At 44.4% G+C, this 56,172-nt stretch overlaps 7 protein-coding genes across 7 annotated transcripts; 3 read left to right on the plus strand and 4 right to left on the minus strand.

Annotated features, from left to right (window-relative positions):
• The first annotated feature begins 9,819 nt into the window (after positions 1–9,819).
• LOC124646640 (cation/H(+) antiporter 1-like) lies at positions 9,820–12,436 on the plus strand. The gene is made up of 3 exons (XM_047186733.1): positions 9,820–9,990; positions 10,070–12,001; positions 12,062–12,436. The coding sequence occupies exons 1-3, from the start codon at positions 9,820–9,822 to the stop codon at positions 12,434–12,436; spliced, it is 2,478 nt and encodes an 825-aa protein (XP_047042689.1).
• Positions 12,437–16,687: 4,251 nt separating this feature from the next.
• On the minus strand, positions 16,688–17,331 carry LOC124649663 (embryogenesis-like protein). The gene has a single exon (XM_047189258.1). It carries the CDS (start codon positions 17,299–17,301, stop codon positions 16,888–16,890), a length of 414 nt encoding a protein of 137 aa, XP_047045214.1. The 5' UTR covers positions 17,302–17,331; the 3' UTR covers positions 16,688–16,887.
• A 1,451-nt stretch (positions 17,332–18,782) lies between these two features.
• On the minus strand, positions 18,783–25,610 carry LOC124646641. Its single transcript, XM_047186734.1, has 2 exons — positions 25,036–25,610; positions 18,783–19,404 (listed from the first exon to the last, which is right to left on the minus strand). The coding sequence occupies exons 1-2, from the start codon at positions 25,608–25,610 to the stop codon at positions 18,783–18,785; spliced, it is 1,197 nt and encodes a 398-aa protein (XP_047042690.1).
• Positions 25,611–26,222: 612 nt separating this feature from the next.
• LOC124646642 (protein SLOW GREEN 1, chloroplastic-like) lies at positions 26,223–29,615 on the minus strand. Its single transcript, XM_047186735.1, has 5 exons — positions 29,610–29,615; positions 28,494–29,324; positions 26,879–27,025; positions 26,717–26,797; positions 26,223–26,617 (listed from the first exon to the last, which is right to left on the minus strand). The coding sequence occupies exons 1-5, from the start codon at positions 29,613–29,615 to the stop codon at positions 26,432–26,434; spliced, it is 1,251 nt and encodes a 416-aa protein (XP_047042691.1). The 3' UTR covers positions 26,223–26,431.
• A 1,381-nt stretch (positions 29,616–30,996) lies between these two features.
• On the minus strand, positions 30,997–34,589 carry LOC124708233 (hypoxanthine-guanine phosphoribosyltransferase-like). Its single transcript, XM_047239922.1, has 3 exons — positions 34,219–34,589; positions 31,746–31,910; positions 30,997–31,466 (listed from the first exon to the last, which is right to left on the minus strand). The coding sequence occupies exons 1-3, from the start codon at positions 34,525–34,527 to the stop codon at positions 31,353–31,355; spliced, it is 588 nt and encodes a 195-aa protein (XP_047095878.1). The 5' UTR covers positions 34,528–34,589; the 3' UTR covers positions 30,997–31,352.
• A 3,063-nt stretch (positions 34,590–37,652) lies between these two features.
• Positions 37,653–43,663, plus strand: LOC124708112 (ubiquitin-conjugating enzyme E2 2). The gene is made up of 6 exons (XM_047239801.1): positions 37,653–37,845; positions 40,512–40,645; positions 40,737–40,762; positions 41,582–41,671; positions 42,405–42,493; positions 43,314–43,663. Exons 2-6 carry the CDS (start codon positions 40,521–40,523, stop codon positions 43,440–43,442), a joined length of 459 nt encoding a protein of 152 aa, XP_047095757.1. The 5' UTR covers positions 37,653–37,845; positions 40,512–40,520; the 3' UTR covers positions 43,443–43,663.
• Positions 43,664–48,558: 4,895 nt separating this feature from the next.
• LOC124706338 (FACT complex subunit SSRP1-B-like) lies at positions 48,559–54,543 on the plus strand. The gene is made up of 16 exons (XM_047237995.1): positions 48,559–48,676; positions 49,491–49,676; positions 49,856–49,961; positions 50,047–50,183; positions 50,611–50,694; positions 50,779–50,870; positions 50,983–51,091; positions 51,196–51,282; positions 51,370–51,462; positions 52,075–52,272; positions 52,349–52,500; positions 52,588–52,738; positions 52,842–52,940; positions 53,035–53,205; positions 53,560–53,638; positions 54,136–54,543. Exons 1-16 carry the CDS (start codon positions 48,623–48,625, stop codon positions 54,264–54,266), a joined length of 1,929 nt encoding a protein of 642 aa, XP_047093951.1. The 5' UTR covers positions 48,559–48,622; the 3' UTR covers positions 54,267–54,543.
• The last annotated feature ends 1,629 nt before the right edge of the window (positions 54,544–56,172 follow it).

Raw genomic sequence — 56,172 nt, forward strand, 5'->3', positions numbered from 1 at the left:
GATACTTAATCCCACCTTTATAGCCACCCATTTACGCAGTGGTGTTTGGTGTAATCAAAGTACCTTTCCGGTATAAGTGATTTACATGATCTCATGGTCATAAGGACTAGGTAACTATGTATCGAAAGCTTATAGCAAATAACTTAATGACGAGATCTTATGCTACGCTTAATTGGGTGTGTCCATTACATCATTCATATAATGATATAACCTTGTTATTAATAACATCCAATGTTCATGATTATGAAACTAATCATCCATTAATCAACAAGCTAGTTTAAGAGGCATACTAGGGACTTCTTGTTGTCTACATATCACACATGTACTAATGTTTCGGTTAATACAATTATAGCATGACATATAAACATTTATCATAAACATAGAGATATAAATAATAACCACTTTTATTATTGTCTCTAGGGCATATCTCCTTCAACAACCACAACTCATTGTAACAACGCGAAAGCTCCCATATAATTCCAGACAAGCAGCAGTTGGCCCTGTCTTCGAGCAGGTGTTCCGAAGCTGGGTAAATCGCGTACCACCGTCCCGAGGACTCTCCACCCTATGGCCCCTACTTCTTCTCCCCCTCGTGAGGAACCCTCCTCCAGGGTACCGTCGAATAGGCAACGACAATATTACTTCGAGAGCTTGTTCCTCTTGGGTCTTTGGACCCTAGACGGCTTAGTGGTCTTTGTGGTGTTCTTGGGGACTTCAATTAAGTTGTGGAGATTCTTCAAGGGCAAGGCCTTTGTGACGATTTATTGGGAGCCTCCATTTAAGTTGTGGAGATAGCCCCAAGCTTTGTGCGGGTTCGGTGACCATCCTAAGGTCCCATAGTGGACCGAAGACATTCCTTTTGGTGGTAATTCTTGAGGAGAATACGGTGAGGCCTTCGTGGCATTTGGAGTGACTTGTCCTCCACACCACTCCAACGGAGAGTAGCACTCGCAAGAGTATGAACTTCGGGATACATCGTTGTCTCCACGTCACCTCAGTTATTCGTATACCCGAGATCTTTACTTACACACTTTACTTTGTGATAGCCTTCGTGCTTGAAGTTATATATCTAGCTATCACATAGTTGCTTGTATTTCTTAGCATAAGTTGTTGGTGCACATATGTGAACCCTAGTTATATAGGTTTTGTGCTTGACAAATTAAATGCTAGTTTTATTCCGCATTTGTTAAGCCATATTCGTAAAAAATTATACCGCCTATTCACCCCCCTCTTCTTCTAGGCATCCGTGTCCTTTTAACTACGCAAAGAGGTATCTCTCCCTCTCTTCTTCTAGCAATCCTGCAAAGTAAAATGAAGCCTTAGATCCCCAACTCCACTGTGTGGTTGTCAAGCACAAGATTTCGCGTAAGTAAATAAAACAAAAGTAGTAATAAAATAAGTGAAACTAGATAAAGTAAAGTAACTAAGTAAAAAACAGTGAAAGGGTTGATTATTTTTGGGGTTTTGGATGCAAATAGGATAAGTAAATATTTTGTATTTTCGGATTAAAATAATGCATCAAATAGAAAGTAAGATAAAAGCAATATAAAGGTGTTTCTTATGATAAAAAGTGGACCGGATTTCTTGGGTTCACTTGACTATTCTCTCTTTTAAGTTGTAGTGGATGTAAGGGTATATTGCCCCTATGTGTGGTTTTGGTAATTAATGACTACCCCTATGTATTAATGTTTTCATTGAGTTTATATGAAGGAATATTCCATAGGTACTACTTGTATTCCATGTGTTGAATTCAAGTATGGATGCCATGAAGATAAAGATATACCTTGTGTATTGGCATCAAGATCATCGATTTGAAGATATATATGTGATATGATCAAGAAGAAGAATTGAAGATAGAGTTCTTATGTGGAACTCAATATTAGCCATGCTCTAGATTATGTGATAAGCAACGAATGATCAAGATCTTGAGTGCTTGATTCCAAGTGAAGAATTCTTTATACACCTCAAGATAGTAAGATAGAGCATGAGAAGATACAAGGTTGACCAATACAAAGAGTGAAGAATAGATTCAAGATTGGTCAACACATGAAGCATGAAGAATGTGCCACAAGAAGTCATGTGGTATGGTAATCCGTGTCAATCATGCTTTATGAACTAACCCATCATATATGTTCCCTTGTGTTGTCTACGTGGGTTAGGTATCTTTCCATGGGCATGCATCAAAAGTGAGATCTCATATAGCCCATGAAAGGATGACGTCAAGTGGTGATCGTCATCAAGGTTGATTTGGGCAAGTTCAAGTTGAGCATCTCAAGAGGATCATATGCTTAAAGCTTGCCGTCCATTTGGTGATAATGGACATGTGAAGATGTGCATCAATGGAGCTTTCCCATCATGGTGTATGAGGGAGCATTTGTGAGTCTTCACGAAGCAACAATGATCAAGTGAGGCATTCCGGCTTGAGTGGAGCTTGAAGAGTTATCATCGAGATCAAGCGGGATGCGCAAGGCAAAGGTATGGCCTTGATAGGTTTTCCTTTTACCGGTCTCAAGGTGGTTGATGGGAGACCAGATTATATGATAGATAGCCGCACTATCAAGAGGGGCTTTCGGTTGGGTAACTTGATCACATCGTCTTAGGGAGCTCAATCCTTTGCATACTTTGCATATCCCTATTTCTTCTTGGTGTTTCTCTGTGAGAGGTTCTTGAGCTTGTTGCTAGCTTTACAATAAGCCCAAGTTCATCGAAAATGGAATCCGCATGCATCTTTTATTGCGTTTTCGAGTTTGGACGTCTTCACCGTTTCTTGACGGTGGGAGACTCCCTCTCTAAAAACATCTAAAAATATCCTGTGAGTAGTCTCCATATTTCCAACAAAGTTGGTTTCATGTCAATCGGAGTCCGGACACAAAAGTTATCACAGTTTTTGTATAACATGTTTTCCTGCTGGCCCGGTTTCTCGCCCGGCGTGACCGGCCGTCCCACCTGATGGCCCGGTTCAAACCGGCCCCTGGACTGGTGCCAACCGGGGCATGTACTGTAAGACACAGAAGTGTCCCGGTCATGGCCCGGTCACAGGCCCGGTTTGGACCGGCCGGGTCCGGCTGGTGGCCCGGTCCCTGGACTCCTCGACGGTTGACTCAGCCCAACTTTTCCCCAACGGTTATATTTGCTCTTGGGCTATAAATAGCCCTTCTTCCACCTTGGGCTGGAAAAGTTCTTCCACTCTCTCTCCTCCATTGTTGACTTTGAAGAACTTGTCCTATCTCTTGATTCCCCCCATGATTCTTGCTCATTCTTGAGGGATCTAAGAGAGGAGATCTAGATCTACAATCCCCACCAATCCATCTCTCCTCTAAGTGAGGGGAACCCTTTGGATCTAGATCTTGGAGTCATTTGTTGATTTCCTCTTTGTTCTTCCTCTCTAATCTCATCCTAGCATTTGTTGCATTGGTGGGATTTGAGTGTGAAGGATTTGAACACCTCTAGTGTTCTTGCTTTGCATCATTGCATAGTGTTGAGCTCTCCACCACGATTAGTTCGAGTGAGAGACCGTGAGCTTGTTACTCTTGGAGGGAGACCTCCTAGTTGGCTTGGCGGTTGGTGCTTCGGTGATCTCTTCAAGGAAGATTGTGAAGAGGCCTAGGCTTCTCCTTCGTGGAGCTTGTGAAGTGGTTGTGGAGCTTGCCATCTCCGGAGTGGAGGAAAAGCTAACCATAGGGAAAGGGCCATTATCCTTCGTGGGTGTGGCTCGGGGAATAGGGTGAGTCTTCGTGGCATTGGGGAATCCTTCGTGGGACCTCCACTCCTCCAAACGTGACGTACCTTCTTGCAAAGGAAGGGAACACGGGAATACATGCATCCTCGTCTCCGCGTGCCTCGGTTATTTCTATACCCGAGCTTACTTTCCTTGTGATAGCCATCGTGCTTGAAGTACATATATCTTGCTATCACTTGTGCTACATATATCTTGTGCCTATCTTGCTTAGCTCTAGTTGTTGTTGTTGTACTTAGGTGAGCCTAGCATATTTAGGGTTTGTGCTTGTAAACTAAACGTTAGTTTAATTCCGCATTCTTACAAGCCAAATCCGTAAGAGTTTTTAAACGCCTATTCACCCCCCTCTAGGCGACATCTCGTCCTTTCAGTGGACAATAACAATTCATCAATGAGATATGAAGAGAAAAAATAATAATAACATGTGAAAGATACATATTCATATGGGCATCACGTCCTAACATAGAGATGATGCAACACATCTCTCTTATACTCCACAAGAAAAGGAGAACTCCATGCAATCTTGTATTAAGAATTAACAGAGCATAGCCATAAGTACTTTGACATGATGTTTGAATATCAAATGCTACCTTGAACAAACAAGATCATCACTTTTGTCACATGACGAACATACAGTGAGAGGTAGCAAAACCATAATAGATCATGAATTTGTTGTCACTATTCAATCACTAAAACCACGCTACTCCATCTAATACACACATCACCCCACACACGCTCTTGCATAAAAGTTGGATTAGAACAAATACTTAAGAACGGGGTACATAATATGCATCTATCAATACATCTTGCACATAATATGATCAGATATCATAGCACAATATAATAGAATAAGGATCCACCACATAGGTATTACAAATATGGCCATAATCATGTTTGGCAGCTCATATGACACTAAGAACTATGAAGAACATGAGAGAAATAGATCAAGCTGCTGCCACAAACCCGTAGTCCAGAGGTGGACTATTCCCCCTTGATCATGGTGATGACGATGAAGACGTTAGAGAAGGTGGAGATCCCTCCGGTGGTGATCCCGGTGAGTTTCCCCCTCCAATCTTTGATGCTGCAGCCTCCGTTTTCGTGTTTCTGTCTTATGCGGCGCTCATCTCCCGAGAACTATTCGGGGTCATATATATTGTTATTTTTAGGTCAAAAATACGTCGGTGAGCGAAAAGATCACGCGATTTGGATGATCGACGACCGAAAGAGGGAAGGTGGTGCGCCCTACACATTTGGGCGCGCCACCTGGGATCTTTTGGGCCTCAGGCCCTTCCAAGTGTGCTTCCAGGTCCCAGGGTTTTTAGCCCGATGAAAAAATGACGCTCCAAAAATCCCAACTCAATTTGAATCTGTATAGGTCTCTAAAAGTGAAAAGTACACAAAACAGGGAATTCCTCATCTGCAGAGTTATAAACCAAATAAAGGGATCATTGGTAAATCCCCATAAATCAATGTAAATATGGTATTATCATCATATATGTTGCAAATATGTGGTAATTCAATATGATAAAGGACAAAGTTCATGTATGCATTTTACATGCATCAACATCCCCAAGCTTAAGATATGCTCGCCCCGAGCATGAAGGTGATAAAATTATCACAAGGTTCAGTCAATAAAGAATGACAATAAGTAATATGAAAAGTATCACAAGGTTCAGTCACTAAAGAATGACAATAAGTATTATGAACTTCTAAAGTGATAAATCTTACATTCTACAAAGCATACATAATAGTAAATAGCATTGCAAGAAACATGAATGATAGGAAATATGAATCATAAAGCATGCTTAGGAGAATCCTATATAATTGTTGGAAGACTCTTTGTCCTCTCTTTTGCTTCTTTTGGATATTTTTGACTCTTGAACAAAAGAAAGTAAGCAGGAAATATATGTGCTAAACCTCCAACAAAATAAAAAAGTAAAGAGAATAAAACAAGATTTTGAGATATGCAATTTATGTTAACAATAATAATAAGGATGGGGTACCATGCATCTCTTGTGTGGAGATATATATGAGTCATGTGTTTGAACTCTTATGAGTAAATGTTGCCTCATTTTCTTGGTTGCTAAGGACTACACCTCTTGTTACTCAGCTCCGGGTAACCAAAACTTTTCCACACACATGTTTAAACCAAGTATCGCAATGGGGTGCCTTCATGCCGCCTGTACAAAGCACCAAAGGAGATAGATTTCTCTACTACAGGCAATCCATCCCGGGACAACATGAACAACAGACAGTGAGCATCCTCTTTAACTCCCTCTCACTTTTTTCTCTAACTGCTTTTCTTTCTTTTTCTTTTCTTCTCTTTCTCACTTTTTTCACTCTTCCTATTGATGATGATCTTTGCTGAAACTTCCACCATGATAAGCCATGCCTTCCATTAGAGGCCCATTGCTCTTCTCTAACATGTATGCATACTTACTCTGGATCACCTCCACTTATTTGGCAATAGATAACCTTCAACAACACAAAAGAAATGAAGCTCAACGCAGGGTGCAATACCACAATGCTGTAATGTTGAAAGACGTCCCCAGTAATCGTGGTTGTGGTCTAGCTCATTACTCATAATTAGTCAAACCCACAACATGCATAGCTGTATTTTCCTTCCAAACATTACTTTCTCACGAGCTTTAAAATACACAAAAATGATATTTTGAAAAGGTTGGAGGCATAACACACACATTATACTTGGAATATAAAGTGCTATATAGGTAGGTATGATAGACATTGGGTTTGAGTTGAGATTGGAAGCAAGTCTATACTTGTGTAAAAATTCAACTGTTTTGGCTAGCAAGAGGTCTAAAAGCATGCAAGAGTATCCATAGAGCTATTCATTCATCATCAAACAATGATACTCAAAATTAAACATCTATGTATACTAGTGAGAAGTAGCACTGAATAAGGCACATAGCAAATCATCACTCAATAGAGCATGTGAAACTAGAAATATCATACACAAAATAAATTTCAGCTTTTAATTGGCATTCCTCCTTTTCTTTTATAATCATGCAACTTTATTTTCTTGGATCATTCAAAGATGCATTATGAACATTCAATATGATGGTCCTTTAATTTTAAAAACAAAACTAGACACAAATAAAACAAGGACTCTTCAAGCTTTTGCGAAAATTCTATGTTGCTAAAAAAATATAGTTTAGAGGTGCTCAAACCAGGAGTTTTAGAATGATTCCAGTGGGGTGTCATGGGAATACCCAATATTATGATGTTCACCATACTTGAATTAATCTCAATGTGATATTCATCCATTCCCTGTGAAAAAACTTCAACACAAACTTTTCTTCACATTCTTTTCTATGGGGTGACATTAGTAGTACAAAGAAATCATGTTCGCTATTATTTTTATCATAAATAAAATTATATCTTCATGAGCCAGAGTACATAATGTTTTACTCATTCTAGCATATCAAAATTTCTAATAAAATATCATTTTGATACTCAAAATAATGGATCAGACATTGAAGGGAAGAATCTGTCCAGAATTTTTGTTGCAGCAAAACTGAATTTTTAGTAGTACTTATACATGTCAAGAATTTTAGAAAATTTACATGCATATAGAGGATGAAAGTTATAGGTACTATGAATTTAGCAAGATTTTAGGAGTTAACAAAAAAATAGAAAAATCGTGCACTAAAAAGTGCAGCGCGGGAATCAGCAACTCCATATTTTGTTTGAAACTTTTATCATTCAAATGGTTAAAAACTTGGTACTTTATTTAGAAACTAGAGAGTAAACCATAAGAAAACTAACATGCTATATAAAACATGTAGAAATAAAATAAAAAATAAAAGCATCTCTGGTTGCCTCCCGTAACGCGCTTTCTTTATAGCCGTATAGCTAGGCTTACTTACTTGATTCATTAGGGACAATGATGTTGTAGGAGTGATGCTTATTGATAACCCCCTTCTCATTATTTGAATTCATATATTACAACAATATGCCAGGGTCCCATTGTGTGATCTTACCAGTAAATATATTTAACACTTTAAAACATATTAGTACAAAACATAAAATATGTAATAAGTAATAACAAAGTCTAACTTTCTTCCTATGCATTAGTATTTTATATAGGAATGAATCACAACCAATAAGAGTATACCAAAGCATATCTAAATTAGGTAAATACATTTTATAATTATCATGTATATAGAGGGTGCTTATATCCTCCTCTTTCATAATAATTGCACTTACTTGGAAGAAAGTTAATAGTGTAACTATTTGAATCATGAATCTCAGAGAATTGTGGCATATAAAGAGGATCATTATATTTATTAAAGTATTCATTAACATGCTTTCCTATTTCAAAATAGTTATTAGTAGCACTTTTAATCATGACATCATGGCTACAAGAAGATTTTCCATAGGCATCATAAAGTCAACATAAGCATATTTCTCTTCTATTGTGTAAATAGGAGATTTTAATAATAACATGGGTTCTCATAGATGATAGCATTATCATAAACAACAAGTTTACCATTTTCATCCTCACATAACATACTATTTTCTAAGCATGGAGGATTATCAAGTAAAAATAGGCCATCATCTAGAGCATATTCAGTTTTAGAGTTATTATCACATATTGATGGTGAAGGTGTAAGATCCCACTCTTCCCCAAGCTTAGATGGAACTATGTCTTCTTCATTTTCTTCTTCATATAATATGTTAGTGTCTTCTTGAGTTATGTGGTTTCTCTTATTATAATCAAGAACATATATATTATCAGAAAAGTTGTCTATGCAATGATCAAGGATAATAGTGACCTCAAAATCACATTCATGAGTCTCACCAGTGGCTTTATAAATATCATCAAGGGAAGTCTTTAATTCAAAGGCTTCCATAAAGATCACAAATTGTTCTACTTCCTCTATCCTATAGCTATAAGTATGATAGGAGGCAATTTATGTTGTTCATGGGATCTACATTGGAATTCAAAGTGTTCACCGCAGTAGAACTCACAAGACCTTTCATAATGTGCAAGCAACTCAATAGCAGCATTATTTAGAAATCTTAAGAAACACTTTAGTCGTTGCCCTTCACAAGATTCTTCATATTTCATAGCTATCATGGCATTTTTATATTCATCTTTCAACATGACCCTTTTATCTAGACCAGTAGTCATACCCTAAATATTTTTTATATTTTCCATTTTTATGGGTTTTACAAAAATTGCGAAATAGTCGCACCACAAACATTTCTGGATCCGATTTAAAACTTGCAAGATGGAACAAACTTAACAAATCAGAAACCCAACAGATAAGAGTTTCCTCCCTAACGGTGTTCCGCGGATCTCAAAGCAAATAGACTGATCGAATGGCAATGAGTGTACATGTACCCACATGTACATGTACATCTCCTTTTCCAATAAAAGTATACCACTAAAAAATATAACATCTAAAGTTTTAATGATACATGTTTTGTAATACATACCTTTTATTACATTGGTTACCTTAAAACGTGCAAGGTGTAAACCAGAACGGAGAGAGTATTGTATTTGGTTTAATTAGACTAGTAATTAATTAGAAAAGACCATGTTACCCTTTTAAGTTTTGGGAGGCATGCCTCATGTCTAGTCTTCAGTGGTTCTGCAACAAGTAAACATATTTTTTTGGCGAATGAACAAGTAAACATCTATGTTAGGTCGCTAAAAATAAAACGGCATCTATATTTAACTTCCCCGCTTCTAAATTACTGGTGATCATCCATTGACTGTGCACGACGAAACCAACTACGGATTGGCTGCCAATAAATGGTCTGTATATATTTGGGGTGCACATATTCTTTTGTCGAGGCTAGGCATAAACTCCGGTAGAAAACAAAACAAACAGATACTTGTTGGAGAAGGTGTTGCTAGTTGCAACAGCTCAATTATCAAACTAGTTAGATCTGTTCATGCATTCTAGTTCATCGGTCACGTCTCCCGACAATTTAAGACAAGAGGAACCACACCCAAACCGTAGCTAGCTAGCTCATGAACACCATATATAGCAAGCTAGCTCAACGGCGGAGGCCTGTCTGGCCGGCCGGCGACCGAAGAGACCATCTCGGATATGGCGGAGGACGACGAGGCCAAGTGCTCCGCCGACGTGGCCGAGGGGTCCTACTTCATGGCCGGCGTGCTGGCCATCCTCGGCCTTATGGCCGCCGTCCTCGTCCTCTCTGGCCTCTTCCATTCCGTGCTTCGTCGCGTAGGCCAGCCAAGCATCATCTCGCACATCCTGGTACGAATCTTGGTATTTCTGAGAATCAATTCGCAATTGGGATTCGCCCTGATATGATACTGCGTGCGCATGCATGCAGGCCGGCGTGGTGGTCGGTCCGACGGTGCTCGGTCGCATGGTCGACCTCCGGCAGCTGGGCATGAAGGACGCCGGCCGGGCGCTGGGCGACGCCATCTACTACCTCCGCGTCGTCTTCATGTTCTTCATCGGGCTGGAGATGGACCTGCGCTACCTCCGACGACACTTGCGTGCCTCCATCATCGTTGCCTTCGGCGGCTCCGCGCTCTGCCTCGTCCTGGCCACCATCTCTGGCCCCTTCTTCTACGGCCTTCTCCACCCAGGGCAGCGCACCTTCCAGCCCGAAAGCCTTTACGCCTCCACCGCCCTCTTCATGCTCGTCCTCACCAGCACCGCCTCGCCCGTCCTCATCCGCATCGTCACGGAGCTCAAGATCACCGGCTCCGAGACCGGCCAGCTCGCCATCGGCACCGCCTTCGCCAACGACATCGCCAGCCTCGCCGCCATTAGCATGATGGTGGTCAGTCCAACCACCTACGACAAGGACGGCAAGCCCTTGCCACCGCCCAACCGGCTAGTCGCGCTGCCGGTGGTGAAGGTGATCATGTTCCTGTGGATGGCGTTCAACGTGTGGGTCTCCGTGCGCATTATGGTATGGATGACCAGGCTGGTCAACAAGACCAAGCAAGGGAAGCAGTACATCAGCAAGTACGAGCTGTTCGCCATGCTCGTGCTCATCGTCGGCCTCTCGCAGCACGTCCAGCTATTCGGCTACAGTGCCTCCATGACCGCCTTCATCATCGGCATCACCACGCCGCGGGAAGGCCCCACGGCGCGCACGCTTATCGACCGCCTCGCCTACCCCGTGCACAGCATCATCATGCCCCTCTGCTTCAGTACCATCGGCGCGAGGCTCGACTTTGCCAAGATCAACTGCTTCACCCCCACCCAGTTCCTCTTCGTCGTCACCTACACCACGCTGCTCAGCACGATCGGGAGGGTGGTCGGCACGGTTGTAGCCGGGCGGATGATCGGCATCCCGGCGAGGGAGACGCTCGTGCTCGGCTTCCTGCTCAATGTCAAGGGCTACGCCGACATCCTCGCCATCAACCTGGGTGACTCGACCGGGATCTGGAACGGCGCGGCGCAGGGCGTGCTTCTCCTGTCCTCCATCATCACCACCTTCATGGCCGGCCCAGCGTCGGCCGCCATCGTCCGCCAGCAGCGCAGCGCATTCCAGTACCGCTCCCACTGCCTCCAGCACCTCAAGCTTGACCAGGAGCTCCGCGTTCTCGTCTGCGTCCACGGTGCCGGGAGCGTGCACTCCATGCTCACCCTCGCCGAGCTTTCCAAGGGCGCCACGCCTGTTGCTATATACCTCCTCCACCTCATCGAGCTAATGAGCTCGCGCAAGTACGCCATCACGCACTTCTACCACACCGGCGACGGAGCTGACGAAGAGGACGATGACAGTGGCCGATGGGGCTACGCGCCGGTAATCGACCAGGTGGTGGCCGCCGTCAACGGCTTCACGAACGGCACCTTCATCCCGGTCCGGCAGATGACGGCCATCTCCAGCCTCGAGACCATGGACGCCGACGTATGCAACGGCGCGGAGGACGCACGCGCGTCGCTCGTCGTCGTGCCATTCCACAAGGAGCAGCGCTACGACGGGCGCATGGTGTGCCGCCACGACAACCGCCGAGAGCTCAACCAGCGGATCCTGCAGAGAGCGCCATGCACCGTCGGGGTCCTCGTCGAGCGCCGTCTCGGTACCATTGCGGAGAGGCAGTCTACGGCCGCCGAGGGCGGTCCCAGCAGGTCGGCAGATGACCCCGCAGGCGAAACGCACAACGTGGTGGCCGTGTTTCTCGGCGGGCCGGACGACAGGGAGGCGGTGGCGTACGCGACTCGGCTGGCGGCTCACCCATCGGTGACCGTGATGGTGACGAGGTTCCTTCCAGCGGGAGCGAGCGTGCACAGCAGCACGGAGGTGATGTCTCCCGGGCCAGGTGGCGATGATCACCTAGTGACCGTGGTGGTGGGCGAGAAGGAAGAGGAGGCCATGGCGGACGAGGAGTTCATGGCGGACTTCTACGCGAGGTTCGTGGCACCGGGGCATGTGTCTTACACGGAGAGGTACGTGAGCAACGGGCCGGAGTTGGTGGAGTCTCTGTGCTCCATGGCCGGGATGTACTCGCTGTTCGTCGTGGGCAAGGGTGCTGACGGTGGCAGCGCGGCCGTCACCCAGATGACGAGCGGCATGGGAGGCTTGTACGAGGAGTGCCCGGAGCTAGGACACGTGGGGGACCTCCTGTCCTCGGACGACTTGTCCGGCTGCTGCGCCTCGGTGCTAGTGCTTCGGCAGCACAACGTGCGCCAGAGGATGAAACAAGATCCCAATGGTGTCGACGATGGCCTCAGATGAGAATGCCAACAATACTGTAAAGTTAGTCTACAGTATATGTGTATAACATAGATAGTCTTACTTCCTCCATGGTATCTAGATAAAGTTGAGACACCTATTTTTAGAGGGAGGAAATACTAACAATTGAAACAGATAATCTCACCACCACACGCAGGCCTTTGCAACTAGACTCGATGAACTTACAGGGCTCATCAAATCATCACAGGTGTGCCCTGGCTTTTCTCCAATACTAAGATGCTTCTCCATGTCGCCCTCCTATTATCCTCACATCGACCAAGAGAGACGCCATCTCTCTCCGGATGAGTAAGATCTTAGAACTTGCCTAAAGAAGAGGGTCATTAGCCTCGCTATCATCGAGCGTACGAGAATAAAACAAAATGAAAGAATAGCCAATATTAAGGAGGGTGATGCCAACACTAAAATTTTCCATTTAAGGGTGAACGCTAGGAGAAGAAAAACCATATACATCGCCTAAAGCACAATGGTCGATGGGTGACCGAACATGAGCATAAAGAGAAAATCATCCATGATCACTTGAGAGCCTAAATTTGGGCAATGTTGCCATTTAGGGGATCAAATAACCTTTCACGGAGGAGGAAGTGCTTAAGGCATTAATCAAATGCCTTCTAACAAAGCCCCGACCCCGGCGGCTTCACTAGTGCCTTTTTCAAGAAATGATGGGGACTCATAAAGGCGATGCCATGAGAGCCATCCTTCAATTTAACAACCTCCTAGTTGCTCATCTCCGATAGCTTAACTCGACCAACATTGTGCTTTTACCTAAAAAGGAGGAGGATGAGGAGGTCTCCGAGACTCCGACTATAGTCCCATTAGCTTGATCCACAACATTGCTAAAATCATTGCCAATATGACAGCCCTCCGGCTTGCACCGCTCTTGAACGACCTTATTTCCAATGCTCAAAGCATGTTTATAAAGAAGAGAAGTATCCATGAAAATTTCATGTATATTCTTCACCTTGCAAGAAGACTCCACAAAAGCAACATACCAACGCTCCTCTTCAAGCTTGACATTCACAAGGCTTTCGACTCCGTTAGATGGGAGATCATCCTGGAGATCCTCAAGAGGCATGGATTCCCACCAAAGTTTTGAGATTGGATCACCGCTTTGTTTTGCACCTCCTCACCGAGGGTCCTTCTCAACGGGGTCGCCGGCTTGCCTATCAAAAGCATGGGAGGGGTCTTATGCAAGGAGACCCCCTTTGCCCGCTCCTCTTCATCCTCACCATTGACCCCCTCCAAGGCATCCTTTAGTTGGCCACTCAAGATGGGCTCTTGCAAAAGATAAGAGGGAGGGGCACCATTGTTAGTACTTTGTTTTATGGTGCCTAACAAAGAGGATATCTGCAACCTTGCTTCCATTCTTGCAACCTTCGGCGAGGTGACCGCTCTTCATACAAATTTCCAAAAAGTATGGTGGTGCCTATTAGGTGACCTTGACGAGGTGCTTAGTAGTTCTCCCGATCTGCCCCTCCTTCCCTATGATGTATCTTGGCAGCTTAAGAGGGTGGATTTTCAATCTCTTGAAGACAAGATGGCCGGGAAGCTTGATGGGAAGAACATTAACGCGACCGAGCATGGAGCCCTTGTCAAGTCCGTCCTCACCTCTCAAGAGATTTTCCACCCCACTCCTCTCAATGTTCCGTTGGGTTGGCTTGCTTGTATGAACAAGATCTAGTGTGCCTTTTTATGAGCCGGTACCAAGGAGGTTACTGAGGGAAAGTGCAAGCTAAATTAGGAAGTGGTTTGTAGGCCTACTTGTCTTGAAGGTTTGGGATCCTGGGAAATTTGCAAGGGCCCTTTGTTTGAGATGGCCTTAGTTTGAATGGTGGGATCCTAATAAGCTTTGGGTGGGTATGGGTAACCCTTGCAATGAGGTGGACATAGACCTTTTTTTTAATGCCGCAACTACAATCTCAATTGGCGATGGTGAATAGCACCTTTTGGGGACTTACCTTGGCTCAATGGGACGAGGCCCAAAGAATTGCCCATCTTTTCTATAAGTATCAACGAGGAAGCAATAAAATGTAAAACAAGCTTTGCTCAACAATGCTTGGATATCAAAAATCAAGATGCATGCTAACTTGACTATCCCTCACATTCATGAGTATCTTATGCTTTGGTGCCTACTCAATATCGTTCAACTCCATGAGGAGATCGATGGCACAATTGTTTGAAACCTCACGGCTAGCAGCGAGTATTCCTCCACCTCGGCTTACAATTCCCAATTTTTTGGAGCCACGGTCACAAACATGAACAAGTTGGTGAGGAAAGCATGGGTGCCCCAAAAAATAAATTCTTCGTGTGGCTAGTTTACCTGCAAAAGTTTACACCTCTTCTTCGTACTGGTTCGGGCTTCTGTTCATTAGGACGCGTGAGTGGACCTTGGACCTCTCCACCAAATCTTAATCGAGTCAGGCAACTCCAAGAGCAGAGTCGAACTTGGACACCTGCTCGGGAGAACTGAAGACTGAAGAGGTTGAGGTCTTGAGGATGCACCTGTTCGGGTGAGCTCAGAACAGCGCCACAACTATCCTTGAACCAGGCAAGTAGGAACGAGATGGTGTGATGTCCGCTGGCGCTGACGGTGCAGCGAACGAGAGCACCAGAATGAGGCCGTCAAACTGCTGGTGATTATCGTCGAAGCATCGAAAAAGGAGGCCATCAAACTGTCGACGGAAGAATGCCCTGTCATGAGACGCGGCAAGGCATAGGCAACCCATGGCTCGTCCAGCGTAGCCCAGATGAACAGGAGGCTGCGGCAAAGGGCCTAGATGATGGCAACGCTGAAATCACATGCTCTATTTCATAATTGGTGGTAATATTACCTTGCATTATCACTGTTTCTCTTTCCAAATTACGAATGTGGGATCAGATGCCTTTTGTTGGAATAGTGTCCAGTTGCTTTATGTGATGGCAACGCTGAAATTACATGCTGCTCTATTTCATAATTGGTGGTAATATTACCTTACCTTGTCACTGATCCTCTTTCCAAATTACGAATGTGGGATCAGGTGCTTCTGTTGGAATAGTATTGTCCAGTTGCTTTATGTTTGAGTAAATCTAGTCCTTGCATTCTAACTGGCAGGCAAAAGGGCCACTTTGACCGTCATGAAGCTGCTGCCGCCTCTCATTCATCACCACTTCACAGCTCCGCTCCTCTCCATGCTGCGACAGTGCGACACAGTGAAGGTGCAGCGCTTGCACATCATTCTCGGCATGCTTGACAGCTTAATGTTCAGCAATAATCCAGGGTTGGCTTCCAAAGTGCCCGACAGTAACATTTACAAGGGTAGGAACTAAGAAGGGAGATGAGGGGAGAAAGATCAGGATACTTCAAGTGGAAAACCTAAGCTGCCTCTATAGTCTATACTCAGAGTGGCAAATCCTCAGCTACCTTCTTCTGAACTTTTGAGGAACAAACAGCAGTCAAATTAAACATCATGTCCAAGCAATAATTAAGTCTGAGGTAGTGTAAAATTCAAGTGTTCCAATGCTGCAATACACGGGACCTGATTACTTGCAAGTTGCAACACTAAAAATTTGTCTCAATGCAAATATCAAAGTGCAGCAAACCAATCATTATCACAAAGCAAGCACAAAAGGGCAGCTCAGGTGAGATATTCTATAAAACAGAAACATGAGGGTGTCATATATGTATAGAATAGTTTGATTCATTCTTGGGCCACCATCAATGCCAATTTTAGAGACATGTCTATTATATCAGATATCAGAAGCCATGGGAAGCTGCCAATTTTCCTAAGCATTAGTGCAGATAGCAAATGGTAGTTGCAGCTTAAATCTATGTTATCTACCATAACAGCAGTCCATAATTCTCTTCAAGATTAATTCATCCGCCAGGACACACCTTAAGAACTGAAATGAACATGTGTAACTAATACTTGCTCAACTGTTTTCAATGTGACATTAGGTACTCATCGCACAAAGAAGTGCAATAGTAAGTATATAATATCAAGCAAAGCATGCAAATGTACCCAATCTACTTACTCAATTGTTTTCAATGGATGTTATATGAAGTATAATATCAAGCAAAGCATGCAAAATGACACCCTCCATTTTTATTTGTTGATCTCAATAAATCTCACTACTAGCACGAGAACATATTACAGGTTTAGCCCCTCCAATTTGATTCTGCAAGTACATCAATCGATTTTTCTTCCAAAACTGAAGATAAAAGCTCAATTTTGCCAATAAAAAACTCTATGCGGACAATTTGAAGGAACACGGTTCAAATTAGCTCCAAATCTCCCATTACAATAACATACTGCAACAGCTTGTTGGTTAAGTTTATTCCTCAATCAGAATACCCAACAATTATGAAAGAAGCATCTATGCTGCCAACCCAAACCTCCCCCAGATTTGATCCCAAAAAACAAACCTCTGACCTCGACGCCCTCATCAAGGAGCGGCCGCTACTCCTCAAGCTGCTTGAGCTCGGCCTTCAGCTGCTCCATCTTGAGCCCCATGGACCGGCGGAGCTTGTCGGCGTCGGCGGGCGGGACCCGGGCGAGCAGCGCGTCGAAGGCGCCGAGGACCTCGCCGGCGGCGTCACGCGCGCAGGCGGCCTCCTCGTTGAAGTAGACGGTCTCCTTGCTGTCCATGGCGGACTCGATCTCCTCCCGCGCCTCGGCGAACTTGCGGTTCACCTCGTCCACGTCCTTGCCGTAGTCCGTCGAGAAGGCGCGGCGGTATCCAGGGAGGAGAGCGCGCCCCAGCGAGAGCGGCAGTGGAGAGGGTGCCGCATTCGTTAGGGTTTGTGGAGCGGCGGCGGCGGGGCGGAGGAGAGAGGCGGCGGCCCGGAGGAGGACGCGAGGGTTTCGGTGCATCCTCGCTTGCGGGGGTTGTTTCGCTTCCTCCTTCTGAGACTTGCAGTGGGGGTGTTTTCATTCTTCAACTTCTTGTTACTCATATGTCCCTTGTATTTTGATAAATCATACTGTATTTAATTGACATATACTACCTCCGTTTTGAAATAAGCGTCGTAATTGTGTCTAGTCTAGAGATAGACGCACTTTAGCGTGTAGATACATGTATATCTAGAAAAAGTTGTAACACTTATTTTAAAACGGAGAGAATATATGTTAAAAACAGTTTGTGTGGGACCTTTCAAGTACGACAAAGAATTATTAGTATTAGTACAATTAATTTTTTTGAAAATTTATAGCATTGAAATTGGAACTAAAAAGATAATCCTAGAATTCCATGTGTTCTCTGAATTTGGAGGTGTGTTGATTTTCAAGAATGCAAGTCTTATGATATGTTGAAAATCTTTTATGTTAAATGATCATTCACGTCTTAAATCGTATCTAATGCCTAAAACTTGAATATCATGCATGACATCATTTAATTTAGTTTGTACACCCAAGGGCCTCGAAAACTAGGTTCTAGGTTCTTTGTAAAACCTTTCTATCCCATTGCTTATAAGTTTACACTAGATAACGGATATGTACTAGTTATTGGTGAAACATTATCACTTTGATGGTGAAAGGCTACTCCCTATGTTTCATTGTATCTCTCAACAACCTTTCACATGCCACGGGTTGGGTGAACCTAGTAGTTTCATTAACTGATCTTAACAAGGAGAAAAAAAACCACACGCTAGGAACCGTTATAAAACCACATGCATAACGCGGCTTAGTATTAGAAGACATGATTTTCTCATCTACAACTCTCATCAATAATATTTTTATCAAAATATTGGTCTAAGAAACTAAGAGATTTTAGAGTTCATTTATATCTTATAAAAAAAGCCCAACATGCATAAACATATGGCATCTTTGCAAACTTATACACAAAATGGTAATGTTTCATCAAAGCAATATGCCATCTTCCCTAACTTATATCCAAAAGACAGTGGCAACGTTTCATCAAAATAATATAACATATTCGCAAACTTGAACACAAAAACCGTACAAAACTTGCATTATAGCCTGGTTGGATATGCAAAACTATCAGTAGTAGATCTGTTGGTTGGCTAATTGAGATTGTAGCCCCAACCCACATAGATTAAAATAATGAAGATATGGGCAAAAATTAATAGGGTGAGGAGAGTAGTGGTGTTATTGGTGGATGGGTGTGATTCATGCGACTGAGGAAGAACGTTCTCGCCTTTGGACTGAACATTACGGAAAAAAAAAAGTTTGTCCATACTACATTACCACTGCAGAAACACACACATTTGCAGCAACCGGAATAGTATATATTTACTATACATCAACTACAACTACAATTGGTATGTACAAACACAACACTAGATGTAACATCGCGCACAAATGGTAATGCATATGCATGTCAGCATCAATATTGACTAGTTGTCGTTGTCAGACCAGGTGATGGCCAACTCACCAACATTCTGATCAAGCCCCAAGGCATTCCAGACCGCTGGTGAGGCATCGACGATGTTGTTCTGGCAGGGTGGCTCGTAGTTGTGCTCGTCGTCGCAACCATACACAGAATCACACTCGTCCACCACCTTTGCATACACAGAGTTTCCATTGGCAGTGATCTTGATGCGGTGGCCGCAACGTGCCATGTTCTTAAACCACCCGGTGGAGAGCGCAACAACCATCTCCTCATCGCTATGGTAGGCATTATCGCACTCTGACGGACCACCACCATCCTTGCCCTTCTCAAAGCTATTGAGCGTCAAGACGGCTTTGGTGCTCGAAGTCACGGGAGGCGAGCAGTGGTACTGAGGGTACCTCTTACCGTCCTCACAACAGTCTGGATCATTGCTTCTCTCGCAGTGGCCAGCCTTCCCAGGTAAGTAGCCACTGGCTTGGCAGGCGCCGAGGCTAGGGCGGAGGGCTGATGTGATGTAGGAGGCGGAGAGCGTAACGAGGAGGAAGATTGCCATGGTGACTGCGGCTGAGCTAGTGGCCATATTTGCTTGCCAAAACTCTTGCTCACTCTGTTCTTGGTTTGTTGTGCTTTGGTAGGAGTGTTAGCCGTGGGTGTGCTTTTATAGTCGGTCTTGCCACTTGCTATGGGCCAGTTGACACGGCAATTCAAACGATTAGCTGTGGCTGTGCCGTGTCGAATGGATTAGATTGATGTAGTCAATTGCTTCGTTTGCTGGCCGCAGCGGTAGGATACTCGCAAGTAACTCCGGACTGCCCGGGTCTCGCACGGCAGCCTTGCTGCTATCCAGAAGAAATGGAGTCGTATTTTTCATACTGTACAGCAATTGTAAACATCAAACATTCTTCTCACAGGCAAAACTAACGCTTGGACTGTTATCGTTTCATGGAGCGCCAACTTCATTATATTTAATCCATTGATTCTTGTTTTACAGCTATGCTTCATGGCAGATATTAAAACAACACGTCTCTGCAATCGCGAGTTGAGCCTATCGAGAAGAATGATATGACAAACATGGTTCCCATGCCCATCGATGTTTCAGCTCTCTTGCTGCGCTGGTTTAGGACTCTGACCTCAATTCAGACGATGGGGCCTAATGAAACGGCGCGTTTCTGCCCGAAAGGTCATTTCCTCCATTTGAGGATTAGCTGATGAGCTAAACATACAGGGAATTAGTTACAAGCAAGGTTTAAAATAGCGTGCTAAAAGAAATAGAGGCGACAATCACGAAATACGATGCACGCTATATCCGTTAATAGTGTGCTACGTTTCAAATAGCGGTTTGAAAAATATCAGATAAAGTGTAAAAATAAAGGATTTCAACCCAAAATGACAGATTCATACACACAGAATCACATACAAAAATAGTTCTCCAATTTTTTAGAAGTCTAACATCAATATTTTACGAGGCAACGCCATAGTATAAATTATTTACTAAAAATTATCAGTATTACCGATATTATCTTCTGATTCAGAAGAGGAATCAAAATATTAAGGTTCACCGCCACAACAAACAAAAGGAAATTTCTTGTTTCCTTAACGAGAAAAACTCAAAACCTTCTATCAATAGGTTGTAGAAAATAGCGAGCTAACACTATATATGATGTTTTATCGCTATATAACATGTTGTTTCGCAAATAATGTCATAGCGAGCAAAATTATTAAAATTTAGCATGGACTGTTAAAATATGTATAGCGCGCTATTAGCAAAGAAATAGCGGGCTATTTTAAACCTTGGATACAAGAGACTCATGTTATATTCCATTTTCCCGTATAAAACTGTTGCACCTGTATCGATACCCTAAGAGCATCTCCACTCGTCCCCCCGACGAGGCCCCCGGCGAGCGTTTTTTCCATCCGGACGGCGTAATTCGGCTCAGTCGCGCCCCCGGTTCCTCGTTTTCGTCCGGATTTGGGCCTAAATTCATCCGGCGATCCCACGCCACCCCCGGCCCCCCGGGGAGCTCTCGGGGACTCCGGACGAGTGAAAAGCGGGGAAGGGCCCGATCTATCGGTGACTCGACGCACGAACCCACCGCCACGTCGCTCAAAATCTCCCCCACCCCTCGTATCTCTCTCGCCGCCGGCACCACCCCGCCGGCTTGCTGCCCAGATTCCGCCGCCCCTCCTTCCCCACCTGCCTATATTCCGCCGTGTTTGGACGACGGCCTATCTGGCTGCTCTTCCGCCGGCCTGTTTTCCGGCCTGCTTGCTCGTCGTCGCTCGCGGCTCGGGTTGCCTCGACCACGCCCGTCAGGTGTTCGTCCATTTGCCTCGCCGGCCATGGACTCGGACGAAGAGGAGGGGCAGATGTTCGTCGAGCTTATGCAAGAAGAGATGGCAGCAGCCGCCCAAGACGACGAGCACATGATGATCCTTGGTTGCTTGGCAAGCATGTACGCCGGACTGGCAACTCGTCGACGTGGTGGGTCGGCACGAGGTCGCCGGAAGTGCAAGCCGAGACAGCGAATGGAGGGCTACTGCATGTTGTACGCCGACTACTTCGCCGACAATCCATTGCACGGTGAGAGTGTTTTCCGGCGTCGTTTCGGGATGAGCAGAAAGCTATTTCGCAAATTGTGTATGCCATCCGCCACTTTGATCCCTACTTCGGATGCAAGGCGGATTGCACTGGTTTGGTTGGATTTTCGTCACTGCAGAAGTGCACCGTGGCTATGAGGATGCTGGCGTATGGAGCTCCCGGTGATACTGCAGATGACTATCTTCGGATGGCGGAGTCCACCGCCCTTGATTGTTTCTACCGGTTCTGCAGGGCCGTCATAGCAGTGTTCGGGGACTATTACTTGAGATCACCCACTGTCGAAGACACTCAGAGGATCCTTGCAACAAATGAAGCTAGAGGTTTTCCAGGGATGCTTGGAAGCATTGACCGCATGCATTGGCAATGGAAGAACTGTCCGTTTGCGTGGCAGGGAATGTACAAGGGTCACAAAAAAGGCTGCACTGTGATACTTGAAGCTGTGGGTACCCATGACCACCGAATTCTACACTCTTTCTTTGGTATGCCTGGATCCAACAATGACATCAACGTCCTAAACTGCTCCCCGGTCTTTTCCAAGCTTGTTGAGGGTCATGCTCCCCGGTGGACTATGTGATCAATGGTCGGCACTACAACAAAGGATACTACCTTGCGGACGGTATCTATCCAAAGTGGGCAACATTTGTGAAGACTATCTCCAACCCCGGCACCCCCAAATTTTGCGAGTTTGTCAAGAAACAAGAAGCTTGCCGAAAAGACGTCGAGCGAGCATTTGGTGTCCTCCAGCAGAGATTTGTCGTCGTCCGGTTCCCCGCTATGACTTGGTCCAAAGATCAGATGTGGGAGGTGATGAACTGCTGTGTGTGCCTACACAACATGATTATTGAAGATGAGCGAAAGCATCCGGTTCCTCTGGCTGAGCAAGAAGCACCATATGAGAGAGAGGGTCCTCTTGCACAGCCTAATCACCAGGTGCCTCCATCATGGGCCGCCTTCATTGCTATGCGCCAGGAGATTCGAGACTCTACAATGCATCAGCTGCTGCAAGATGATCTGGTGGAGCACATATGGAGGCTCCGAGGCAACGCCAACGCCGACGCCAACTAGTCTGTCTTAATTTGTTTGAAAAATTGTGTGCTTCATTTGTTTCAGCACTTGTTAAACATTGTACTGATTATCGCCGAATTTGTTTCAGCAATTTTCGTACTCTTGTTTGCCGAACTTGTTAAATTTTATGTTGAATTTGTTTGAAATATGTCAAATGGTCGAGGTTGGGGGTTTCCTGCCGGGGGACGGCTGGAACTTCGGCGCTCCCCACGCCAAATCTTCATCCAATCCGGACGAAAATTTCGCCGGATTTGGGCGTGGGGAGCGCCAACGAGTGGGGATGCTCTAACTATCTAGAACTATAACTAAGTATGGTACAGTTCGCTCAGGTAAGGAAAAATAAAATCTGAGGTATCATTTTCTAGATAGGAACTCAGTCTGAAGTTCTTCTGCAGCTATCTTTTGACTCCATTTTGGCTGATACTATAACATTATTGATAAAATTCTTGGCTGGGAACTCATCCGGCACAAGGCTTGTGTTACTTCTGTACAGGTCGAATTGCACGTCTGCTACTTCTTTTTTGTCTAAAAGTGCATATACAATGCCCTGCAAAGAAGAGACACACACAAAAACCATAGAAACTTGCATGGTGGACTGGTTGCATATACAAAACTAGCAGTAGTAGATCTTGATAGTATGTCGGTTGGGTAATTGAGATTGCAGCCTAACCCACCATAGGTTAAAATGGGGAAAAAAACGGGTTGCTCCGCGTCGCTCCCCGCGGGCGACCGGGGCGAAAACCTAGCTTCTCCCCGCCCCCCACCCTCCTTCCTCCTCTCCTCCCCGCCGCCGCCGGCGAGCGCCGCCGGGCAAAGCCCGCGTGGTGCCGGCGGCGGCGGGCTCTTCCTTACCCGCGCGCGCGGGGCTCTGCGCGGGGCAGATGCGGCCGGCGGCGGTGCTCTTCGGGGCGTCCGGGACTCGGTCCGGCGGCGCGGCGGCAAGGCATGGCGACGGCGGCTCTCGGCGAAGGCGGTGGCGGCGCAGCGCGAGCCAGGGCAGGCGGCGGAGCGCGGCGTCGGAGGGGGCAGGCTGGCGGCGCGGCGCAGGTCGGGCCAGTTGGGTCCCGATCTGGGCCTGGCGGGCACTGTCCATGGCCAGGCGGGCCAGGGTAGGGCCACCGCCGGCGGGGCACCCTCCGGGCTGCACTGCGGCTGGATCTAGGTCTGGGCCAGGTGGGCCCAGATCTGGCGGCCCGGGCAGCTCTGCGTTCGTCCCCTATTTTGCTCGGGCGGGTCGTCGGATGCTCTTGCTGGCGTTCAAAGGCGAGTTCTTGGAGGCCGACAAAGCGACGGGCTTGATCGGCGGCGTGGTGGCGTCGGCTACGGTGCAACTACGTCCCCGGGCGTTGCGGCGGGGGTGCTCCTTTGCGGCGGTGTGCGGTCTCGGTCGCGGCCGTCTTGCGAGGAGTGAGGTCGCGGTGACGCTGCTCATGGCATCCGCCTAACACATGGTGGTCCGGCCGGTGGCGGCATGGGTTGGCACGGCACGCAGCTACGGTTGGATGGCATCGGCGACGTGGGCATAGCAGCGCGGCAACACGGCTAATGGGGCTCGATCCGGGCCTGGCGGCGGTCGGGCCTGATCTAGGCCTAATTGGTAGTGCTACCACGTCCGGACGGTGGGCACCCTGTGTGCCGGAGGGCGGATCCCCTCCCCTAGCTGGCGCTGGCCCTGATGACTGTTAGCTATGGTGTTGGCCTGCCCTGTCCATTCCGTCAGCGTTTCGCGTGTTGGCTAGGTCATGGGCTCGAGCTCGTGGGAGGCCGGGGCGGCGGCCCCGGAAGGCGGGCTGCACGGTTGGCTCTACGGCGGGCAACGTTGCGGTGGTGGTGGTCCCACTCTTCGGTCATGGGGATGGCGTGGAGCGGACGATGGGTGTTCCTGGGGTTGGCGGCGCTTCGGCTTTGGTAGCTCCCAGATCTTGTTTCGGAAACCTACCTCGGTGGCTGCGGGCGGCTAAGTTCTCCGGGCGTGGTGTGAGGATGCTTCCGGGCGAAAGCTCGGCGCCTCGGCGCCGGCGACGGCGATGCTCGCGGGTGTCGCAACCCTCTTGGGGGCGTCGTTGTGGGTATCCTCCCCGCGGGACGGCTCCGGGTGAAAACCTAGACCTTGCGGTCTCGGCGGCGGCGGCGTGATGCGTCGTTACCCTCTTGGGGGCGCCGTTGTGGAGCTCCGTTGCAACTCGGGCCGTTTTCAATGTCGCCGCAAGTTTTGGTTTTCGTGTTCTTTTTTGTTTATCCTTGATCTGCTTTGTAAGAGGTTCTCCTCACCACCTTGTATCGGTTCGGCCGTTGCGGCTTTATTTATAAAGCGGGGCGCAAGCCTATTTCGAGGAGGTTAAAATAATGAAGAAGAGGCGAAAATCAATATGGTGATGAGAGTAGCGGTGTTATTCGTGGATAGATGAGATTCATGCGACTGAGGAAGAACACTCTTGCCTTAGAACTGAACATTACGAAAAAAAAAGATTGTACTAACCGGAATAGTATATATTTACAATACATCAAATACAATCCGTATGTACAAACACATCACTAGATGTAAAATCGCACACAAACAGTAATGCATATGCATGTCAACATCAATATTGACTAGTTGTCACCGTCAGACCAGGTGATGGCCAGCTCACCAACATTCTGATCAAGCCCCAAGGCATTCCAAACCGCCGGCGAGGCATCAACGATGTTGTTCTGGCAGGGTGGCTCGTAGTTGTGCTCATCGTCGCAACCATACACAGAATCACACTCGTCCACCACTTTTGCATACACGGAGTTTCCATTCGCAGTGATCTTAACTCGGTGGCCGCAACGTGCCATGTTCTTGAACCATCCAGTGGAGAGGGCAACGACCATCTCCTTATCGCTATGGTAGGCATTGTCGCACGCTGACGGCCCGCCTCCGTCCTTGCCCTTCTCAAAGCTATTGAGTGTCAAGACAGCCTTGGTGCTCGATGTCACCGGAGGCGAGCAGTGGTACTGAGGGTACCTCTTACCATCCTCGCAACAATCTGGATCGTTGCTTCTCTCGCAGTGGCCAGCCTTCCCAGGTAAGTAGCCACTGGCTTGGCAGGCGCCGAGGCTGGGGCGGAGGGCTGATGTGATGTAGGAGGCGGAGAGCGTAACGAGGAGGAAGATCGCCACGGTGACTACGGCTGAGCTAGTGGCCATCTTTGCTTGCCTGAACTCTTGCTCACTCTCTCTTCTTGGTTTGTTGTGCTTTGGTAGGCTTGATTGTCAAGTGTTAGCCGTGGGTGTGCTTTTATAGACGGTCTTGCCACTTGCTATGGGCCAGTTGACACGGCAATTCAAACGATTAGCTGTGCCGTGTCGAACGGATTAGATTGATGTACAGTATGTCAATTGCTTCGTTTGCTGGCTCGCAACTCCGGACTGCCCGGGTCTGGCACGGCAGGTCCGTGCCGTACCTTGGCTGCTAATCAGAAGAAATGGAGTCGTATTTTTCATACAGCAATTGTAAACATCAAACATTCTTCTCAACAGGACAACAGGCAAAACTAACGCCTCGCCTGTTATCATTTCATCCAGCATAACCTCACCTTTTTACTAACTTGTTCCAACTTTATTACTATGTATTTGATTCAGTGATTCTTTTGTTACAAGTATGCTTCACGTCAGATATTAAAACAACACAAGTCAGCAACCGCGAGTTGAGCCTATGGAAAAGAGTGACATGACAAACATGGTTGCCATGCCCATCGATGTTTCGGCTCTCTTGGGGTGCTGGTTTAGGACACTGGCCTCAATTCAGACGAAGAGGGCTAATGAAACGGCGCATTTATGCCCGAAAGGTCATTTCCTCCATTTGAGGGATGAGCTAAAAGTACAGCGAATTGGTTACAAGAGACTCATGTCATATTCCATTTTCACGTATAAAAATTGCTGCACCTGTATCAATACCCTAACTATCTACAACTATGACTAAGTATAATACAGTTCGTTCAGGTAAGGAAAAAACAAGATCAGGAGTATCATTTTCTAGATAGGAACTCGGATCTGAAGTCCTTTTGTAGCCGATCTTTTGACTCCATTTTGGCCGATAAGATAACATCATTGATAAAACTCTTGTCTGGGAACTCATCCGGCACAAGGCTTCTATACGTATCGAATTGCTCATCTGCTTCTTCCTTTCTGTCTAAAAGTGCATATACAATGCCCTGCAAAGTAGAAACACAGCACAGAGAATTCACAACAGGGTCAAAATGAAAGGAGCCTGAAACCCAGGGCATATCAAAGTCGCAATGCTCAAGGAATACCTGGCAAAGATGAGGTCGAAAATCCCGGGGGTCCTCGTTAATAAGATTTTGCAATTTCTCTGATGCAACATCCAGGTCGCCCTGTGATGTCGGTAATTTCATTTAGAGTTTTTTTAAAATATATATATACTATGTAATCAGAACCTGGGTATCATTTGTTACCTTGACAACATGCATCTGTGCAATCAGAAGCTTTATGTTGCGCTCTTCCGGGACCCTTTCTTCTGACACTGCAAGTTGCAAAGCTTTCTCCAGCATCTCAAAAACAGTTGGACCTTCGTATCTTTTACTCATACACAGTGCGAGTCCCTGCAAGAATGGAAAATGTTGATTGTTGAGTCAGGAAAACAACAGCTATGCTTGTAGTTCTAGTACCACATGAAAGAATACACACAGTAAAGAGTGAGTTAAAGTGTAAAATAATTTGGCAAATGTTGAGGGTCAGGAAAACAACAGCTATGCTTGTAGTTCTAGTAAACACAGTAAAGAGTGGGTTTAACTTGTAAAATAATTGAGTATTATTAATGGACAATAGAATGTACGAGGTATCCATGTTATTAAATCAGAATGGCTAGTTGCAGCACTGCATGGTGCACGTCGCAAGAGGACTGAAATAAAAATGCACATCAAACATTTCTTAAGTACAAAAAGTGCTTGGTTATATCGTGTCTATATCAGATACAATCATTTAAACTACTCCCTCCGATCTATAATAAGTGTCAAGGTTTAGTTCAAATTTGAGCTAATCTGAACTAAGACCCCGACACTTATTATGGATCGAAGGGAGTACACAAAATGCAAGGCCAATTTGTGTTCTCTCTATCCAATGCAAATGTGCGGACCGGCACCAAAGACAATTCTGGAAATGCTAGCATCCATGCTCATGGAAGTTGAACTACCCCAAATGCAAGGTGAGGTGTTTCTTCTCTCTCAGTCCAATGCAAATCTGCGGATAGGCACAGAAAACTATTCTTCAAATGGTAGCATCAAGCTGATCAGATTTGAACAACACAAAATGCAAGGCCCACCTTTTGTTATCTCTGAACCCAATGCAAATCTACGGATTGGCATCTTAAGAATATTTTTCAAAATCCAAGCATTCGAGCTGACCACCTATCGACAGTATGAGAAATTTGAATTGGTGTTTTTCCTTCAGCATCGAAACAAAATTCGCATCCACAAGTTGTTGCAACTTGAGAAAAAGTACTACAACGATTCGCAACAAATGCTCATGGTACAGTTACTCTTCTCCTGGATTTGCCACTTCCAGTACCAATTTCATTTCCCAAATTTTCCTAATAATGCTCTTAGAATATGAGTGTGGCGTTTTGGAGGCCGAGCTACATGTAGCAGCTCTTTATTTTCGAATACTCGGAATTTCTATTTTGAAGTTTTAAAAAAATACGAAACAAAATTGTGAGGTAGCCAATGATGTATTCTACAATGGTGTAAAATCTCAATGCAAACTAATTTATATTCTAGGCTACACGAAACTGGCAAAATCTGACAAATTTAATAGTATTGAAATGTGCACTATTGACTATAAAATTTGTCAGAATTTGTATTTTTGTGTAGCCTAGAATATGAAGTAGTTTGTATTGAGATTTTACACCATTGTAGTATAAATCATTAGCTATATGTAGAATTTTGATTCGGATTTTTTGAATATTTGAAACATAAATTCTGAGCGTTTGCAAATAACATGGCCAATTTAACCATCATATCAAAAAGAGCAAACTACTGATGAGAAAGAAAGCGGGTGCTGCTGTACACTCACATGGAGAGCCCGGACGAGGAGCGGCTTCTCGGCGAGGACCTCCTGGAAGAGCCGCTCGGCCTGGGCGAGGTCCCCCTTGAGCTCGTGCAGCAGCGCCTCCATGAGCCGCCACTCCACCTCGCCGGGCTCGGCCACCCGGAGCTGCGCCGCGTACCCCAGCGCGCCGCCCCAGTCCTTGCGCCGCATCCTGGCGAACAGCAGGCACTTGAGCGCGGCCACGTCGCCAGGGTCCTCGCTGAGGACTTCCAGGTACATCTGGACCTCGTCGTCCTCCTCCTCCTCTTCCTCGTCGTCGCTTGGCTGCATCCAGGCCGCCTCCACCTCTTCCTCCTCCTTCTCAAACCACTTGGCCTCGTCCTCCTCCGCTTCTTCCTGCTCCTCGTCGCTGGGCTCCTCTTCCTGCCCCTTGGTGTCTTGCGGTTGCTGCGTAGGCGGGGGAGGGGCGGCGAGGGACGGGAGGGGGCGCCGAACGCCGGAGAGGGCGATGAGGGAGGCGGCGAGCAGGAAGAGCAGGGTTCTCGAGGCGGCCGTGATTGAGGAGAGGAGGTTGGAGGTGGGGATCTTGGCAGGAGAAGAGCAAGAGGTGGAGGAGCGTCGGCGTTCGGGAGGATGAAGGGAGCAGGATGGTGAGCGGCGCGGTTTGGAGGGGAACGGAGCTGAGGGAGCGGCGGTGGGCTTGCGGCGGACGGGGAGGAACGAGGTGCCAGTGGCGGACAAGAAGCTCGTCGCCATGGCGGAGCTGAGGCCGCAGCGAGGAGAAACAGCCAATGAGCCAGACAGAACAAGCGGATTGCAGTCAGTGGCAGAGTGCTTCTGGAGTGGCACGTTCCACTCGGATTGCCGTTAGTGGCACAGAGCTGATGGAGTGGCACGTTCCACACGAAAACAAACACGTTCCTGTTTGTTTACGGTTTTCCAATAACAGTAACTAAAGACCAAAAACAGTTTCAAAGTTTCTAACGGCTTGCACATCTATATTCTGGGATACCTTTCCAGGATTTATCTCTCCAAAGCCTCTGTAATTGTTATTCTCAAGAGTGACATGCTCCTATCTGGGTGGCAGGGCCGGTGCCTCCCAATTGGGGGGCGTCTGATACTCGTTAACTCTGTCCTCACGGCCATGCTCGCCTATGCTATGGCCGCCGGACTCCTTCCGGCTGGGGTCGTTGAGGCTATTGACAAGCGTCGCAGGGCCTTCCTCTGGATCGGAGAGGAAACTTGCCATGGCGGAAACTGCAAAGTCGCCTGGAAGGATGTCTGGGCCCCAAAAAATCTTGGGGGGCTCGGCATTCTCTCCATCCAATCGCAAAATTCCGCCCTCTTAACAAAATTCCTCATCAAGATCCATTATGACACCTCCACCCCCTGGGTTGTTTGGTTCCGCCGCCGGTACAGCTGGAATGGCTCCAGGGACCTCGGGGACACACACCACCTCGACACCCACGTCTGGAAGGACATTATCGCTGGTCTCAAGGTTTTCCGTTCCGTCACCAAGGTCTCTGTAGGCAGTGGTGCCTTGACAGCCTTCTGGGCCGACCATTGGACTGGCGACGCCACCCTTCAGGACCGCTTCCCTGACCTCTACTCCCACTCCACTCGCATAAACATTAATGTTGCCATGGCTCTGACGTCCGACTTCCGCGGCACCCTTGGACTGCGCCTCTCGCTTGCCGCGGAGACCGACCTTCGTACCCTTGCAAACGAGCTCACCTCTGTGGTCTTGCATCGCGACTTCCCGGATGACCGCTGTGACCGCCTCACTAACAAAAAGCTCTCGAACAAAAGTGTCTATGTCAATTCTTTCAGGCATTTTCAGATTGACGAGGTTGCTGATAAGGTTTGGAGGAGTGCTGCCCCTCTGAAGTGCAAAGTTTTTAGCTGGCTTGCCCTGAAGAAGCGTCTCCCGACCAATGAACGCCGATTTCGCCATTGTCTCAGTACCACCGCTACCTGCCTCTCCTGCTCCCAAGATGAAGACACCGACCACATGCTGCTGCTCTGCCCCCGTGCCTGGGAAGTCTGGACCTTCTTCTTTCCAGACTTCAGCGCTGGGAGACCTTTCAACCTCGCCGACCTCTGGGCCATGCGATGTAGGAATTTTGAAGAAACAACGATTGTCGCCGCCATCACCTGGAACATCTGGAAGAGAAGAAACGGCAGGACTTTCAATGGCGTGAGCGAAGACCTGCGTCTTGTCTCCCATAGGTGCATTGAGGACATTGGCTGTACTACCTCCTCTCCCTCTCTCACTCTTAATAATTGGTGTAACGGGTTTGACCCCCCTTGAAGCTCTCCCCCCCCCCCCCACCCCCCTCGCCTCCCTCTAAAAAATTGTAATAATCCCCATGTACACTTGTTGTTCTTGATCAATGTTCAGGCTGGCGTAAGCCCGCCGTAGACCCGGTCAAAAAAAAAAATTCTCAACGAAGCATGAGAACCAAACATGACAAAACTGAGCAGAAGATCCTTACAATTCTTTTTGTTTAGCCAATGAGACAAGATGTTGAAATAATACAATTACTCCTATTATTTCCTTTTCTGCATCTCGATTTTTTTGAACCAGGTGTGACCTGAGTACTCCACTCACACGGAGTATATCGAAGAGATAACATGTCCTACCACCACACAGATTTTTCTTCCTGCTTGCAGTATGGGCAAAATGAAGGTATCTTTATGTTATGCTGTTCAGAGGAACGGAATATTTCCCTCGGCCCAATATGGAGAAAGGTCAACTAGCAGGTGGTATGCTTCTTTTTGTACAAACTTAAGTACCAGTTGCCTAAAATATATAACCCATTTTTTTGAATCCTTTAATTCCCGCGATCTTGCATATCTTGTGAGTATTGTCTGTCCTCCAGTCTAATTGCTTGTTTTCTTATTGTACATCTCAGGCTTCAGAACTCCAACATAAGGCAGGTTCCGGTACAGCTCGGCGTAATCCATACCATAGCCAACAACAAAGCTATCAGGGCACTGAAAAGAAACAGAGACAGTTTGGCAATTAATTAAGGGACCGATACTGTTGGATAGCTTGCCACTACCATTTGTTATAAATGGAGGAGACGAACTAGACAGTGAACATAAATGATGTTAGCAGGTACCCTCCGGTCCTTTTTAATTGACTCAAATTTAGTACAAAGTTGTACTAAATTCGAGTCAATTAAAAGAGACCGGAGGGAGTAGCATATAAAGACTAATCAGGTTTGGTTTCATGCCATATAGCATGACGTTAAAGGTGAGTGATATTTGTACCTCGAACCCTCTGTAGAATTTTCCATCCCCCACTAGTTGAAAATTGACTGTCCTTCTTGCTGGTTTGTCAAGGAAAGTGCAAACTGATACGGATGATGCTCCTTTCTTTTGTAAATGAGCGATGAGACAGGAAACAGTATTCCCTGTGTCTACAATATCTTCAACCTACAAAGATACAAAACCGTCATCAATGAAAAGCTAATCAGATCTCACCAGAACATGGACTCTAAATGCATGATAGGCAAGCCAAATACTCCCTCCGATCGGTTTAAATTGCGGCGAGTGGTGCATGTACGGCAGGCAGTCCTACATGTTGAGCAGCATCAATTAAATAAGATCAGAGGTAGTAAAACGTAGACCCCCAAAGGTGGACACACTACTTGAAAAATTTATTTATGTGATGCTGTCATTTGCTGCCATTTTACACTGGGGTGCTGAAGAGATACATTTCAATTCACTACCTGTTTCCACGACAATCAGAGAAAAAAAAAAGGAGAAATGTGAATCGTTTAAGTCTATTTGATATCCTACCCAGAATATATGCTCAGTTGCAAAGCCATCCTACAGCTCAAAGCCCAATAGCACTGGAGACTTTGTAATCATAATAATTATTGATGAGTTATTGTTACTGATTCATCACCTCAGGTGCTAAGTAACCAAACTTCCAAGGTATACAATTGAGAGGTGTTATCAAAAGATGCTATTCACATACGAACTGACCACTACTGTTCTACGTATCCCAGTGCTAAAACATTCAGAGATTAGTGCAAAAAAAGAGCAATGTTCTTGCAAGTAACATGTACAAGAGAATTGTTTTCCTTGTAAAGAAAGGATAGTCATCACTGCATTCGCACTACAGCCTTACTTCTTCCTCTCCAGTCGCTGCCGGCTGCAAGGCAGGGCAATGGCACCTGATCAGGTCATTCCTCTAGGCCTGGGACATAGCTTGTATTAGCCGTCCAGAGTGGTGAGCACATCCACATCAGCAGCACTGCTATCTCGCCCAGACACCATTCTCGGAGTTGCCGGTCTGTGTCTTCCATCATATCCTCCTCCCTTCCTCCCCGACCATCCTCTTCCCCTGATCCGACCGCTTCCCTTCCCTTCCCTTCTGCCTCTTCCTCACATCAATTCGACTACCCGGGTCAACAGATGGCAGGCACTAGGGATGTGTTCGGTTTCGGGATGTGGTGGAATGGAATGGAATGGTTCCGTTCCATCCCATTCCATTCCATTCCATTCCATCTGGGTGTTCGGTTGATTTCAGAAGCTGTGGAATGGAACGGACTCTAATTAGTCTAAATACCCAATTAATTAGACCCTAATTAGTCTAAATACCCAATTAATTAGACCCTAATTATTCCCCAAACCACGGGAGAGGAGCCCGCCCGGCGAGCTCCGCGCCTGGTGACCTCCGCCCGCGCCCGGCGAGCTCCGCGCCTGGTGACCTCCGCCCGCGCCCGGCGAGCTCCGCGCCTGGTGACCTCCGCCCGCGCCCGGCGAGCTCCGCGCCTGGTGAACTCCGCGCCCCGGCGACCTCCGCGCTGCTCCCGGCGACCTCTGCGCCCGGCGACCTCCGCGCCCGGCGACCTCCGCGCCGCACCCGCCAACCTTCGGCCCGCCCGCGCCCAGCGACCTCCGCGCCCCCGCCCGCGTCAGCGACCGTCGGAGCAGAGGCGACGGAGGATGGCGGCGGGGCGACCTCAAGGAGGCTGAGGGAGGGGCGGCCCGCCGGCGTGCAGGAGCTCGAGGGAGGGGGCTGTCCGCCGGCGCGGAGGAGGATGGAGGTGGCCTGGCGATTAGCGAGGGGCGCGAGAGAGAGGGATGGAGGTGGCCTAGCGATTAGCGAGCCGTTCCACCTCGTCCGGCCGATTTGCCCGGACGGGTGCGTTCCGCATCTGGACCGAATATTCCTTTTTGTGGAACGAGTTCGTTCCATCCTATCTACCAACCGAACGCGAGAACGGCTCCGAGGAATGGAACCGTTCCATTCCGTTCCATCTAATTCCACAACCGAACAGACCCTAGGTCCTTACGACCAGGGATCAAACAGAAAACAAATGTTCGGTCCTTAAACTTTTCCCATTCTTGTAATGATGTTTGATATAACTAAATTCAGCAACTAGTCAACCCTGAATAAACTCAACTCTGCCGAGAAGTAAAAAATAGAACACCCCAATTCAGATGACATGACCAAACTAAACTTAGGTGATTTAAAGGACGACTATTACTTCTATGAATTCAAATATTCAATTATATCTTGCTTATATGCAAGGTTCGGGGAAAATAACAAACAGTCCACTCATGCAGACAACCAATCTTCCTCAGTTCTGACAGGCGCACGACCAAAAAACCTTAGTATAGGACCACTGCCCCTTAAGCAACAATCACAGAAAAATGCAGGCCAAGGAGCTAATGTCCCGCCGCACAGACCAGGATAATAAATAAAAGAAGAGAGACCCGAGGCACTAACCACGACGACGTGCTTCCCGGCGACGTCGACCTTGAGGTCGGCGGTGACCCGGGGCCGGCCGCTGGACTGGGTGCCGTCGCCGTAGGACTCGACGCGCACGAGGTCGACGGCGAGCGGCGCGTCGACGCGGCGGACCAGGTCGGCGAGGAAGAGGAAAGCCCCCGTGGCGACGCCCACGACGACGGCCGGGTCCGGGAGCCGGCGGAGGTCGGCCGCGAGCTCCGAGGCGACCTCCGCGACCCGCGCCGCGACCTCGGCCTCCGTCCACAGCACGCGCTCGATGCCGGCGTCGGCGCCTTCGCTCACCATGGCGGCCGTCTGGGGCTCGGAGCGTTAGAGTTGGCCGGCTAGGGTTTGGAGGAGGTGTTGCGGTGGAGCTTTGGGGGATTTGTTGCGGTAGTGGGGGAAGGGTGCCAGGATTCCGGAATCCAGCAGGGTCGTCCTCGTCACGATGGCGTCGACGGGTTCAGCAATTGACTTCTGTCCTGCAAGTTGCAACACATATTGTAATTAACGAGTACTCCTTCATAATGTACATGCGGGTATTACAAGATAAATTATGAAGTAGAGTAAAAATACATTAAGAAGATGTATCTCTCCTTTTTAATTATTTCACCTTCAATGAGTTAAGTGCATGTAGAAAACAAAGAAAATATGTGCTCAACATTATTGGGTTTGATTTCCGTGTGATGAGAAAGAAATAATTAAAATGCATTGCGAAGATAGGAGTACACTCTTTTGTGGACAAAATTTAGAGCTAGATATCCACTTATTGAAGGACGGAGGGAGTAGCACCGAGTAGGAAACAATTTTAGCCTAAAAAACTACAGTTGCAAGTCAAATTGCAAAGCAAATCCAACGATGCAGGACTTGATTGAGTTGTAAGCTTATTCTCAAATAGAGAATTATCAATTCCGTTTTGATTTAGAGCACACATTTTTCTAGTGATTTTATTTCATGTACACATATCCTACTCTCTCGGTCCCATTTTTTTTTTCCAAAACAACCACTTATCTCGTTATTGATGAAAATCGGGATAAAACCTCAACAAGTGCATCAATGTCATATGGAACATGGCCACATTTGGAACCATCGGCCCACATGGCCACCTACATGAAGCACACACACCAACAAGAAGAAAGACCACCGTCGAGATAGCGATCAAACGTCATCGTTATCACATGTCAAGGAGCCAACGACTCTGACTTCCCTTCCAACGACCACAAACCGGCATGTGCAACATCCGACGTTCGAGCACATGTTGGTGTATGTCAAACAGTTGATGGCAGCATCAACGACAAACAACTTCGACTTAAACAATGAGTTCTAGAGGAGAAATATGCAGAGCTTGGAGTCTCTCGCAAGAGACCACCCTTCACGTTGGTAGTAGGCATGGGTGGACACCCCCGCCCCTAGATTTGATAAATTCTTCAACTCTGATCGAATTTAGGTGCATCTTGCTTCTATAAAAACAGTTAGCTACATACTCCTAGGCAATCTAGTATATACTAAAAAAAGTTGCAAGAGATTAAGGATCAATTTTCAAATATGTTAGAGTTAGTTTACATATAGTTTCAATAGACTATTTTTTTATCTCTTGCACGATAAAAGGCATCAAAATGATGTCACACATTAAATTCTCTTAACATCGTGCTAACTATTCGACAGATAACACTATCGTAGAAATTATGAACCTATACCACAATGTTTACATGAAAGTATGGCAAGTCCATCTAAGAATTAATGTTATTCACAATGGGCAGGTCACGTATTCTAGTCGGCCTAGTGACGCAACAAGCACTACCAACTTGACAATAGCATGTCATATATTTGTCTTAGTAAAACAACATATATTTTTTAAGTTATAGTTATTGTCTCATGTTATTAGACATGAAATTCAAACCAATACCAAATCCCCCCCCCCCCTCTTCCCGTTCTATAATTTTACTAGATGCAAACATAGATCTTATTGGCAAAGAAAACAAAAAAATGATATGACCCATATGCGTAGAGCCTAGCAAGAGAAAACCCGATGAATAAAATACCCTGAAATATCAAGAAATGTATGAGTTAGTTTCATTAATACCATTTTATTCCGAGATTCCGCATACGGTGGTAGCTAGTTCTACCATGGCACCACAAGTTCTATAATCACGGCATGTTTTGGAGCCACACCATCAATGTAACTATCTTGCGTCTAAGCAACACTTCATAGTTATAGTGTTTGTGGTACTTTTAGATCATTATGGCCCTGAAGGGAGGCCCCAATCCCATTTCGATTAGTTGGAGAAAGTTCTTAAGAATTGTGCTATAAAAGCTTTGAATGACCCTCAAACTGCTCTAAAGGTGCCTCATTTTTAGCAGTTTTTCATGCTTTTTTGTGCTTGTGGGAGTCGAATAGCTAGATAGATAGTTCTACTCATGATGCATGAAGGGTAGGATAGATGCAAAAAAAAATTGTGATTCTGCTGCAATAATTGTACTAGAATGATGAATACCTTAAACAGGTAGACATAGTTGTCAGAATCATGATTCTACTATACAATTCTATGACTTCATGAGCTAAATTGAGTGAAACGATTCTGCTAAGCAGAATCTGAGATTGCAATCCTACCATATAGGTTCCGATTCGATTCATAATCACGATATTAACAACTTTGCGGGTAGAAATTAAAATAATTTTGCTAAAATGAAAATGGGCTTTAATTTGATTAACATCGGGAATATGAAATTGAATAAATTTATGCTTTGCTAATTGAATGAAAAATGCTACAAGTGAATGCGATAGATGGTTTAAACAAAAAATATCGAAAATTAAAACATGTATAGAATTACCGGAAAACCCATGAGTTTGTACAAAGTCTCATGCAATAATCTAGAGATCTAAAATGATTGGATGTCTATGATAGGAATATAACAATTTTGAAGCTTATTTACAATGATGACATGCTCGCGGGAGTGAAAGTTCCCGGCACTTCAACAAGTTCACGCAGGTATTTCCCCAACAAAGCCATGGATAGGACAAAGACTAGTATAAATCATTGTCACTCATGTCTTGTTATCATGTTGAACCTCTATTGTAAACTAAGATGATTAGATGTTTGATCACTAGAGTGGCACATCTAAAATATAGGATCAATTTATCGCTCTAGTGTTGTCTTTGCTTTTTTTGTTGACAAATTTTGCTAGAGAAAAATATACTCCTAAAAAAGCCACCGCAAAATATCGAGTCAATAGTCTGTGATGATATTCTTGTTTCTTACAGTGGTAGGAGTATGTACGAAGTTGGCAGTGACGTTTATCTAATTAACACAAAAGAGAACATTATATAGCTGAAAAAAAAGTTGTAATGGCACAGCAGTTGTGCTACAAATGGGGACCCAGACACAGAGGCAAGCGAAGTGCACGCGGTACTTTCTTCACTGGTGATCCATCGTCCACTCACCCTCCCCCGTCCGCCACCAAATCCGTTCCCATCCGCCCCAACGCTCCAACCCTTCTTTCGTCCCCTTTCAGTCGAACCAACGAATCTCCCACTCCTCCGCTCGGCTCCACCGCACTATGCTATAGTCCCTGGATTCCAGAGTGCCGTCGATTCCTGCGGGATCTGCCGAGGCCTGATCGGAGGTATGTTCCGCCGTCCCAGCCGTGGCCCTACATGCGATAGGGTTTGCTCCCAGAGGTAGATCGACGCGAGGCTGTGCTGTGATGCGCGCGACGCGATCGCGCGCACTAGTTCCTTCCCCTTGCCGACCGTGATTGCCCGCCCTGACGTGAGCGGTACTGCCCTAGATGTAGCTAGATCGTGGGACTGATCACGCGTGGGAAATTGATCCCGTTCGCGATGGGTCCGTGAGCTTACCACGCTTTATTGCTTGTTAGTATGATTTATTTATTTTATCAGCACATATGCCCTTGCGTTGCTACGGGTATAATTTTTTCAATGATTTTTGGGTCATTGAGAATCTCCGTACGGGAAATTAGTTTCTTCTTGACGGGAACGTGGCTACTGACAAGAATTAGGCCTGCTTTCTTGTCAGGTCGTGCTACTCAATGCCCGGTGCAACAAACCACTTCGGTCATCCATGTGGCTAGCCGCGTGTAGCAGGAGAATTCTTTGGCGGGGACGGAAATTTTGGCATGGCACGTCGTGTGTAGGCGTGCATTTCCTGCTTATGCGGCCATCCGTGTTCGCTTCCCGTTAGGGCATCTCCAACGGTGGACTCTCAAATGGGCATGCCGACATGCCATTTATCCATTTGAGAGTGCACTGGATAATTTGGGAGGTGGACAATTATGGCACCCCCAAGGGACACCTCCTACGGATTATTTGCCCACATCGCAAGCTACTTATTCGACAATACCAATTCAACAACATCATCAAGATAGATATCTGTAAACTAATGACAAATAGAGAAATAGCAATATGGGAATGCCTTTATATTCAACAACATCAAGATATCTGTATTTTTATTTAATCACCGTATGGCTAGCACCCACGAGCTAGCTGCTCCGCCTTCTTCTACAAAAAAGAAGGCTAGTCCTCCTGCTTGCACCCACGAGCAGCTGCTGCGAGCGGAGGTGAGCGCCGGGCAAGGATCTGTCACTCCAGATGTTGCTGCGCACGGAGACGGCGCTCTGAAGGAGATTTTGCCAGTGCTACGCGTGGAGGCAAAGCACCGGACCAGAGGCTGAGGTGCTGAGCTGCTGCTCTTAGAGGCGACACACTGGATCGATAACACCGTTGTCACGCTGTCCGTCCATGTTTTCTCCGCTGTGGGAAGATGCGGCGGAGATCACCTGCTCCTCTCCTCATAATTGAGGTGGGCATGGAGGCGGGGGTGATGCTCTCATCTCACGGCGTGGTCAGATATGGCTGAATCAACCTGTGGTGGCGAGGTGAACTGCATGTGGACTGCCGTGCCGGCGGGTACTCCCCACCAACTGTGGCGGTGTGCGGGTGCAGCATCAGGCTGATCAGGTCGGCTCCGCTCCTGGCGGCTGCTGGCGTGATGGCATGTGGAGACTGGATAGTTCGAGGTGGTCCGATGTTGAGTCGCACTCTCCGAGGCAGCCGAGTTGCTGAACTGATCTATACACAGAATCCTTTTTTTTTCATTACGTGAGTCCCTGGAATACAGGATCCAGAGAACTGATTGGAATCAATCTGTTCGAGCGGTATGTGCGCACACATGTTTTTGTCCCTCTCCTAACGTTTTTTTTTGGCACTGAGCAGACTCGATTGTGTTGTGGTGAGGAGAAAACGCTCGGAGGCCTGGGCTTTTAAGCATGGAGTTATTTCCTCGCCTCGTGCCAAAATTCAAGTATTTGTCGGATCAACTAATCTCTTTTCTAATCGGGATGGACGGAACTCGGCCACGACGTATAAAGGCGTCTGGTTTTCTTTAGGTAGAATCAGGAGGATGGAGCTTGGCCACGACGTACCTATTATTTGACGTAGGAAACGGACAAAATAAAGGAAATACTCCTCCCTTTGTTATTAGGCACAGATTGTTGATGAGAGTTTCTTTCCTTCTGTGCCTGTTGTATTATGCCAATGTCTAAGGGACCGAGGGTAGATGTGATTAATTATTGCTGTCGTAGTTGGCGTGCTGCAATACCAGTGCAGTGCTTATTTATAGAAAACACCATTTTCTTGCCACACATGACACACAAGGTGCTTATGTGTAGCTTGCATTGCGATGCACCGAAGTTCTATAGTTGCTTTTGCATTTTGACTCCACTCAATATATAATGCAAGTATGCAACAATCAGGCACCTCCAATAATAGAAGAGATATTTTTTTCCAAGAACACGTGAGGGAACACACGTCATCTGTGTCGGAGCAGAGCCAGCCAATTCGTTGAGCCTGGCCAAACTCAAACTAATCCAGACAAGTGGTTGCCCATAGTGCAGCTGAAGGAATTCTCATACCCTCATGTAACATAGACTAATTATTGAGGCAATCAATGCTTCTTGAAAGATCATAAGTGATTTTTTCACACTGTTGTTTGCCCAAGGGTAATGATTGGTTGTGTTGACAATTAGGTTGCTCATCGTCTACTATCCTTGTCATTTATTTTCATTTCATACCAATAATCTTGAACAATTGTATGAGTTGTCAAAGTATAGTTTATAACTAGGAATGTAATAGTGTTCAAATAAGGATATAATTTTAGAAAATGGGATCTGAGTTTACAAACATTTGTGGATGTTGCAGTACTATTGGATTGATTCCAAAATATTTTTCCTTGCTGCTTCTTATAAGTCATGTGGTGATATATTTTCTGCAGAAAGCGAGGATGTCGACTCCTGCAAGGAAGAGACTGATGAGGGATTTCAAACGACTGATGCAGGATCCCCCCGCTGGTATAAGTGGGGCCCCTCAGGACAACAATATTATGTCGTGGAATGCTGTAATTTTTGGGTAAGATGTTACTTCATGACTACATACTTTTTACCTAGTTTATTTAGATAAGTTTTACTTAATTATCATTTCCTCATGTCTTACTTTGCAGCCCTGATGATACTCCCTGGGATGGCGGTAAGTTGGTTTGAGGCCTTTTGCTTTTGACTTTAGATGTTGTTTTGGTTGGGAGAATAATTACAGACAAGCATGATATGGTGTCATATATCCTACTTTCTTTCCATTTTCTGAGATAATTCTTTCTTGTAATTACATTTCCATTCTGGATGTCTCAGTTGATTTAATTATAGTAAGAGAGTATTTACTTCTTGTGCAATAAGAATGTTACCAACTTACCATGCGAATGCATCATACCCAAACCAAACGTGGTTACGCTTCAGTTTGTTCTTCTTGCTTTTATTATTAACCTCATAAAATTTGGTTTGGTACTGTCTATGGTGCTTCGTATCGAAGAGGCATGTATATTCTACATCATCTGCATGTTTATGTTAGCAAGGCATGTATATTTTACACTTCGAGTGGTTAGATTTGGTACTATCATTTGGGATTCGTCTTGAGTTCACAGTTTGGAGACGAAACGTGGTTGAGGTCGCAGCTTGAGAAGTATTTCATATTTGTAATGTAAATCACATTCTATTCTAATTGATGGATTAATTAATTCATGTTAAACTTACCTGTTAGTTGTGGTTTGTTGTTCATTCACATTATCTTGTCCTTCCGAGTCATATGAGCAACCGGGCACGTGCATTGCACATTTCTTGCGATGTATACTCGAGGGGGAATATAACTGACATGTCATAAAATTATATCTAAATTTAAATGCATGGTACCTGTCTTCATCAGTCATGTGTATTCTTTCATGCAATTTTGAGCTTTTTTTTTAATGAATCAGTTTTGTTTACTGTTACCATTAAACCAAAATTGTGCTTACTTCAGGTACGTTCAAGCTGACACTTCAGTTTACTGAAGATTATCCTAATAAGCCACCTACAGTGCGATTTGTTTCTCGGATGTTTCATCCTAACAGTAAGTCTTCGGTGCCTTTGTTTAATATCTGTTGTATGGGTAATGGGTATCTTCTCTTCTTTTCGTTAAGCCCAGTTCCTTTTGGTAAGTATTGGTGCATCATTCCTAAGCTAATATACATTGCTGAGGAAGCATATCAAATGATAACTGCCAAGAAAATAGGATGAAAGTACCAGCCATTGCAATTTGACTTAATTTGAATCACCCACATTAAATACTAGAAACCACAGCCACTTACCAAAAGTCCCCAAGAATAATCCTGCCTAGCTATACCGTCTCACATCCACCTTGATATACACCATCCAAAGTCAATATAGTGGCTTAGGTTTGAGTTTTCATTATCCTACTTCTAAGGTTTTTTCCTACCTGATATAACCCGTACACGTCTATAAATGTTTAATTCTGGTTCCAGATGCTGAAGCGTGGTTACAGAATATTGAAAGGTTAAGCAAATATACAGGTTCAACAAATACCTGTTAGATTAATACCTTTCCTTTTTTTTCTACATCAGGTATTCGTGATGATTACTTTACTTGAATATCAAATTATGTATAGTGAACAACAGCCTGCGGCCGTTACAGCATTTTTGACTATACACAGTACTTACAGTTTTAGCTTTATTTTGTCATTTATGTAACTATCTTCTCGGTGTAAGAACAATATAATGCTATTGGCATTATGTTTTCGTACTCATTCGTTTTGTTTTCATGACATATTGTTTTATTATGAGCAGTTTATGCTGATGGAAGCATATGCTTAGATATCCTCCAGAACCAGTGGAGCCCGATATATGATGTAGCAGCTATACTTACATCCATTCAGGTAGATGGCACTCTATCATTAGTTTACTATTTTTGGTGTATTCTTGTAGGACAATGCTTACTAGTTGAAGTTGTGAAATATGCTAAGCGAAACCCACCCAACAAGGACTGTTTAATTTATCTCTTTGATATTCATGTGAACTGTTCCTTGTAGAATAACTACTTCATTTTTCTTTGTTACATGCTCTGTTCCTCTGACATACCAGATGATGTTACCCTTCTCTTTGTTAGAGGCACTGTCACACTCACACTATATATCTACTATGATTTTTTGTGTCTGATTAATTGATTATCAGTATTACTATTAACTGATCTGATGTTAACTAGTTGTTAGGTCTAATATTATATATACTCTACAGTGAAGACTTCTCAGCATATGATTTTAATCTTGATTATGGAACACTTCTAATCTTTCTCAGCTGTCTGAAGAAAGAAAACAGTTATCAGTAGTAGTGCTACTTTCTATATTTACATAATTTTTGGTAGTCTTGCTGAGGTGGCTTGTTGCCAACACTAAGTGGAGATGGCGAGAGGATGCATACAAGATTTGATTAGGTCTCCTCTCTGTAGGCTCGGTGTACAAGATACAGTCTTGACTCTTTTTTTTTGCGGATAGTCTTGATTCTTAAATATGACTATCGGAAAGGGGAGGATAATCCTGTGTACCAATCCTAGTCTTTGCACATCTTGCTTAGTTGTGTGGCAAGCAGACGCCGCAGATTATAAACAGCAAATGAACAAATCACTAGTCATTTTTATTGATTCAGCATATTTATTTTGTTATAATGGTGCCAATCTGACCTAGCATTGAATATTTTCAGTCATTGCTTTGCGATCCAAACCCAAATTCACCTGCCAACTCTGAAGCTGCCCGCCTATTCAGTGAGAACAAGCGGGAATACAACCGAAAAGTTCGTGAGATTGTGGAGCAAAGCTGGACTGCGGACTAAAATCACTGCACCCAGCTGATGGAACATCAGCGTCTTGCGTACTGAACCGCTTGCAATGTAATTAAAATGTTACAACATGCTTGTTGTTTACTATGTTTTTCCTTTGGAGTGCAGCATTGTTTAGATTCTTCAGCAATGAAGATTATATCCAGTCTACATATAACCAACTATGCTGAGTTTTAAGGTTTGAATCAGATTGAGTTCAGTATGGACTTGGTTTATCTCTGTTGCTGACAACAAGTGCTAAATTAGCTGCATGAAACCGAATAGTGCTTATATGAGCATAACTTGGGCTTGCATGGAAGCTAATTTTTTGTTGCTCGAAGGAATTTCTTCCTCAATCACACCTTTCATGACAGCAGTTTAACTATAATAGATGATACCACCAGAGACCAGACTGCTCGGTTTTTAGTATCTAGAAGCAGTTTAGCTATTCGCAGGGACATCAGAGTGTTCTTCTAAAATGGTAGCCAAGGACTGTGAACTTCTTTTTTTGTGAAGTAAAGTGTGAACTGTTTGTACGTACAGTTTTCTCAACAGTCAACAGTCCTCTTGCAGAAGGTTTCAAGGAATCATATTTTAGTCCGTTTACCAGATTGTGCAATGTAAGCCACTGAGTGGTGCACAACAATCTGAACTTCTAGGAATGAAGGACGCAAAGCATTACAGAAAGAAAAGGAGCAGTGTGAATGTGTGATACTGGAATGCAATATGTGAGCTCCGCACACCTTTACTTAGATATATTTGGCATTTGCATTTAGAACAAAGGCGGAGAGTCATACAGTTTCCACGCAAAAAATGGAAAGGAGACAGACCAACGTAGAGAGTGGGTTAACATATAGAGATGTTGGGGGGGCAACTTGGGTAGGATCTTGCTTTAAATATGATCTATGAGATCGATTTTTTTAACATCAGAAATATGTTCAAATATTCTAAAAAAAAAAATGTCAACACACCTCTGTGTTATATATGCAACACCTAAAATTTGCTGCTTTAAATTCAACCTACATTTAGAGATCCAAAAAAGATAAGTTTGTGAGTGAATAGTGTGAAATACTATTCACCTAAGGTTGACACTATTCAAAGCAGAATTTTTCTTTTTTGTTTCTCTAAATATAGATAGAGTTTTGAGCTAAGTTTTTCTGAGGTTGTAAATACAGACTATAGGTATGTTGTGAATTTTTTTTCCCGATTTTTTCGCTTTTGTAAATATGATTTTTATGAACTAATCCTATGATCTCACCTAAAGAGTTGATCCTATACAAGTCTCCCCCGAGATGGGATATGGATATGGACATCACATGGATATGTATATATGACATTTTTCAGAATTTTTTTACATTTGAAAGTCCCAATTCATTAGGCAAGAGCATGTGCTCCTGAGATCAATTCTGAATTTCCGGGCGCATGGCTATTTCATAAGCATTTCAAATCAAATACTATAGAGAAGTTATCAATGTGTTCCGGAGCCCACGCAAGCCAATCCTCCAGCATTTGTGGGGACGCCTACATCCGGCTAACATCAACGGGCAGAAAGAACCCATGTTGATTCCAGACTAAACTTATTTGAACCAAGTTTACTCAAGTTCCTTAGGAGCAGAATGTGGTATGCTTGCTAAAGATACTTGTCGTGTGACAACTTAGAGACCGATTAATGTGTCTAGAGTACTGAAATTGCATCAATGCACAAAATGGTGGACAAAAGCAAATAGCAATTCATCGCGGAATAACGCCTTCGGAAGTGTCCACGGAAAGTTCATATCGAAGGTTTGCCTCGCGCCAACATCTCGGGGGAGACTTGTATAGGATCAACTCTTTAGGTGAGATCATAGGATTAGTTCATAAAAATCATATTTACAAAAGCGAAAAAATCGGGAAAAAAAATTCACAACATACCTATAGTCTGTATTTACAACCTCAGAAAAATTTAGCTCAAAACTCTATCTATATTTAGAGAAACAAAAAAGAAAAATTCTGCTTTGAATAGTGTCAACCTTAGTTCACACTATTCACTCACAAACTTATCTTTTTTGGATCTCTAAATGTAGGTTGAATTTAAAGCAGCAAATTTTAGGTGTTGCATATATAACACAGAGGTGTGTTGACATTTTTTTTTGAGAATATTTGAACATATTTCTGATGTTAAAAAAATCGATCTCATAGATCATATTTAAAGCAAGATCCTACCCAAGTTGCCCCCAGGGGAGACTTGTATAGGATCAACTCTTTAGGTGAGATCATAGGATTAGTTCATAAAAATCATATTTACAAAAGCGAAAAAATCGGGAAAAAAAATTCACAACATACCTATAGTCGAGAAAAATTTAGCTCAAAACTCTATCTATATTTAGAGAAACAAAAAAGAAAAATTCTGCTTTGAATAGTGTCAACCTTAGGTGAATAGTATTTCACACTATTCACTCACAAACTTATCTTTTTTGGATCTCTAAATGTAGGTTGAATTTAAAGCAGAAAATTTTAGGTGTTGCATATATAACACAGAGGTGTGTTGACATTTTTTTTTGAGAATATTTGAACATATTTCTGATGTTAAAAAAATCGATCTCATAGATCATATTTAAAGCAAGATCCTACCCAAGTTGCCCCTGCTTATCATAAGATTTCAGGGAAAAGTAACATTTTTGTGACATGTGCTAAAAAATATCATATATACATATACATATCCCATGCTCCAAAAAGGTTTTTTCACATCACATTTTTTTTTGGTATTTTTACCTAGAACAAAATTCATGTCTTTTCTTCATTAAAATTCTCAGACATGTAAAAGACAAACATCTGCAACGTCAAAACAATTCAATTTTTAAAATTTTAATGAATTTAATGTTCATCCAGAACATTTGCTCTCGGGAGCCAAAACACCACTTCCCGCTGCGCTCCATGCTTTAAGCAACGAGATCGACGATCTTGTAGCCTGAGGAAAAGTGTGTGCCTGCACGCGCCCGTGTGTATTGAAGTTGGATTCTAATTCACTTGCTATGTGGGTTGACATGAATCATCGGAGAATGAAAATAACTTAATGTAATGCTGTAGACCTTCTCATGTGGAGATTATAATGAACCGATGTATTTGTGTATAGACCAAGGAAGCCAAAGGTGAGAGACGAGGAAGATTGCCGGAACTAATCTGTCCAAGGCATAGACCACCGGATCAATGTGGATGTCTTTTATGCATAGACCACCGGAACCAAAACTTTGGCGTAAATAGAAGATGGCAACGAGAGATGAATGTTATAGAGGTGAAGGTTGACCATTATTTGTGCAGGTTATCATGGGTGTAGCAGTTGTGGAAAGATCGACAACGCCCGATGATTTTGATGAAATTAATATCGATATACTTTAGATAAAAAAAACCAAATTTAAGGGCTACGGTCAAAGAAACTTAGAAACTCCCGTGCAATAGAAACACCTCCATACACAGAGACTTTCTCCCCCCTTCCCCTCCTCTCTCCACCCATCCTTGAGAGGCGCCCGTGAAGAACCGGGCCAATATCGAGCCTCTCCTAGTGGCATAGCCGGCCGCGGCGGTAGAGGAAAGGTGCCCGAACATCCAATGTATATAGTAGTTCTAGGGTTATGCTTGTGATATTTGGCGTTATGCCAGTGCTTATGAGTAGTGTGTTGGATCTCTTGGACCAGATCCAGGGCGTCCTGGCGGTTCTCCGTCCTCCATCGGAGCTCCAACGGCTGGAGTCAAAGGTGGGGATGAAGATCATCACCAGCATCTCCTTAAATAAGATCCGCGCTATGGGTTGCGACTTGGTTCGTCTCTACAGCTCGGGATCTTTCTCTTATCCATATCGGCATTGTCTTGGCGGGAGTAGGGCGAGCTTGACCCTGGAGACGAGCTAGATGGTGGCGGGGTACTGCTAAAGCTGCTGCATCTCGGCGAACAATCTTGGTGGCCCAAGTTTGGCCGCCGACCCTGATGGCCATCTGGTGGCTCCAATCGACGCCGGCATCGGCCGGTATCTACTTAACCTCCAAGTGGAGGCCTTTCCTAGGGTTGGCGGTGGAGTTCCCCTTCCTCCCAGTTCCAAGTGGTGCCTTCACCAAAACTGGAGAAGGAGGCCACGACGGGAATCCTCTTTGCTTTGGCGGTAACCGAGGTCTGGATTGCTTTTTACAGAATCTATTTGGGGTCCTTTCCGCAAAATATAGGGGTTGTTTTGTATTTTCTTTACTTGTTAAGGCTCCCTCTCTAACTTGTAACCTCACTGCAGACCACTAATGCGGCTTCCTAGCCCTTCAAGGCCTTTCTTTGTTAAAAATAAATAAAAATAGAATCACCTCGTTGATGCAGACTTTTCCTTTTATATAGGGATCATCACAAAGAAGCATATTTATGTAGTGATCCAAAAAAGAAAGACAAGAGAGATAAGAAAGGTACGAGAATTAATCTCGTGCAAACCTACTTGCCAAAGGTGCATCTCTAAATGAGTCAAAGAAGTTGCCATTTTACGCAGCCTGGCGAGCAATTGATTAGTTTTCTAAAGGAAAACCCTTATTATCATCGGGGGAACCAAACGCTCACGTCCTCCTCCTCCTTCACCGAACGACGCGTGTCCTTCAGGGCCCACCTTCGGTGCTGCAAGACGGATGCGACATCGCCAAAGTCCCTGTCGCGTTCCTGTCGACGTTGCTGCTAGGTCATGCGTGGAGGTCGAGGAGGGGATGTGAAGAGAAATTTCCTCGACTATATTTTTCCCTCGCGGGATTGACCAAGATTTGGCGGTTGGTTTCACTTGCATCGAGCGGCTAGCGAGCCAGGAGGGATGAATGGCGCGCCAAAAACAACACCACAGGCTACATCTGAACACCCAAAAACCGTAACTGGCGGGGCCGGTTGTACTTGTACATGTACCAAACCCGCCCGAAACTTTGCAAATACTTTTGTCAAAATTCATGGCTCCTCCAATTTCGGGCTAGAACGCTAGATATCGACCCCACCTGTAAGATAGGGCTCTCTGTCCAAACGCCTATATTAACCTTCCGCGCGCCCCCAATTCCCCCCAACACCAAAGCGAAACCCACTTCCCCCCATCGCCGCAAAGCTCCCAAATCCCGCACCCCAGGAGGCGACTCGCCCGCCCGCCCGCGCGCGAGGGAGCGAGTCGAGGAACCTGCACCGCGGCGGCGGCGGCGGCCACCGGTCGCGGCGAGATGACGGACGGCCACCTCTTCAGCAACATCTCCCTCGGCGGCCGCGTCGGCAACGTGAGTCCACCTCCTCCGCCGAGTTCGTCCCCGCTGGTCCGGATCGGTTCGAGTCGTTGCTTCGTTAGGGTTTCCGGCTCGATTGCTCGGTTCCGTGCTGGCGGCGGGTTTGCCCTCCCGGAATTTGTGCTCCCGTCTTCGTCGTATGGCCCCTCATTCCTCTAGGGTTTACACGCTAGGGTTTCTCCTGGGCGGCGCCAGAGGGTAAATCTGTGGTCCTCCACTTGGTTGTTGGATTTAGACACGTATTTTGGCCAGGCGGCATGAATTAGTTCAGTACGAATCCAGTATGCTTCGGACGGAATTATTTGGAAACTCGACTAGAAAGAGGACCTAAATTATGGTTTCGGGCATCAGTTTATGCAACAGATCTCGCCATCCAGTATGCGGAATGTCTTATGCAATTGCTGCCATCCATTTCGTGTGAATTTCGGTATTAATTTTGTGCCTATTGGTCCCATGGCTGCATCCTGTTGCAAGGTTGCAACCCATGGCCTCCGTAATTTCTAGAATTTAGAGCCTTTTATTCTCAATTCCCCGTGTTATAGGGATGTTCCTCTTATGCATAACTAGATTTGACCAAAACACTCTATGTTTCATTTTACGATTTAGAATTGTGCATACGTGTTTATTATCAGTTGCATTTTATTTGGAACTTATGAGGACCGATTCCAAGAAGTGGCAAAAAAAAAGTTCATACATCTATTTCAATACATGCCACTATCTTCACCTATGCTGTTAAATTGGTCTATGTAGTGGTATCACTTGCCATGCTAAAATTATTCTTGTGCTGTGATGGTTTGTGCTCTTGTAGAACCCTGGCCAATTTAGGCTTCATTCAGGAGGGGTTGCATGGAAGAAGCAAGGTGGAGGAAAGACCATTGATGTTGATAAAGCTGATATAATTTCCATGACATGGATGAAAATCCCCAGATCTTATCAGCTTAGTGTTGGGACCAAAGAGGGCATCCGGTACATGTTCAAAGGCTTCCGTGAACAGGTAATAGTTCTCCGCCATTTCCCTCCAAGGAAAGTTGAGTACTCGAGTATACATATGACATGAAGATTTGGCTGGAGTAATGCAGTCGCAAATAGAACGGATATACAATCACAGTCACACCTGCTTTCTTGTGTATTCTTTTCTAACCTCAGAATATATTTCTTCAAATTATTCTGTAGGATGTTAGTAACCTTACTAACTTCATACAAAAGAACACGGGAATCGCCCCAGAGGAGAAGCAGCTTTCTGTTAGCGGGCATAATTGGGGCGCGGTTGATATCAATGGTTAGCTGATTTCTCTATAGTCTGTCTGGCAGTTGGCGCCCCTGTGCCATTTTGTAAATTCATCTTGCGGTTCTTCCCATTTCAGGCAATATGCTTAGTTTTAACGTTGGCTCAAAGGAGGCATTTGAAGTCTCTCTGGCAGATGTTTCTCAAACTCAGTTGCAAGGAAAAACTGATGTTGTTCTTGAGTTCCACGTCGATGATACTACAGGGGCTAATGAGGTATGTGGTTTGCCTGGATATGTTTATCCAAAATTACTTGTACTTTTGTAAAATTTTGCCTGTTGGCTGTCTTTTGCTAACTGTTGTTGGGTGATTTATGTCTATGGATCTCTACATTGCTTGCGTTTCTTTGAAGTTCCATAAGCTATATGTTTCTTTCTGTTCTTACACTTCACAGTGGCACTTATTATTTCCTCAAATGTGCTTTCAATCTCATTTTAAGATATTTTAGAAACTTGCGCCCATGGTTTGGCCATATACCTATTATTTAACTTTCCAAGACTTCTGTTGTGCTGAGCCGACAAATGCACCAGGAGCAACATCTAGAGAATTCTGGTTTCCCTTATATTGTGTGGTTGTACAGTTTGTAGCCAACTTTAATTGTAAGATTGGGTGATTGTAACTCCTCTTTTCATCATTCCTGCAGAAAGATTCGCTGATGGATATGAGTTTTCATGTACCAACATCAAATACTCAATTCATTGGGGATGAGGAACGGCCTTCAGCTCATGTGAGCTTACTCGATAAGCACAATATGATAGCGGGACATTCATGCTTATTTGGTGCAAATAATGAAATCTTCTCTTTATTTTAGATTTTTTGGCAGAAGATCTTGGCCATAGCTGATGTTGGCTCATCAGAGGAGGCTGTTGCTGCCTTTGAGGGAATTGGAATTCTTACTCCAAGGTGTGGAACTCTTGAAACTATAGGCTTTTCTAAATCTGAAAATAAGGGTATGCTATCCGTATTCATTTTCTTCTATTTCATTACATAAGCTAACTGCTCATTTTTTATTCAGAGGTCGGTACACTGTTGAGCTTCATATGTCATTCTTACGACTCCAAGGACAAGCCAATGATTTCAAAATCCAGTATAGCAGTATTCTTCGCCTCTTTGTTTTGCCAAAGGTTATATTTTTTTCAATACTGTGAATACTTTCAAGAATTCTTCACCTTTTTTTATTTTTGTGTATTGTCAAGAAGCTAATATGATCTCATGCTTATATGTTCAGTCAAACAACCCTCATACCTTTTTGGTCATTACACTTGATCCACCAATTCGCAAAGGACAAACATTATATCCTCACATTGTTATTCAGGTATTATATATTTATATTACACTCATCTCACATTAACTTTGTTACAGTTCACCTTAGACATTTAGTAACCATTTCCTTCATGGACAGTTTATGACAGAGGCAGTACTTACAACGGAGCTGTCATTAAGTGAGGAGGTTTTGGCTGAAAAGTACAAGGATAGACTGCAGAGTTCTTACAATGTGATATGCTTATCTGCTTTTAATAGTCTAGCTTTCCTTTCATTTGTTCCAAGTTTAACATGATGTTTCACGTCATAAGTCAATCCTAGCTCCTATTTACATTATTTTCCTTTGGTGGTACATGCTTTAGACGTTTTTCTTTGTCATAGTTGTATGCTGTAACTTCTACATTGATCCATATGGTTAATACTTATATTTCTCTATTGATATGCCCAGATACACATCTCCAATTTAGTTATGAAGGGCTCTGAACTGTATGTATTGATTATGTACTGCTGAAACACCGAAACCCTCCAATAAGCTTATTACCTAACTGGATACTCATCAGATTATAGTTCGTCTTTGCAAAATTTCATTTTTTTTTTGGTTTGTGATAGATGCCATTGATGCTCAGTCCTTCTGCTTGCAAATATGAAACTGATTGTGGTTGGGTTCTGAAATCACATTAAATATCAGTCATTCTAGTGTCCTGATTAAGTGATAGTACCCTTATGTTTGTTCATTTTCCACTTCTACAGTTCTTCGTTTACACTTGTTGTCGTATCTTGATTTATATTTGTGTAGAACTCCAGACGGACTGATGGACTCATATAGTGTTTGATTTGTCCATAGGGTCTAGAACATGAGGTATTCTCCAAAATCCTCCGTGGCCTGTCTGGTGCTAAAGTGACAAGACCAAGCACGTTCCGCAGTTGTCAAGATGGATATGCTGTGAAATCATCACTTAAAGCTGAAGATGGGTTGCTCTATCCTCTTGAAAAGGGCTTTTTCTTTCTGCCCAAGCCCCCAACACTCATTCTGCATGAGGAGGTCTAGTTTGTATTTTTTTGACATTATTCATGGTTCTTCATCTGTTTGTCCTCTGCTAAGCATATAGTTATTGCAGATTGATTATGTTGAATTTGAGCGTCATGGTGCTGGTGGTGCTAGTATGTCGTCTCACTATTTTGATCTCCTGGTCAAGCTAAAAAATGATCAAGAACATCTCTTCAGAAATATCCAAAGGAATGAATATCATAACCTTTTCAACTTTGTCAGGTATACGCCTTCTAAATTCATTTAATTATCAGTGTATGATTTATGCTGTATGAAGCTAATAAGTACTTTTTTCATTTCTTGTTCAAGTGCTAAGAATTTGAAAATCATGAATCTTGGAGAAGATGGCGTTGAAGGAAGTGGTGCCGTTGCAGCTGCTCTTCAGAGCACTATAGATGACCCTGATCCATATCTGAATGGGATTAAAAATCAGGCTGGTGATGAAGAAAGTGATGAAGAGGTACTGCTTGTCTACAAGGCTCTTTTTTATCAACGTGTTGTCCTGGATTGGAGTACCTAATTCATTTGCATGTATACCTTGCTGTAATTCTTTCCAACTTCAGGACGAGGATTTTGTGGCGGACAAGGATGACAGTGGATCCCCTAGTGATGATTCTGAAGAGGAGGGTTCTGATGCTAGCTTAAGTGGAGGAGAAAAGGAGGTAACTGAATTTACTTTGTCTGCATCCCTAACAGAACTCTTCCTGAGCCAAAAAATATGTAGTAAGGCACTGTTCTAATAACTTATTGTTTCAGAAATCTTCCAAAAAGGAAGTTAGTAGCTCAAAGCCACCTGCGAAGAGGAAGCCAAAGAGTGGGGATGCGGAAGGTTCAGAGAAAAAAAAGGCGAAGAAGAAGAAGAAAGATCCAAATGCCCCTAAAAGAGCAATAGCTCCGTTCATGTACTTCTCAAAGACTGAGCGAGTTGTAAGTTACTTGCATCCATCCATATTTAATTTTTCTGCTTTCATGGTGAAAAAAATATAGTCAGTTGAACACTTGTGATATCAAATCTGTGAGTTGCATTTTTTTTGCTTTGTTAGTTTTACAGAAAAAGTTCCTCTCTTCAGTTAGTGTATTATAGCTTTGCCCCAAGCTAGGCCAGTTTTTACAGTATATTAGGTTGTGGAACCGATTTGCTATTGTTAATGAATGCATGTGACCTATACTTAGCAAATTAAGCAACCATGAAGTTCTGACCAAAAAAAAAAGCAACCATGAAGTTATAGGAACAATAATGTTATGAATCCTCAAACTTAAATTGACATTTTCCTAATGTAGAATTTGAAGAACAGCAATCCCGAACTGGGGGTCACAGATATAGCAAAGAAGCTTGGGGAGAAATGGCAAAAGATGTCAGGTAATATTTCTAGACCCTTACCTGTTTTACATGCTTACTCGCTCCGTCCGCTAATCTGTGTACTTCTAGTTTTGTCCTTAGTCAACTTTATATGAAAACTTGGCAGTATTAACGACATTAAATTAATATCAGTAATTTTGTCTTGAATTTAGTTTCATAATCTACAAATTTGATACTCCCTCCGATTCATATTACTTGTCGCTTGTATGGATGTATTTAGAACTAAAACGTGTATGCATTTATATTAGAGACAATTAATATGGATCGGATGGAGTATCATATATGTTATACTTATTTTTATAAAGTTAGTCAAATTAAAATAAGGTTGACTTACAACAAAACCAAAGTACACTTATTCCTGGGTGGAGGAGTAAGTTACTATGGCAGTGGTGCAGTCAATACTGGCAGTTTAAGTTTACCGAAACAAAACAGATGTGGGTATGGGGTGTTGGATAAAAAAAAGATCTGATAATAATTTCAAATGTTTAATTTTGCAGCTGAGGAGAGGCAGCCATATGTCGAGCAGTCCATAGTGGATAAAAAACGCTATGCAGATGAGACTGCTGCCTACCGTGGTGCGGCTGCTGCTCCTGTGGACGTAGACTCTGGTGATGACTTGTCGGACTGAATTGTAGGATTGGCAGTTGACTGAAGGAGTTATTTCAAGTTCCCAGTATAATTAGGTATCCGTTCTTAGCTGTAGTACCTGGTGAGGTGGTCACTCAGTTTCCGGGTTTACAAAGGACATAGTAGATGATGCAGGAACAGTGTCACTAGCTTTTCCAAGATAGCATTGTTTTGCTACGAAGAACGAATTGTCAGTGATTGTGGTATGTTACTTGCTTGTTCGCTCCCAGAATGTGTAAGGCAACCTTGGTGAGGCCGAGGCGGAGTGTGGTGCTAAAGTTGCCGATGGCAAATCTGTGCTCTTTTTAATGTACGAAGGTTTTAGAACTGATAAGTCTAGAAAGATAATGCGGAGACTATGAAATTCATCCATATATTGATGCGAACTTGCTAATGCGTCAAGTTGTAGCCTAAATCAGCAGAAATTAGGGCGTTCCACTTGGCAGAAAAGGTTGTTTTACTAGAGGATGCCAAGTGGAAACAAAAGAGAAACAAGATAGAATTGATGCGAAGAGATGTGAGTCAAGGTAAAAATGTATCGGAAGTTTAGGAACTACATCGTCTAAGGTTGTTTCTGTGAGTGAACATTTCAAGATCATCTGGAACTCCTTTCACGACAATAATCGACATTCTCTTGATGGCCATAATAATTCCCATGTACCCACGACCTTTATTGTGTGAACCTCTTGTATTCTGTACACTACGATTCCTGTATTGTTTTTGATACTTTATAGTATGTGGGACGAAAATGTTACATTATCCCTGTTTCCAGTATGTATTCGTTCCATATTACCGATGTCCTAGCATGTACTCTTGTTTCATATTACCAGTGTCCCTACGACTACTAACTTAATCGCGTTACCTGGCCAAGTGATGCTGGACATCATAATACGAGAGGGCTGAAAGTATCCTCTCCATTGCTGGAGGAGCAATTCCTAGTCTGAACATATCTAGAATATTGGCATTCTTTCCGGTATCATGTAATCGATCTTTATACTTACCAAGTTAGGGAATAATGTTTGATGTCATGGTGCAAACCCAGTCAATATCATCCATGTCTATGATATTCTCATGGTCGAAGGAAATTAGTAAACAATAATACAATTCTTATTGAGAAAATACCAGCAACATAAGTGTTACTCGATATATCAAAAAATGGTCTATCCAACAACATTGTTCACCTTAAAAATATTATTCTCATATATAATTGGCAACCTCGTAACACTTTAATTATGCCCATAGTTAGGAAAATGTGACTACCAATAATATACAAGCTAGTCATAGAGGCTTTACTAGGGATCTTATTTGGTGTTTATTATTCCACACATTTATTCAGTTCTCCTCCGAATCTAATATTCATGAAAATAAACTTAATCATAATCATGGAAATATAATAATAACACATGTCACTAGGGCATTTTTTCGACGGTCTCCCACTTGCACTAGCTTGGGGCATATTTTTTGTAGTCGACCGGAGTCAACAATTTAGTTTACGATTTGAAACATCTTACACCTATGTCCTTTCTCTATTCTCATGGTGCCTTCAAACATGGTTGTGAGCTTGTCCCAAAGTTCCTTGGTGGACTCCATGTCAACAACTTGATCATAGATTTCATGCTTCAAGCTTTGATGAATCTTGTCAGTGGCGGGTGAGTTGAGTTGGCAATTGACCTTCTCTTGAGGTGACATGTTCCTCTCATCAACGACATCAAATCCATTTTCCACCACGCCCCAAAGCTTCACACAAACACTACAAAGATGAGAATGCATATAGTATTTTCAATAGGAGAATTTGCATTCATCAAGTTTACGTGGGTTACCCGAATAGTATTATGATAAGCCGGAGGAGGTTTCTTCGTGGAATTATCATCCTTTGAGGGAAGATCTCCAATAGAGCCCTCTTCCTC

This window comes from Lolium rigidum, chromosome 4, assembly GCF_022539505.1.
Source record: "Lolium rigidum isolate FL_2022 chromosome 4, APGP_CSIRO_Lrig_0.1, whole genome shotgun sequence".
Lineage (NCBI taxonomy): Eukaryota > Viridiplantae > Streptophyta > Magnoliopsida > Poales > Poaceae > Lolium > Lolium rigidum.

Excerpts from the sequence above, each read along its gene's own strand:
- LOC124646642 (XM_047186735.1), bottom strand. Across the intron at positions 27,026-28,493 it reads TCCTCGTCCGGGCTCTCCAT|GGACTCGCACTGTGTATGAG; the intron begins GTGAGTGTACAG and ends CCATTCTTGCAG. Across the intron at positions 26,618-26,716 it reads TTCGACCTCATCTTTGCCAG|GGCATTGTATATGCACTTTT; the intron begins GTATTCCTTGAG and ends TCTACTTTGCAG.
- LOC124706338 (XM_047237995.1), top strand. The coding sequence starts at position 48,623 with ATGACGGACGGCCACCTCTTCAGCAACATCTCCCTCGGCGGCCGCGTC. Across the intron at positions 51,283-51,369 it reads ATCCTCACATTGTTATTCAG|TTTATGACAGAGGCAGTACT; the intron begins GTATTATATATT and ends CTTCATGGACAG. Across the intron at positions 52,273-52,348 it reads CACTCATTCTGCATGAGGAG|ATTGATTATGTTGAATTTGA; the intron begins GTCTAGTTTGTA and ends TAGTTATTGCAG.
- LOC124646641 (XM_047186734.1), bottom strand. The coding sequence starts at position 25,610 with ATGGCCACTAGCTCAGCCGTAGTCACCGTGGCGATCTTCCTCCTCGTT. Across the intron at positions 19,405-25,035 it reads TGGTCTGACGGTGACAACTA|CACAACAAACCAAGAACAGA; the intron begins GTCAATATTGAT and ends CTCCTACCAAAG.
- LOC124708233 (XM_047239922.1), bottom strand. The coding sequence starts at position 34,527 with ATGGTGAGCGAAGGCGCCGACGCCGGCATCGAGCGCGTGCTGTGGACG. Across the intron at positions 31,911-34,218 it reads CCGGGAAGCACGTCGTCGTG|GTTGAAGATATTGTAGACAC; the intron begins GTTAGTGCCTCG and ends GTATCTTTGTAG. Across the intron at positions 31,467-31,745 it reads AATTCTACAGAGGGTTCGAG|TGCCCTGATAGCTTTGTTGT; the intron begins GTACAAATATCA and ends GTTTCTTTTCAG.
- LOC124708112 (XM_047239801.1), top strand. The coding sequence starts at position 40,521 with ATGTCGACTCCTGCAAGGAAGAGACTGATGAGGGATTTCAAACGACTG. Across the intron at positions 41,672-42,404 it reads TCGGATGTTTCATCCTAACA|TTTATGCTGATGGAAGCATA; the intron begins GTAAGTCTTCGG and ends TATTATGAGCAG. Across the intron at positions 42,494-43,313 it reads CTATACTTACATCCATTCAG|TCATTGCTTTGCGATCCAAA; the intron begins GTAGATGGCACT and ends GAATATTTTCAG.
- LOC124646640 (XM_047186733.1), top strand. The coding sequence starts at position 9,820 with ATGGCGGAGGACGACGAGGCCAAGTGCTCCGCCGACGTGGCCGAGGGG. Across the intron at positions 9,991-10,069 it reads GCATCATCTCGCACATCCTG|GCCGGCGTGGTGGTCGGTCC; the intron begins GTACGAATCTTG and ends GCATGCATGCAG. Across the intron at positions 12,002-12,061 it reads GCGTGCACAGCAGCACGGAG|GAAGAGGAGGCCATGGCGGA; the intron begins GTGATGTCTCCC and ends GTGGGCGAGAAG.
- LOC124649663 (XM_047189258.1), bottom strand. The coding sequence starts at position 17,301 with ATGCACCGAAACCCTCGCGTCCTCCTCCGGGCCGCCGCCTCTCTCCTC.